The sequence below is a fragment of the Ruditapes philippinarum genome, unplaced genomic scaffold (genome assembly GCF_026571515.1).
Source record: "Ruditapes philippinarum isolate M1 unplaced genomic scaffold, ASM2657151v2 ctg3023_1_1_1_1, whole genome shotgun sequence".
Lineage (NCBI taxonomy): Eukaryota > Metazoa > Mollusca > Bivalvia > Venerida > Veneridae > Ruditapes > Ruditapes philippinarum.
The window spans coordinates 13,602-85,690 of NW_026862115.1; the positions used below are offsets into that span (position 1 = coordinate 13,602).

The following is a 72,089-nucleotide window of genomic DNA, read 5'->3' on the forward strand; positions in this document are numbered from 1 at the left end:
CAACTGATACGTAATGACAAATCATGTAAAGGAAAAATAAAGAAAATAGTTTACTCCCAATAATGTAAACTTTCAATACATAATTGTTATGTCAATAGGATGCAGAGATAAATTTAGACTAATAAAAATATGTTTTGTACATCATTCTACCTGATAATAAATATTTTAATTCATAAACAAAATACACTTTCTTGTTCAAGTACCGATCAGGGTAACACATCATAGTTAAGCTTTGTTAAGGTAAGCAACATTGTATAAAAGCACAACTAAGCTACAGTTAGCTTAGGTAAGTTTAGGAGGTTAGAAAAGGGGATGTGGAAAAAACGGTAGGTTAGCTTATAGCTTTTTATTGATTTTGCACACAATTTCGAACAAAGAAATTTATTTTAAGTAACAATGATTGTACATTGCATATATTTTTATTGTTTATTCTAAGAATTGTAATGGATATTTTTCTACTATTCTCACACATTATCACGTGTGCACGATAATGTGTAAAGTTTTTCTTGAAAAGAAAGGATATCGTGGAAGGTGAACTTGATCCGTTTGATATTATCTCAATAACAGAAAGCTTGCTTATATTTTCATAATTATTCTCCCCACTTTCGAAATGACAGAGGTACGGACAATCATGGTGTTATTTTTGTTTATGTTAAAAACACTATCCCTGCAATTCGAAAAAGAGATAAATACAGAATCCCTGAAGAACGCCCTATACGACATATTTGAAAATGTTGCAGGCTCGGTTTGATTAAGCCTGTTCATGGACGGTACTGGAAAATGCAAATTACCATCCAAGTCCCCTAGCACCGGCTTAAGCAGAATTCAACATTTAACATGAACTGGTAAAATTTAGATTTTGAAACATCCGCAGATGTGTTAATATGGCGGTTATCATGGAACCTTCAATGTGACACGTTAGTGCCATTCAATGAAAAGCGGCATATGGTCCCCAAGTAAAAAAATGCGTGTGCCCTAAACGAGAAAACAATTGGCTGAACTAAATAAAATGGAATTTTGAAAGGGGATCTGACGTAATGAAGCCTGCATATTACAGATATAACGTCAAAAGACAAACTTAAAAAGCAGACAACATATCCTAAAGGGTAGTTCGACATTATTCAAGTAGGAATATTGGAGCCACCCAACTAGAAAATGCCGAAAAGTTGAAAATTAAAATACCACAAGCACAACAATGATCTCGTGCTGAACGATCTTCAAGGATCGAAAATATATCATCATTGATTAAATGTACGGGGAGACTTTTTACAGCCGCCATACGGCACAAAAGATATGACTTATGAACCGCAGAGTTTCTGTATCTGGCGTCGCTGACCCCTTTCTTGACCAAGTCTGTAGATATCACTGCCCTATTTTCTGTATTCTTGACTCCTCCAAACCATCTTCGCAATATTTCAAAAGAAAAGTATGGCTATATTATAAAGTATTTATGTAGGTATGAGAAGGAAGATATCTTCTTTCCAATGAGATACAATTTTATAATGATGACAAATACATCTAAACACAGCAATTAACAGACATAATCAATCTCATTGCAGCTAAATAATACCTAACATAGTAGTCACAATACGCCAATCATCACCACAATGGATGAATGCATAATGAATTAAGGAAACAAATGAAAAAACGTAAACGCGCATATTACAATGCACAAAAAAAACACAAACTCCACATCACTGGCAACTTTACAGGCAGATAAGAAATAAAACATCCACGTCACTTTGACAAACAAAGCAGCAACAAAAACAGAAACTTGCAGACAGACTATAAAAATGAAAATTTACCACCTTCAGATTAAAACAACATATATCAACTTCGACAAGAAACAAGGGTTTACAAATATTAGAAGATAATTGAAACATTTCAACTTCCGAATATAATATAAAGCCAACCTTCTGAACAAATTCTTTCATTCACAGACATTACTAAATAATTCCAATAAAATAATCCTCAACATGCATTTACATTCAATTAAACCACAGTTAGAAAAAATAGTTATCACACAGCAGGAAATTATAGATACATTAAAGTCATTAATATTAAGAAAGGCAGCAGGTCCCGACATGATCAACAACAGAATACTAAAAGAACTATCTCAACAATTGGCACTTCCACTTTCTCATCTTTTTAATGAATCAATAGAATCTGGTAAGGTCCAATCTCAATTGAAACTGACAAATATCTGTGCTATTTTTAAGAAGAACGATCCCACTATTGCCTCTAATTATAGGCCGATCTCTTTACAAAGTACAATCAGCAAAGTGCTAGAACGTATAATTCACAAACACGTCTTTAATTTCTTCAAATCTAATAACATAACACCTTTACAATCTGGATTAGTAAAGAACGATTCAACAACCAATTAACTAGTTTTAATCTATCATACATGTTGTCAAGCTTTAGACGAAGGAAAAGAAGTCCGTGCTATCATTTGCGCTATTTCCATAGCATTTGACGCGTCTGACACCGTGGTCTCATTCATAAACTTAAAGGAAATGGCTTATCTGATGTTCTTTTTAGCTGGTTTCAGGATTATCTTTTTGCGTGTTGTACTTTTCGGTACGTATTTTTAAGTCCTACAAATATGTTCCGGTGTTTCACAGGGCTCTATTCTTGGTCCTCTTCTGTTTCTTGTATATATTAATTACATTGTTGAGGAAATAAATTCAACCATTCGACTCTTTGCTGATGATACTATTGTCGATGAGCCACGCGCATCTGTTAATATTTTATTTCAGACCTCTGTAAAGTTTTGAAATGGGCTAATGACTGGCTTGTAAATTTAAACCCAGCAAAAACTGAGTGTATTCTTATTTCTCGTAAGGTAAACAAACCGTTTCATCTACCACTATATATGAACAATGTCCCAATCCAAAAAGTAAATGTTATAAGCATTTGGATGTAACTTTTTCAAATGACGGATCTTGGCATGAGCATGTGGAAAATGTAAAAAAACTAAATCTTGGCATAGAATAAGTATTATGAGAGGTCTAAAATGTGTGCTTGATCGAAACATCCTTGGAGATCATTTACACTGCCTTTATAAGACCTTTACTTGATCATTCGGATGTTGCCTGGGACAATTTGTCTTATCACGACGAACAAGAACTCCAACTTGAAGCTCTTCGTATTATATCTGGTTGTACAAAACTTGTGTCTATCCAAAATATGCATGAAGAAACCTGCTTCCAATCTCTTATGGAACGACGAAAGAAGCACAGATAACTCTTTTCTATAGAATGTCAAATAACCATCTTTTCTTACAACATAAATTCCAAACCATATCGGAAGTACCACACCCTACAACCTAAGAAATGCCGACAACCTAAGAAACTTCAATGTAAAACTGCCTATTTTCGTCTTCATTTGTTCCTCGAACATTTGCTGATTGGAACCTTTTATCTCTTGAAGAGCGAAATGCACCGACTCTTAACAATTTTAAATCCAAACTTCACAAGGATAAAAGGAAGGCTCTAGTTCACTTTTACTATGTAGAAAGAAAATTTAAAATCCACCACACACGCCTTAGAAATCACTGCTGTTCATTAAACGATATTCTCAACAAACATCATAAATAGTCCCCTTTGCACATGTGGTGAAATCGAAACTACATATCACTAATTTTTTAAATGATTACTATTTGAAACACAGAGATACCAGCTCATTGACAATATCAAAAAAAAATTAGATACATACAGAATCCCTACGGCAAAATTGAAAATGTTGCAGGGTCAGTTTGATTGAGCCTGTTCATGGACGGTACTGAAAAGTGCAAGTGACCGTCCATGCCTCCTAGCACCGGCTTAAGCAGAATTTAACATTAAACATGTAATTGACAATATTAATGCACATGAAAATGCAACCCCTACACTTTCTCTTGTCTTAAATGGTGATAGTGACAACACACAAATTAACAAATTTGTCTTTGAATATGTTCATTAAGAGGCCCACACAATCAACTACCGTAAGCAACCATTTCTCTCTCTCTCTCTCTCTCTCTCTCTCTCTCTCTCTCTCTCTCTCTCTCTCTCTCTCTCTCTCTCTCTCTCTCTCTCTCTCTCTCTCCCTCTCTCTCTCTCTCTCTCTCCCCTCTCTCTCTCTCTCTCCCTCTCTCTCTCTCTCTCTCTCTCTCTCTCTCTCCCTCTTCTCTCTTCTCTCTTCTCTCTTCTCTCTCTCTCTCTCTCTCTCTCTCTCTCTCTCTCTCTCCCTCTCACTCTCTCTTTCTCTTGAGCTGAAAAATTTGTCCGACAATCGATTTCAAATGACGGTAATACTATTCATTTTATTCAAAATAATATGAATGATTGCTTGTTTAATAATAAAAACAAATAATTTTTGTAGGAGAAAAAGTCCAACCATACATCCATATTTCTGTTACTTACTGCGAATTTATATTAGACCTGGGACCGCTTCCGTGTGTGAGGGGTTAGAGTCGATGACTTCTAATCCAGTTACCTCTCTGGCGTGGGTTCGATCCCCAGAAGATGCTTTGGTGGTTTAGCGCAGAGGAAGGTAGTCTAGTACTGGTGTAACTCTCCAGGAACGAAGAAACGCCTTTATGACTGAAATACTGTTGGAAAAAGGCTTACAATGAAACAAACAAACAAATATTAGACCTGGCTTTATGTAAGCGGCAGCCATTTTTTAAAGTTATGTTTTTCACGGGAGAAGGATAATTGTGTTTGATTCAGAGGAATATCATTTGGATTTGTTAGTCATACACCTTTTTAAAAGAAAGAAAACTTATTTGAGAATTGCAGCAGACAAAAAATAAGTGTTCACAGATGTGAAAACATTAAAAAAAAACAGCTATGAAAATGGAAAATCTTGGAAGCTGGCTCAAGAACGCTGGGTTGTTTTAACTTGTTCTTCGAGTGATGGCTGTCATTGCTTTTCAAGTTTCCATAAAGCATGCGGCAGTTATTGCACGTAGGATACTTTAATATGCCCAAATGTCATCAAGAGCAGTGTTGTATGTGGAAGGAATGTAGACTGTAAAAAAAAATAGAGACGAAATTTGGTGATTGGAATTTGATTGAATAGAAGTATTTTTTTCTTTATATTACTTTTGACATTTACGTTATTTATCAATTTCAGCTTTGCTTTTTCTTTAAACAGCCTGACATTTAAAGAATTATCAGCAGAAATAAAATTGAGGTACCACATGGGGAAAATCTTAAAAAAGTAGTTTCGTCATTGAAAAGTGTGAAATTATATTTTGATAATTTTCACTATGAAATTATTAAATATAATTTTCACGGATAAATCAGTAATCCACTGAAAAGCATGAAATAAAAGCATATAATATTTTGCTTATATATATATGTTATCATTAATAAATACTGTTTCATTTCAAGGATAGAGTTTCTAAAAAAGTTTCTAGTTTTATACTCAATCCTTTGTATTTTATATCAATGTGTGTATTGTAAAGCAATTTCCTGTGGTGCTTACTGGGATGCTGAAAAACTTGCATTTCAATTTTTACCAGAAATTGTAAAGTCGTAACGGACAAAAGTTACGTCAATTTCCATCCTAGAATATGTACTTAATATAATGATATATAAATTTCAACACAACAAAAATATGTGAAGTAAAAGCATTATCTTTAGCGGCTATTGCTCATATAAAACTGGCACTAAAACATAAAAAAGAAAAAGGACCAATATTTAGTAAAAATCCATAATAGAACTATTGGCCTCAATAAGTGACGAATGCGTATATACGAAATAGGTTTAGTGGCTGTGGAAAACTTTTTATTAAAATAAAGAAAATCTAAATTCACAAAGGAGAATAAGATGGTCTTAATTCATCCATTATAGAGTTCTGATTTTTTTTCTAATAACATATTAGACATGTGCCAAAGTTAGACAGATGGATTGTTTCCTCACACATTTCAGATTAATTGATGACATTTTTTCGTTCATAATAATATCTTTTATTCAAATGGCCCTAAAGTTATAAAGCATTTAAACATTTATAGCTTGCATTTGGCTGTGAATCGAGCAAAAATTGATTTCTTTCGTTCTGAGCATACTTTTCATTATCCTTTTTAACGTAAAGTGAATCAACGTGATCACGTCAATCAAACTTTATTTGCAATGAAACACACATAAAACCGCTAAAAGTTAAAGGGTTTGGCAACATCGTTTAGTTTTGTACGTTAAATGCTAATTCACTGAATGTTTATATTTTATATCAAAGCAAAAGGACTCGCCCGCTATATCAGCTGCATTTAAGTGTATTGATTTTAAATAACAGAAACGTTTTCTTCAATTCTATTTCTCTGTGTGAGTTATTTAACGTTGAATATATTTGATGTAATGCTTTAAAAGTACTTACAAAAAACAGTATTCAGACTTATGTTTTCACCTCACTGATGTAATATTCATATGATATAATGTGTTTAAATTCATCCTTTAGTTTATGCAATTATTTGAATCTATTTTTCGCATTTACAAAATGAATGAAACTCAAAATAGCACTTTATATCAGAGTTACTTTGGTAGATTTATAAGAGCACAATAATTTGTATATTGTTTGTTATGTTTGATATCTACAAAGTCATATTACAATTATAAAACATAAAACAATGAATCAGCATATCAGATAAAACATAGACAGTTTGCTTCAAAGCATGTTGTTTATTGATTTTGAGTGTGTTCATGTAAAACAATCCATAAGAAGATAACATCGTTTTGCAATTCATTGGCTGATAAGTTGACCTTTCAAAGAGAATACGATATTAAGGTTGAAACGTCAATTTAAAAAGGATTTGTGATTTTATTCTTAATGTAGATCATAAATGCTATACATTGATTAAACAAAGTAGTGAGTATGAAAGCATAAATTAAATGTTTTCTTTTGTATTTAATTGGTTATTTGAATTTTGATATGAAGCTTATTTGTAATCAAACAATTAAAGATAATTTTATGAAATGAGAACACAACCAGTCATATAATCTTACCTATAACCAGATATGTGCCTTAATTTAAGGATTGAACTTGAATGTGTAGACCACATTTATTATGAAGTTATTTTACATCTTTAAAATGGTATTAGAATCAATTGTTGTTTTTCTAAAACTATATCAAAATATCTTTGAATTATGGCTGTGAATTATTATTACAAAACCATTTCAATCCACATGCGATTTGATAGGATGAACTGACAATAAGTTTGGATTTTATATCATTTTTCAAGATTTAAAGAACAATGTATATAACTGTTCAAACGCGAATTTGAGGAGTTTTGAAAAGTTTTTATAATAATTGTAATCATATCAATAATAACATTTTGGGAAACATTTTCATTTATTTATTTTACATCATTGACACGTTATACATGTTTTGTTTTTTCTTTGCTTAGAGAGAGATATAGCTGTTAACTGGTTAAGTATGCTATAAACATTATTAAAGAAAATTATATTACATATACCTTGATACAAACCCTAATTTCTACACGTCAAATTTGTATTATATAATCTTATTTTGTCTTACATCTTTTTCATATTTTTATTTATTTTTATTCTATTTTATATCTGGTTCTCAGGATAGGAAATTTATTAAGCACATAGGTGTATACTATATTGCTTTATATTTATTGGGTATTAATCTTTAAAATTAATAATTCGATATGTTTCAGACAATCTAACTGATGTTAAATACAATCTAGATATGCCTCACTATAAAACAAAAGAAAATTTGTATAACGCAAGGTTTAAGAAAATAATAATAATTATATCATACGGCAGATCTGGATCGACATTTCTAGGCTCATTCCAATGATCTACCTTGATGAACCTTCCCAAGCTGTTAAATACTTACATCAAAAACAGGTTGGAAAATATTCTCTTCTAAGTGACAGTCCTTGGAATGTTCTTGTTTTTAGTTTTGAACAAATCAGCATTTATTAAATTGCTTAAAATAACAAGGATCAAAGAATGGATATTTCTCTAACAAAAGAAAATCAACACGAGAAGGTAAATTTCTTGTTATGTTATTTATAATGTTTAAACAGATTTTATGGGCATTCCTCTAGATTTTTGAAATTCGTAAATGACTTTATCCTAATATTATTAAATGACTTTGAAGTCTTTGGGTAAAAAATAATTATTAGAGATATACCTAATTAAAATGCTGTTGCATGGACTTTTGAAATCTCGTGACAGTATTTAAACCAAATTTTTATCTTTTTGTTTTAGATACACACAATCAGGCCTAAGAAGATGGTAATATATGGAGAAAACATTTCCTACGTCACGAAATAGACACCGTCACACTGGTCTACGTAACATTCTGGCGATCCCATTTCTATAGAAGATTGATATATTTGAGTGCTTTTGAGTACATTGATTGAAGGACGGATATTTTGTTTTAATAATTATTATTAAAACCTCTCAAAAGATCAATTTGTGCTTATAACTCCATCATTTCCTGAATAACTATTTAAATGTTAACACGACCAATTGATTAATCTTGAAAAAATATATAAGCGTAACATTTTTAGATTTAATCAACACGGAATGCATTTATGTTAAGTCTCGAAAATATCAAAAATATACATGTAAAATTCGACCATTGAAGGAAATATTGCAAACGGGTGTTCTGTCTTAATTAAAAACATGAGTAATTGACTGTTGTAGCGTAGACATATTTTTTTTATATAGACCTTTTTACGACGCGGTGCGTTGCAATGAAACATTGACCATAAGAAGTATTTCCTCGAGCAGGCGCAATCTGCAAATAAAGCTTTGCCCTACATAGACATGTTATAGCAGTTCATAGATAATTCCGAGCTAGTTAAAGGGAAAAAATATGAAATCATATAAAAAAGCTTTTAACACAACATGATTTATACATTTATAGCTCTGTGGCGGAAACTGCCACAAAAAGGCACGAAAAAGACGATTGTTTAAGAATCCCTCTTACGATCACGTACATGACAATGAGATAATTATTGAAAAATGTCGAAATATATATAAAGGTTTGTGAAAAATATTTGCATTTACAAAATACCTTTCAAAAACACTGGAGAAGGATACAATAACGTGGAAAAAATAACAAATAAATTTGGAGTAAACAAACGTTGCCTGAGAGCATCTTTATTACTTTCACCTTATCGTAAATTTCAGCTTCATATAACATCACACTGTTTGTAACTTGCATTTTTTTTTCATCATACTTTTAGTAATAAAAACACAAAACGCCCTTATATGTGAAGTTTTATTTTTTTAATATATCTATATTTTTTAACATAGTTTTATAGATATATTTAACATAGTTTATGCCATATTGACCGCAGGCTATATTTTCATTTGTAAAGAACAACACAATGACCATTCAATAACGGTCTATTCATAAATTCGATGTAATTTTATCACCTTTCTAGCGACTGTGTTTTCAGTTCAATTTTTGATACTATACAGTACACACGTATTGAGATTTTGTGCTCTATTGTGTACCCATTATACATGTTATACACCCCTGCTGATTGCATAATACGCCGAAAGTACTTAGGCATTTTTACTTTAACACTGTATAAACGTTTATTTTCTCCAAATTTATTATAAACATAAATTACAAATCACCCATAATATGTTCACAATAGTTTTTACAAAAATTGTTTTTGATTAAGTATAATAAATGTTTTTACAGTCTGCGCGATTAGCAGTGGCCCGAGGTCCCTAAATACTTTATATTTATGAAGTTTGGGACAGGAAAGATTTCTCAAATGCCTTAGAATTTTATAATCAAGTGGCCTGAATCGGCAGTTGGTAAAAAACCTATATTCTTTGACTGGTTTATGACAACTTTTCCAAAAAACGTGCAACATATTTTATACGCTATTATTTGACATACATAGGTAGGAGATTTCAATGTTTCAAAATCGTTTTTTTTTATAAGAGATGATAAAAATAATCAGATGTAATGTTTTTCATCATAAAATACTTTTTATTTACCCAATAATTCTGTGCCACTATCACAAACATGCTGTGAACAGAATCTACTCCATACATTCCACAAGTTCGGGCTTCCAAAACTTTATAAGCTGCTTTTGTTTGCTGTGTTGTGGAAGTACCAATCCTATCACTATGTAAAAACTGGTAGACTGAAGACCTTAGTTAACATGGAACATAAGCATGGATGGTGGTAAAATTATGCAAACAGGCCCGCAAGAACAGGGGAGTCTAGGAGGGCTTAAACCCCCCTCCCCCAATAATTTTGGCAATAATACTTTATTAATAGCGATTTAAATATCGGCTCGATTTTAACGAAAATTTTGGTAGTCTATAGCAATAAAAGTAGCTAACCCACCACCCCTCAGAATCTTCCTACGGGCCTGTTGACTACTACAGTGTCTAGTCATAAAGTGCACTCTTTATTGTATTTGCCAAATATATTGTTTAGGAGATAAATAAAAAATCCCCCTTGATGGGCCAAATAAATCCCCCTTAATAGGCTGTAAAAACAACACCGTTGAACTGGGACTAAAAATCTATTTCAATTTTGTGTAAGTGCAGAATACATTAGCTTCATTTTAGTAAACTTTCTTCTATCTTTTTTCTTTTTGATGCGATTGCATTGGCAGATTGTCTCTTTTTTCTCTGGCCTTTGGTGCTCAAAAATGGTTCGTAGGGCATCTTATTTTAGTTGATGTCTGAAAACGTCGCCACATCCAACACTTCTCAATACTGAAGGACTTAACTCAAAGGCCGACTCCTCAAAGCAAAGTCTGCTGTACATATTGGTACATATACACGTCCTTTAAACATTTCATCACTTCCCCCGGGTCTTCCACGTCTTCCTCAATGTCTTATTTGTGGGAAAGGTAAAAGAAAATTACTTTATCTCTCCCAGACAGAGAATTACACCGAAAGCAGCACACACAACCATGGTGGCTGATCGTCAAAAAAATCGGAACAAATTATCAGTTCGACGAACGATTTTTCACAGAATAATGTCACAATTTTCACACACAGACACAAAATGTGTAATCCTTGAAGAAAGTGATAAAAAATAAACAAATATAAACGAAAACGAAAACTCGATTACAAAGCAAAAAAAAAGTGTATGACATATTCGCGCATTATTATTGTTTACACAGGAAGTGTTCACTAGTGTCGTCACACGGTCAAATCGACAAGGGAGGTTATCAATGTTAACTTAGCGAAAGGATCCTTTTTTCACAAAAGTGCGATTTAAGTTACCAATAAACGTTTTTCGGTGTGTATATATACAGTCGCATTCCTCCATTTACGGGGCAGCGATCTATTTCAGACCATACTTGTGGTGTTTATATTTAACTCTGGCATGTTTCAATCGATGTATGGGGGCGTAGGTTACCCTAACCCTTCTAAAATAGTGCCCCTAGGCCGGTTGAAATAGTAAATGCTATATGTCCCACATATGTATATATTTTTAATGGGGTTTTATGCTATTGGTCAATATGTTTTCTCCTATTGTAAAATTAAATATAAAGTTGATATATATAACATATACCCCTTAGTTCTGTTGTTTGGAAATGTTCATAATATGCTTACATAGTGGCATATATAAAAAACTGACTGCATGAAATATTGGTGAAGGTGTGTGTGAATATATATATATATGCTCGATATATAAAAAACTGTGTGAATATAATATATATATATATATATATATATATATATATATATATATATATATATATATATATATATATATATATATATATATATATATATGTATATTCACACATTTTTTTTATATATCGAGCACAAAATCTCAATACATGTGCACTGTATAGTATTAAAAAATGAACTGAAACACAGTCGCTAGAAAGGTGATAAAATTACATCGATTATGAATAGACCATTATTGAATGGTCATTGTGTTGTACTTTACAAAAGAGAATATAGCCTGCGGTCACCTTTCTAGCGACTGTGTTTCAGTTCAATTTTTAATACTATACAGTGCACATGCATTGAGATTTTGTGCTCGATTGTGTGCACATTATACAAGTAATACACCACTGATTAAGGCATAATACGCCGACAGTACTTGGGTATTTATACGTTAGCACTGTATGAACGTTTATTTTCTCCAAATTTATTGTCAGTAAGGTAAAGGTAACGTAAATACGATTCAGAATCATTCGAGTCAAGATATCTGCATGATGGATAGCAAACAGGAAGCTATATATTAATTCAGAGTAATATGACTAATGCTTCAAGCAAGGTTGATTATCATGGGTAAGCTTGATTGGCTTCAGTCTAAGCTCGGTACACTTCAAGTTACCCGCGTAATCTAGAGTAAGGTAAATATAATTCAGAATCACATGCTTAAACATACCAGTAAACGAGGTAGTTAAAGTAAGCTTGATGTTGTCCAGACTAATCTTGGTAAGCTTAAAGTACCTGGGTGGTTAAGATGAGGCAAAATATCCTATTTTCAGAATATCATGAATTTGCAAGGGAGTAATTGGGTAGGTAATTAAGGGTAAGTAATTGCTTTGCTTCAAGGTAAGCTGAGTCTATTATTTTTCATATTAATTCCACATGTTTCCAGACTTTCTTTGACAATTTTACTAAATGCACAGTAGGCACAGCCGGCCCGATTGACTCTGCACCATAGCAAACACCACTTAAACATTCATCTTTTTATTTATAATCTGTTGTTTTTTTCCTACGAGTTATCATTCCATGTTTTTATTTTTGATTATTTTTTCTTATTTTGGCAATATGCAAAATATTTTAAAGAAAACAATATATAAAAAGGAGAACATGCATCTTATCAATTAAGATACCAATTGTATAATATAAAATCCTTTGGCACACTCTACATCACTGAACAAAATAACGCCATAAATAGTCTACGTCAAAGAAACTTCAAAAGATCTAATCAAACTGCATAAATATCGAACCATGTGGCATTTTCCGCGGGAATGCAGAACAAAGACATATATTTTTATAATAGGGAAAGATAAACAACAAAACCGTGAACATTTTTTTAAGATTGTTAAAAACATAGAAAATAAAATTTCAACATCATTGGCCACAACAACAAATAATACAATAAATCATAAACCACAACACCATCTCTATTAACAGGAAGGAAACAACGACACGTAAACTTAAGAGAGTCAAAATCTCAATGAGAAGTAAACAAATACAAAATAAACCTGTACCGTTATCCCTTTTTCTTTTCAAAATGGAGGATTACAGTAGCGTACGATCCATAGAACAAGTAAAAAAAATAAAATTTTAAAAAAAATCCACGAGACAAAATGAACCAATCAAACAATTTGATAAATGGTCGCCATTTTGTTCAATGATCAATGTTCGTTATTGACTGCATTCCTAACCCAAACCATAACCTGACACCCTAACCAGACACCCTTACACGGTGCCCTAACCCGACACCCTAATCCGAACCCGACTCCCCAACCGTAACCCTAATCCGACATCCTTACCCGACACCCTGACCCGACACCTTAACCCGACACCATAACTCGACACCCTAGCCCGACACCCTAACCCGACATCCTAATCCTAGGCTTAAGTGACCCTAGGTTAGCTACGAGGTAACGAGTTAAGTGCGAGTAAGGGCTTAGGATTAGCTGAAATTCCATTTAAATACATAATTAATATAGACTAAATAAACATGCTATAGTGGTAACCTTCGGCGTTAGGTGGGTATGTCTCAGGGTACGCTTCCCAAAAGGGTGGGTAAGGTGGGTAAGCACCAGGCTATGAATATAAGAAACCTGTTAAAATATCATATTAAATTACAACAAAGTGGTTTCGGACTTAGCTATTCAGTCTAATACTCCAACAACTTGAGACTGCAAAACTTCTCAATTCTGAAATTCAGATTTTGGCAATATAATCACTGGTAATTTTGATATAATTGCAGACAAAAGAATTCGTAACTTATTCTTGAAAGGACAAATATACAGAATTCCTTTTGAGATTGATTTTAATGCTTGTCGTTGTCAGATTGCTGAATGCCGATTTTTCGGTCAAATGGTGACACCGTGAAAATTCGGATAGTAATGCTCTACTTACATGGAAACGTAACATCATTATAATTATTGATTCACGTATTAATTTTTATTGTGGAAATGAACGTCTTTTGCCACTTTCTGAAAAAAGACATTCTTGCTTTTCATTCAAAATTTGTTTTGGTGCCAGCGGACATGGCGGTTAATTACATTATAATTGTATGACGAATCCATTACATTCACGTTTTGCATAAGGAACTAAATAGTATTAATGCTTATTCGAAAACCTCAGCCTCCGAAAAAGACATTGTAAACAATCAAATTACTAATATTTCCAATCTCAAAGTTCAAATTAATGAAAAAGAACTCAAACTTCCTATTATGTATTGGATTCCTAAATTACATAAAAAATCTTGCCAGATTCATTGCCAATTCTACATCTTGCACTTCAAGTAAACTTTCTATTTTATTGACGTCTTATTTGACTGCCATTAAAAACATGTAATTAGATATTGTGATAAAATCTATGAAAACACAAGCAAACATCTCTTTTGGTCAATTAAAAATTCTGGTGAAATCTTGGATAAAGTCAAAATTAAGAAATTAAGCTTCAACTGTCAGTGCATACAATTTTTTACACTTTATACAACTTCGCCACATAAAATAATCAATGATAAACCAATAACCCTAATACAGAAAACTTTTGCACTGGAAAAAGTTACCTTTCCAGCATGTAATTCTAACAAAGCTTTTTTTTACTAACGGTATTGTTAAACATTATACTATGTGGACCTGTGACAAAGTTTGAAGAGCACTCTCTTTTCTTTTAAACAACATTTATGTCAGGTTTGGTAATACTCCATTTAAACAGATCATCGGAATTCCTATGGGTACTAATTGTGCACCCCTGGTCGCCGATTTGTTTTTGTACCAACATTTCTATTCACACGAAAATCTATAATAAAAGAGATGACTTTGACTTTTGTATAGTTAATTATCCACATTTAGATGGAGACGTACCCCATGCAACATCTTACAGGCTTTATTTTTCTCAGTTAATTAGATTAGGTAGATTTTGTAGCAACGTAAAGGATTTCAACGAGCGGAATATTTTTATTACCAGAAAGCTTCTAAAACAGGGTTACCGATATCTTAAATTACGAAAAAAAAATTAAATTTTACAATCGTAACATTGATTTAATTTCTAAATTCAATAGAGATTTAAAAACAAGGGATTAGCCAGCCTATGTTTTTATGGCGAGGTGATTTACTAACTTCGTAAGATTTTGGGTCATGGTATTTTTTTTGCTGTTTTTACTAAAATCATTAAACGTTTTTTTTAAAAGAGGTTATGTCCCTACTATTTTAAGACATACTCATGTTAAGTGTTCAACCCTTTTACAGTTGGCCACGACGCTTTCGTCTTTGGATTGAATCTGACGGACCAAGTGGGAGACTCTATGATGGATAGTTCGTAAAGCCCTTTGGGACTGAATTGTCTTAATGTTCGTCTTGTGCCTTGCTTCGTCGGGGCCTTAAAGGGGATTTTGTTGTTGTTCTGTCTTCCTTTAGGACATTGACTACTTTTGTTATAGTCATCGGGATTACTTTTATATGTTTCTACATGATCATTTTAGTGTTTTACTTATTTAACCTTTTGTAACCATGACAACTGTTAGAATTTGACTTTGCGGAGATTCATTTTATTTACACTGTCTCGTGTATACGAACATGGTGGGGCTAAGAGCGAGGTTTGGTGCACCATTAACCGGTTTAAACTCCCCAGCAGTCAGACTTATGCTGCTGATCGTTCCAAAGCGGCACCCCACTGTGTTCCTCAGATGTATGTCTATGTTGTTTCATACTGTTTTGGTGACACATTTGCTTGTGTCCCGTGTTGTTTTCTCGTCTACGGTAAGTATTTTGCCCATTGCCTCTAGTTTTTATTTCTTTGATTAACCCCCCCCCCTTCCCCCGGTCTTATGTCCCCTTCCCCTTTGTGGGCCTATTTTTATTTTCTTTGAATTCCTAATCAGAGTTTGTATCTATGTATGAATGTACGCGTGTGTGTGTTTGTGTGCGTGTGTTTGTGTGCCTGTGTACGATGTTTTCGTTTGGCTCGGGGTTCGCTTAAAAAAAAGGTTGTGAAGGTGGGTAGGCACCAGGGTTACCAGCTGGGTTATGTATGTTGGTAAGCTGGTTGGGGGCCACTGTACAAAAATTGTTTTATGCCGGGCAAGAGCTCTCATATTATTGCACTAAGAAAAATTATCAAGAGCCACACAATTGCAAAACGGGCCTATGTATAACAGAGCCAAAGTCAAGCTAACGTTCTGAAAGCAGGGCTTTGTCAGCTTTTCTATGAACTTCGCTAAACAGAAATCACAAGAGCCCTTATAATAGGTACTGTAAATGTCATGAAAGGGGATATAAAAGAGTTAGTTTTGAACCGCAGTAGCTCTTTGCTATCTCGGGAACCTGACCTTGACCTTCACCCTAAGAGCCACTGTTAAACAACATATCTACATTGTCAAACAGGGGCCTTTAAAGTGTTTTTGTGGCACAGTGGCTGTTTGCTATAAAGGGGCCATAACCGTAACCCTAAAGGGTAGAGGTCAGCGCGACTGCTCAGCAATTTGACCTTACCCATCTGGTTTGTCATACGCTAAGTCTAGAATAGATGTTCCCCATTTTTGTTCTTAAGTGGCCTTCTGACAATTGTTAGGGGTAGTAACACAATCTGTTTTAGCCCAAATGAAAGATGAGTGCCTGGACAGTGGCCCTGTTTTCACACTTTGCGTTAATTTTTAGCATAAGTGTGTGTGTGTGTTTGTGTGCGTGTGTGTGTGCCTCTGTACGATGTTTTAGAGCCATAGTAACTAAATTTGTTTTAGCCCAAATGAAAGATCAGTGGCTGGACAGTGGTCCTGTTTTTTCACACTTTGCATTTAATTTAGCATAAGCGTGGTGTGTCTGTGTGTGTGTGTCTCTGTGTGTGTTTTTGTATGTATGTATGTACCCCATCGGGCTGGACGATGGCCCTGGATTTTTCACAATTTGTGATCAATTTAACATAAAAGTTATGGTAGAAATGCATGTATGTATGTATGTATGTATGTATGTATGTATATATGTATGTATGTATGTATGTATGTATGTATGTATGTATGTATGTATGTATGTATGTATGTATGTATGTATGTATGTATGTATGTATGTATGTATGTATGTATGTATGTATGTATGTATGTATGTATGTATGTATGTATGTATGTATGTATGTATGTATGTATGTATGTATGTATGTATGTATGTATGTATGTATGTATGTATGTATGTATGTATGTATGTATGTATGTATGTATGTATGAATATATGTATGTATGTATGTATGTATGTATGTATGTATGTATGTATGTATGTATGTATGTATGTATGTATGTATGTATGTATGTATGTATGTATGTATGTATGTATGTATGTATGTATGTATGTATGTATGTATGTATGTATGTATGTATGTATGTATGTATGTATGTATGTATGTATGTATGTATGTATGTATGTATGTATGTATGTATGTATGTATGTATGTATGTATGTATGTATGTATGTATGTATGTATGAATGTTAGTGTGTGTTTGCGTGATTGCGTGTCTTTCTGTGCTTGTGTGTCTGTCTTTGTGTTTGTGTATGTGTGTATGTAAGTATGTATGTACCCAATCGTGCTCGACGTCAGCCATGTTTTTTCAAATTTTGTGTTCAAGTTAGCATAATAGTCGTGGGGTGGGGGCAGGGTTGCCCTACATATTGGATCTATGCTATGTAGGAGCCTTGTCAGTAACAGATTTTGGGTAGAAATGCGGTTGTTCCAGAGCAACTTTAATCAAATCTTTTTTATTCCGTATTTAAGTCATACATTATAGTTACTTATAGTTACCCTATAGTGTTGGACAGGGCCTTTGTTATATAACACTTGAACACTTTTTTGTAGGGGATTAGACTTTTTTCTGCTCGTTGGCCACATAAATTACAAGAAATAAATATTTCTGCCGTTTATGTGTTCAAACTCACGCCATGATGAGGCAAGTAGAGGGTTAGGGCTTTCCTAACACTTAGCGAGGGAAAATAAATAAATCAACATTTTACGATATTTTACAATAAAAAATAATCAAATTATTTACAAAGATTTCAACAAAAATAATTTTACTATTTCTTCTTTATTTAATAGAAGAGAAATATTAATCAAGTGTTTTTTAATAATTTAACAAATCAAGTATTTAGAAGAATTGAAACAAAATCACTCAATGTTTTTTTTACTATTTCTTAATCATTTTGATGGAAAACGAAAGGAAAATCATTATTTTACAATAATTTAACATATTATACTAATAAGTTATATACAAAAATTAAAACAACAAGAGCTGTCGGTAGGACAGCAACGCTCGAGTATTCTTAGTGCCTTTATAGTAAAAAACGCCTTGATTAAAAGGTAAACATTTCTAAGTAAAGAAAAGGGAAAAAATTTTCTTTAAATCCATATTACAGTTATGGGCCTTGGAGAGAGTCCTATTATGCTCTCAACGAAGAGTATAAAATTTCAACATGTTTCAAAGCCTTGTGTCAATGAATTTTGAAAATATTTGAGGAAGTAAAAAATCTTTAACGTAAATTCTAACTCGAAAAAAGGGGCATTATTCTGTTAAAATTCTTGATAGAGTTACCTCCTCCTGTCTACATGTAGGGGTTATAATGGTGAATAAGTGTGCAAAGTTTCAAAGCCATATGTTAATGAACTTTGAAAATATGAAAATAATTGAGGTAGTACAAAAACTTTAACGTAAATTCTAAGTCGGAAAGGGGGCATAATTCTGTCAAAATGCTTGATAGAGTTACCTCCTCCTGTCTACAGGTTGGGGTGATGATGGTTAACAAGTGTGTCAAGTTTCAAAGCCATATGTCAATGGACTTTGAAAATATTTGAGGTATTACAAAAACTTTAAAGTGAATTCTAAGCAGAAGAAGGGGCATAATTCTGTCAAAATGCTTGATAGAGTTACTTCCTCCTGTCTACAAGTTGGAGTCGTGATGGTAAACAAGTGTGCAAAGTTTCAAAGCCATATGTCAATGAACTTTGAAAATATTTGAGGTATTACAAAACTTTAACGTAAATTCTAAGTCAAAAAAAGGGGCATAATTCTGTCAAAATGCTTGAAAGAGTTACCTCCTCCTGTCTACAGATTTGGAAAATGATGGTGAACAAATGTGCAAAGTTTCAAAGCCTTATGACAATGGCAATAAGTGGTTACGCCGACGCAGACGCCGACACCGACGCCGACGCCGACGCTCGGGTGATTACAATAGCTCTACTTATTCAGCTAAAAATCCCATAATTATTTTACTATTTCTCGATTTTTTTAACTTTTTTTCTTCAAATACGATGTCCAGTTTTTTACACAATAATCAACCACATGTAACTTTTACGCATTTCTCTGAATTCCAAATTTTGTCCTTCATCACTTAAGTCATCATACTTTTGTCTCACTTCAGAATTTGAATAAAGCTTATATCTCACACTTGACAATGCTGGTTTCTTGTTTAGGGCAACGCTTAAATAAATTTCAAATTTCCATGGCTAAATTCACGCTTTGAATCTGTACTCCATACACGTCGGTTACGCCTCCCAAACTTGCCATAGTCTCTTTCAGACTCGGACGTGAACAATGACTGTGAGATAACTGTTCTATTTCAAGAGTCTGTTATGTCAATATTGGCAGGATCGATTTCCGGTTCTGGTTCATTAGGTGAACAGGAAATGTTTTCCATCCAGCTGGTAACCTTCTCTCTCGAGTCAGGGATTTCATCCAGTTAATTTCTAAGAGCAGGGGCGGAAACGGTTATTGAAGACCTGACTATTTGCGGGCGAATCGGTGTACAGGTTTCACATATGTCCATTCGCTTCCGAAGAATATCAATCGAGATGTCAGCCCCGTTGGAAAGGTCGTAAAAAGACCTCTCCTTTGCGCCGATTGCTTCATTAAATTCGAAATTTGTTCCCACATTTCTGGATAGCATATAAGCATATGGGAAATACCATGTTACCTGTTGTCTGTCGGCGTAAACCACCCGTAATGTTATTCTGCAGCATCCCTGAATCACTCCAGGCTATTGCCTATTCCCTTGAAACTGTAGAGGTGGTAAAGGGTGTCCCCTCACTCGTCACAAATGGATGCGTTGCTCCACTGTGCTCATTTATGATGATGTCACACACGTTCTTGAGTGCTTTGTATTCTCTATTTGACATTGGCATCTGCTGGCCCTTGGTAGCATGTTCTGTGACTCGTGACACTTTAGTAAGTCCATCACTTTGTTCCATCTCAAATTTTCAGCATTTTAAATTTCTTGCATAGTCATGTTCTTTATAACATCAGTTCTGGCGCCAGAATTCAACAATAACGACGCTATAAGGTATTTTCGCTGGGAAGCAAAGTTATCGTTTTCATTTGGTGTCTCCGCAAAAGAACGAATGACCTTTCGTCTCTCAAGGCATTAAATGAACTCTTCAATATCCAAGGTCATGAAGGTCTGTTTTTTCGGTCATTTTCTTGATCCGGTCTGTCTTTCGAGCATTACTTATTGTGTTGCACAAACCCTTCATTTTCGTCTTAAATTGTGTGGCGAATCCCGACCGTGCCAGCGAGCGTTCTTCCAAGTACAGTAGACATTTTGTCAAGATGGTTACGACACGAAGTTTCCACTGTGGACTCTTGTCCGACCCTTCATCTTCGAAAAAGTCTTTCAAAAGCATGAATGTTCAAAAGTTAAGCATGTCCTTGGGTCTTCTGTCGGCGCAATAGCATGATAAGTACTTCCTCACTAGTGCAGCGTACTCCTTGGCTGGACCGATGCATACCGACCAACCAAGCTCACTGGTAAGGTAACTTATCCAGTTCAGAACTATTCTAGGCCTTTCAACAGTTCGACTCAGACGTTAGTTTTGAACGTCTTCCTCCGCACCCTTTACTCTGCCCGTGTCAACTTCATACCTCTCTGGTGGTTAGTCTTGCCTTTCCTCATGGTTAACAGATATCTCTGGATCAGTGTGAGCGCTTCATCTGACGGGTCAGCAAACTCAGCAGTGAATGGGTACTTCTCTACTAGCCAAGGATGACAGAAATCGTTTTTCCGCGGCGGTCACCGCCACCTAGCGTCTACAGTCCTCAATGCATTTCTTTACTCAGGCCTTGATGCCTCACTAGTCATTGAGTGTTTGTTTCGTAAATGAAGCGGCACGTCAACGATTATGCTTTGTCAGTTCTCTTTCGGGCATATTTTGTAGTATCGACCACGGTTTTTCCTTTTCCCTCTAAGTCTCACGTGATTTGCGTAAAGAGCGCAAATTAGTCTGACATCATCTTCACTTGATGCTGACGTCTGAGGTGGGGCGTACACGCTTAAAATGTTCTTCACATACTGGACATCTATAAAATTTACGATGCTTTGTCATCTTGTAGAATTCTTAATTTTCCTCCGGTGTTGACTCTTCGGCTTCAAGGAAGGAATGACTTTTCCAGCCTCCGAGCCTCTTAATATACGCTTGGTCCACCACATTTTGCTTGACAGGGCATCAGGTTCTACAAGATTGTTACCCCAGCATGCTGGACGGTGGCCTCAGTTTCTTTGTAACTGTTTTTAATTAATTTTTAGTTTAAAGATCTTGTATGTTTTGTAATTGAGATTGCATACCACACTTCAATGAATTATATATGTATGTAATTATGCAAATTTGTCAATTTTCAAACATGGAAGAATATGTAAAATATGTTTTGCAAATATTTGTACATATTAAAGGTAATCATTAAATTATATGCATGCATTTCTTATTGGAAAAATTGACTTAGAATTTATAGAAAACTAAATTCTAATTACCCCCTTTTATTTACATGAAATATTAAATTCGTAAGTATCTTTATAAATAATGTTTTTTGAAACTTACAATATCGATAAATCTTAATTTGAGCATCATAATTTGTATATAAAACCATAAAAATAATGTGCTTCAGGATCTTTAAAGGTTTTGGGAGAAATCTGTTACACGTTAACTTTGTACTATGTTAGGTGATATTAATAATTGATTGATTTTTTCTTCACTTTCATCTATGAACTATGACATCATTTTTTATATATTTTTGTAAATAATATACCACATTGTAGGGATAGATGTGTACTTTTAAATTGAAAAATGCATTTAAACATATCTCTTTCCATGTTTCTTTGGTAGTGTGTACAAGAATAAATACATTGAACAAAAAACCGCGCGGCTAAAATATCGGCGTTTTTCATTATTTTCTTCTATGAATTATGAAATTAATAATTAATGTATTTTTATAAATAACATACCATATTGTAGAAATAGATGTGTACTTAAATATTAAAAAATGCATTTTGATATATCTTTTTCCATCTGTGTATAAGAGTATATAATTTGAATAAAATACCGCGCTGCTAAACAAATCGTGGCTGTCATTAATTTTATCTATGAATTACGCTATCAATGATTATTATATGTTTTGAATAATATACCATATTGTAGGGATAGATGTGTACTTAACAATTAAAAATGCATTTTAATATATCCCTTTCAATCTTTCATTGGTAGTGTGTACAAGAGTATATACTTTCGAGAAAAAAAGCGCAGCTAAGAATATCGGCGTTTTTCATAATTTCCACCTATGAATGATGAAATAAATAATAAATGTTTGTTTGTTTGTTTGTTTCATTTTACGCCTTTTCCAACAGTATTTCAGTCATATAGGCGGGTAATTTCCTAACAATTGTTCCTGGAGAGTTAAACCAATACAAGACTACCTTCCTCTGCGCTAAACTACCAAAGCATCTCTCGAACCCACGCCAGAGAGGTGACTGGATTAGAAGTCATCGACTCTAACCCCTAATATAATTAATGTTATTCATATAAATAACATACCGTATTGTAGGGATAGATGTGTACTTGAAAGTTAAAAGAAGCTTTTTTTTATATATCTCTTTCAATCTTTCCTTGGTAGTGTGTACAACTGTACATGCTTTGAATAAAATACCGCGCGAGTACGATCGGCGTTTTTCATTCATTTCATCTATGAATAATGACATTAATAATAAATATACATATTTTGAATAATATACTATATTGTAGTATTAGATGTGTCCTTTAGGATTAAAAATATGCAGTCAAATATATCTCTTCATATGTTACCTAAGTAGTGTACAGGAGTATATACTTTGGGGGAAAAAAACGCGCTACTAAGAAAATCGGCGTTTTTCATAATTTTCATCTATGAATAATGAAATAAATAATTGATAAATACTTATAAATAATATACCATATTGTAGGGATAGATATGTACTTTAAAATTGAAGAAGGCATTTTAATATAGTTTCCTTGTTAGTGTGTACAAGAGTATATACTTTGAATTAAATACCGCGTGGCTGATACTATACCATATTGTAATGTTCGATATGTTCTTTAGGATAGAAAATGCATTTAAATATATCTCGTTCAATCTTTCTTTGGTAGTGTGTACAAGTGTTTATACTTCGGAAAAAAACGCGCGGCATAAAAAGTCGGTGATTTTTATTATTTTCATCTATCAATTACGACATTGTTTAAAAGTAAGTTTTTTAAGTTTATTTCAAAGTACATTTGGACAATATGTCCATGCATAATATGTCCATGCATACACAGTACATATAACAAACATTCAATTCAATCAAATGGTCAATGTCACACTTTATAAAACATATATCATTAAGTTACACAGTATTTTTAGCAATCAGAAAACGTAAACTACAGATAGAATATACTATCAACATGTCTCAATTCATATACTGGTAAATAAATACTAAGGAAAGATACCATCCTATTAATAAGGAAGTAAATCACAAAACAAAACGAAAATAAGTGTATGTAAGATACAGTTATACAGCGTTTGGGACAAACTTTTGATTAACTATAAAGAATAGTGTTTCGAACATCGAAAGCTTTAAATATATACATTGATAAGTTTCTTATTTCTATTTCATTTTCTGAATTCATCAATGTAACAAATTTAGGTATATTTGGTCTTTTCCAAAAGTGTTTTTTTATATATTTTTTTCGTAAATCATTATATAGAGAACATTCTAAAATAAAGTGAAATTCATCTTCCAAAATAAAAGAATTTTTACATTTCCTATCATCAAAAGGTATAGCACTAGGTTTATTCCACCTGCCGGTTTCAATCTCGAGTCTATGTGAAGAAACTCTTAGCCGGGACAGAGCAATTCTAATTTTTTAATATTAATACAGTTTAAATACTTTTGAAATTTAAAATCTGCAAATATTACATATGTACGAGCTCTAGTTGAGTTATTTATTTCTGAAAACCAATTTTGGATAAAAACATCATTTACTCTTTGTTTTACTAAACTTATAAATACATCTACATTGCCTACACCTTGAGATAACCATACATCATTAAAACCAAGCGACTGTAATAAATCTTTAACACTTCTGACTTATGTTTTTTTTTTAGGTCTTACCTGTAACTCTCTCTCTGTACAATAAATCATAAACTATTTTAACATATTTTATATCTTCAAGCTGTATAATTTTAAGCCAATATTTTATTACACTTACAATTCTTCTGCATTTCAAATTTGTTCTACCTAGTAATATACCATATTGTAGCATTGTATATGTGTTTAGGATAAGAATAATGTTTTAAATATATCTCAATCCGTCCGTACCTGGTATGGTGTACAAAATATATAGTTTTGACTTAAATGTGTGCGACTGAATTTGTGCTCATTTTTACATATATATGTCTTTAAATTATGACATTCTTTATCAATGTACATTTATTATTATATTGTACAATATGATTTAGTACTAAGAATGTTTTATTCTTTATTTACAGAGATTATAATTTCTTTGCTATAACGGGGCCCTGACTCTAACCCTAAGGGGTAGGTAAGAGCCATTGTAAACCTTTATCTACCCCAGATCACTTGCAACACAGTGGCTCTAGTAAAGCTACCCTGATGTGCTATACAATGGCCTTAACCACATAGGGGTAGAAATCAGCTCCACTATACAGCAATTTGACCTACCCCATACTGCTGGACGGTGGCCCTGGATTGTTCACATTTTTGCGTTCAATTTAAAATAGGAGTCATAGGGTAGGAGTAGAAATGCGCGATATATTGGCACTGTGCTATGTAGGGGCCTTAACAGGATCCGTTTTTGTATTGATCTTTGCAATTTTAATGCAGGTTGATCAAAAATAACTGCGACTGATGTCTTCCTTTACGAATGTCCCTAGCTGCTTAGTGTTGAATAAAGAAAATGGACTGGTTCACGATTCTTTACTGGAATTAAACATGTTTTTTTTTAAACATTCTTTATTTAATGATTTTTATGATTGAACCTTACAATGCTGATGCAGATTTATCAAAACTAATTGCAACTGGCGTCTAGAATTATGCATTTCCCTTTATTCCTTATTCGGAGACGAATAGACTTGATCATTTTTTTTTTCAAAATATTTTTATACGGATGCTTTATGCAATGACTAAATGTCTGATCTTTGCAATCCTAATACAGGTCTATAATAAAAACTGCAACTGATGTCTTTACTTACGAATTTTCTTTGTTCCTTATTTGGAGTTGAGAAAGGAATAAGGAACTAGTTCTCTATTCCTTATTTAACTTTAACATTTTTTTTTCAAACTATTTTATGCAGATCATTTAATTAATGACTTTAATGATTCAATTTTTACGCAGATATATGCCGTCTGTATTTGCGTATCTTCTCCTGTTCCTTATTTGGAGTTTAATAAGGAATTGGTTCCTCATTACTTTCTCGACTTTGAAATTTCTGTCAAAATTTTTTGATGCAGATGCTTTATGCAAGATTTTTTTATCATTTAATTCTACAATTATATTGCAGATTTATCATAAATAACTGCAACTGACGTTTTTTTGCGAGTCTTTTCCGGTTTCTTATGCATGGTCGGATAAGAAATACTGAACTTGTTCCTTATTCCGTTATCGACTTTGACATTTCTTTCAAAATATGTTTATGAAGATGCATTATGCAATGATTTTAAGAAAATAGATAAATACAGAATCCCTGAAGAAAGCCCAACACGACAAAATTGAAAATGTTTCAGGCTCGGTTTGATTGAGCTTGTTCATGGACGGTACTGGAAAGTGCAAGTTACCGTCCACGCCCCCAAGCACCGGCTTCAGCAGAATTCAACATTTAAACATAATATAGTATTTTTTTGAACTTTAAAACATCCGCAGATGTGTTCATACGGCGGTTATCATAGAACCTTCAATGTGACACAGTAGGGCCATTCCATGGAAAGCGGCGTATGGTCCCCAAATAATAAAAAGCGTGTGACCTAAACGAGAAAACAATGGGCGGAACTACATTAAATGGAATTTTGAATGGGGATCAGAGGTTATGAAGCCTGTGAATCACAGATAACACGTCAAAAGACAAATTTAAAAAGCAGGCAACAAATCCTAAGGGTGAGTATACATTATTCAAGTAGGAATATTGGAACCACCCAACTAGAAAATGCCGAAAAAAGGAAACTAAAAATACCACAAGCACAACAATAATGTCGTGCTGAACAATCTTCAAGGATCGAAAATATAACATCATTGATTAAATGTACGGGGAGGGAGACTTTTTTACGGTACAAATAACACGGATGATTACTGCAACTCTTGTGCAGATTTATAAGAAGTAATTGCAACTGGTGTTGTTGTTTTTTTTTTTTTTTTTTTTTTCATTAATTCACTTGAACAGTTTTTTTCAAATAGCTGCATGCATATGCTATATGCTATATGTGTATCCAAATGTTTCGTCCTTGCATTTTTTATGAAGACTTATAAGAAATAATTGCTATTGCGTTTTATCTTTGCGTATCATTTTCGGTTTCTTATTCACAGTTGAATAAGGCATAAGGAACTAGTTCTTAATTCCTTTTTTGTATTTGGACATTTTTTGAAAATTTATTATCATGCAGATTCTTTATGCAATTATTTTAATGATTGACACTTGATTTTCTTATGCAGTTATATCAGAAATCGCAAATGGTGTTATTCTTTGCGTATCTTCTGCTGTTCGTGATTCAGTGTTACATTAGGAATAAAGAAATGGTTTCTTATTCCTTATTTGACTTGAACATTTTGTTTCAAAATATTGCTATGCGGATCCTTTATGTAATGATTTTAATGATTGACCCTTGCAATGGTAATGCAGGTTAATCATAAATAACTGTAACTGCTATCTTTCTTTACGTATTTACTTTTGTTCCTTATTCGAAGTTGAAACAAAGGGATAATAATATGGCTTTCTTTACCTTATTCGACTTTGGCTTTTGCACATGGCGCTATGCATAATAGATTTGAAATGTTAACATATATTTTCTCAACACATCGTGTTTTTTTTCCATGTTGTATAGTTTAGAATCAGAATTGTCAGACTAACTTGTAGGTCAATGATGACAGAACTTGAAATTTAGTGTGGAGCGCTGAGTAAATGTTTCAAATAAGAACAAATAGACGATTTAAGTATGCAACAAAGGATTATTCATGGAATTCAACCATGAAACATAACAGGTGCGGTCGACAGATGTAGGATAGTATCATGATGCACAATTTCAAAACCAATGTGAAGAATATTTTGGAAAGGATCATATTTCACAGATCAGAACTGTATAATTGGATATTTTTTGTTTTTAATTTCTTTATGAAACAAATATTATTGCATGTTTATGACCGGCAGAAAAGTTCTCTTACTTAAACAATAACAGAAAAGTAACTTTTCATGTACAGTTACATTATGCATGGTAAGGACAGTTGAATTACGCTTTGTTCAGTTCATGCAGTTAAATTAAGTTGAAATGTTCAGGTCATTTCATTATTTGTTCGGGGTAATAAATAACACAAAGGTAAAAAGTAAAAATATCATCTCTCGTTAAACGTTCTGTCTCTTCAGCTAATGCTCGGAAAACAGTATTTGCCTCGGGATAATAGTTTACTGTAACATAAATATCTTTGTATTTTATATAACAACAAGTAAACAATTAATTCAAGAGATCATTAATAACAGTACATCTTGTGCCTCCAATTTGAAACGGGTTATAATGGTCCGCGAAATTTAACCTTGAAATTCACCATACGATGTTATCATGACTTGGCCTAAATTGAAAATATTAGGCACTGTTTATTAAGAGAAAGTAATGATATTATTACAACCTATTGAATGATACCATATTAAAATGGATTTGAAAACATTATATAACTTCGCTTCAATTTTTTTCAAGTCTTAAAATGATGCTTAAAATTTTGAAACATTAAAAAGTACATTGCTTCAATTTTAAAATCAATACCTTAATTAAATTTGAATGACAGTGTTCACTTACCATAATTTCTTTATACTTAATTTTAAGGTTTGGTTCGTTAATACAACTTATTTGATTTCTTTTACAATTTGGATAGAAATTTGCTTTAAATAAAACAACCAGTCTCTTTTCAACTTACTTCCTAATTTAAGTTATTTATGCGATAATTTCATTAATAAAACAAGCTTTTTAAAATGTATTTGGTTATATACGGTATTTTGCAAAATGTATTTTTCCTTACTACTATCCTATTTTCTATAGCAGTTTACTACTTCTTAACAGCTTTCTTGTTTTCTTTATGCATTTTATTGTTCATTCGTATATGATTTTATTGTCTTTAGCTTTCAGGATTAAGGATTGACTTTGTTTCTCTATTTGACAAAAAAACAACAACAAGGAATATTAAAACAAAAAAAATAGGTGTTATTAACAATTTTTCTGACGTCAATTGAAATTCAAAGAATAGAATTGTCAAATAATCGATGACAAATTGATTGTTTTATCTAATAAGAATCATATTTTAACTATATATATATAGTTTAATTATGACACTATTTTATTGTAAATAATATAGTTTTGGCACCACTTGGCGTGTGTGCTAAACTATTTCATCATAGAAAATATTTGGTACGAAAGATATTAAATTTGAATTGACATAACAATTTGAACCTCGAACCTTGTGTCAGTAAATACTTTATTCTTACACCCAAATCCAAATAAGGTCAAGATAATTACAATATATCATAATTCAGCGATGAAATAATATAACTTTTTACTGTGAAGTTCATAATCAAATTGTCTGTGAAATTGTACATTTAACATGTAACTTGTATGTATCTTACCGTAAACCACAATTTAAGCGTCAAACCTCTTTAAGTAGAGACACTGTATTATTTTGTACGTATGCATACTAAAATATATAATCATTTAATATAGTTTGATTTCATATATCGGACAAACAAAAAATTAATTAAACTTATGAATGAATTGCATAAACATGATTACAATGATAATTTCAGAGACGAAAATAAATTCTTTTATAATTTATTTTTATTTAATGAACAGTTCTTCTTCTGATCAAAATCTTCTGTTCCAGTAAGTTTTCCCTAAAAACTTCTACAAATATAGCTCGAGTTATTCAAACGTTTATTTTTTTCTGTAATAAGTCACAATCTTAAATGTCTTCTATCATTTATTTGCCGTTAAGTACCTTTATTGTTTTATTTGTGCGTTTAGGGGTTGCGTTCATTGAACGTCGACTTTCCTTGTTGATTTTATCATATTTTATGATTATAGAAATATGCGTTACTGTCTGAACATATGTGCTACAAGATTTAAATCTTTAATAGAAATAAATGTAAGAAAAAGTAAACGTTATTTGTATTCTGCATTTTCAAGAAACCTATTTTGACTTTCACAGTAAAGGCAATTGTTGCATACTTTGGCATATTATTTTGGTTATTTGCTTGGATTGAATGTGTCATTTTTGAAATGTGTAAATCACTTTCTTTGTTCACTTGTAACATTAGTAAAGAATACGTTTGTACTGCTGCAAATTAATCGTTTGAAGTCTGCTTTCACGACCGATTTCAATAAGATCCATTATATTTCTATAAATATTAAAGTAGCACACCTCTAGATATATTTTCATTTTCAAGCAGAGTATACATATATGAAAAAAAAAAGACAAAAGTTTTATGTTTTCATAAAAGTTTGAATTTTGACCAAGAAAAAAATTAAGATATGCATTGAAACGAAAAATGAACAATTTCTTAACTAATATATATTCTTGAATGACCTTTACATGAAAACAGAAATATCCAAATATCATAACCAAAGGCTGATTACTCAAGAAAGTATCGGCGATTGCTCCTTTGTTTCGTGTTTAATCATTCATCATAATTTCGCATTGGCGAAAAAATTCCAAATTAAGTGTACATATCTGAATGAAAACAGCAGCAAACGTCCTTAAAACAATTGTTTTAACACTTTCATAAAAAAATTTATTAGTTAATGTCAAAGTCTGTGAAACGTCCCCTTTTAAGGTTACCAACATCTTTTTTAAATATAGTAGAGCACTCAGATTTAGACAGTGTAAACATGTTGTCCCATTTTGAAGACTGAAAAGTATGAAAGCGCAAATTGTTTTTACTTTTGTTGCTGCAAAATTCTTTTGTCTGTATAAGGATATGCTTGAAATGTTCAACTTCCTGCACGAAATCTTCCCCTGCGTTTTCAATCATGCTTTCCAGTTTAACGTAGAAAAAATCATAGATAGCATATTCAATGGTGTTTGTCAATTTCAAACGTCTTATTTGACTTGAATCAAGATGGATGTGTTCGTGAAAATTTGTCTTTTTAGCTGCATAAATTATATCGAAAAACGACCACCGAAAGAGTCGTTTAAGAATAACTAATGACTCATCGAGTCTCTCCAAAATGAGAACAAATGTAAATTCAGAGTTGAGTTTGATTAACGTCTCTTGCAGAGTTTGTTCTGATATACTTTTATTTTTGAAACCAAAATAGGAACCCATAATATTATCGACATTATACCGTTGTGCATTCTCCGCCACTTTATTCACAAATTGTTGGTCACTTAGTCCACTTAAACTTGTATGTTTAAGAAACAGATTACAAAAGAAAGCATGGCTGATTAGTCTCGTTTCTGGTTTCCGAATTACTCCAATTATTGCTGGGTTTTGAACAATTTGAGAAAAGAACTCGTAATTGTACTTAGAATGAATTAAAAAAATATCATACCTTCTTTTATCTTTCAAAAGCAGTTTTTTATATCTTTCGGATATAAAACTTGTTCTTGGCAAAAACATGGATAGATTATTGTTAATTCCAAATCGGATCAAAATACAGGCAACTGTGCTTGATCCAGTTTTCGGAATTTTTAAGAATGAAATTTTCTCACACTTTCGTCTTTGATATGTATGATTGATGCCGGAAAATATACGTTGTTGTCCTTCATTAGAGAATACTCCGTCAATTAATCTTGTGTGGGTTTGTTTTTTATATCTTGTGTCATTGCCAAAAACTGATGACAGATTTGATGTGAAGTTAATGTATGGCTCATAACATATGTACAAGATCAACAACTGTACTGTAATCAGTAAAAGTATTTCTTTACACCTTAAGCTGAATGAAAATATATGCATTTTTAACTGACTAAACTATAATTATAGTTATTTAAAGTTTACAAAACAAATACAGAATCCTGCACAATTGCCTTTTGAAAATCCTTTTTTTTTTCTAAAAAGGTAAGGTTCACGCTTACTTTATATTTAATATGCGGCCGGAATGATCATATCGACTTGAAGTTCTGTAATTTACTTATGCTTTCGAGTTTAAATGATGTAAAAATGACATTCTTCTGTCAGAATATTATCTGGATTCCGTGAAATAAACGTATATCCGGGGTTGGACGCTTCAATAGGTTAGAAAAATATAACTGTAACAGGGACTCTGGGTTAATTGTTTGGTTTGGCTTGAAGGTTAATTGAAGAAGAGAAAAATTAAAACCTTTTACTGAAGAGAACTCTTAATCTTTTAAGATAAATACGACAGCTTTCTGCAAACAGAAATAATAATAATATATACTCTGTCTCAAAAATAAATAATTGAAATGTTAAAATTGTTTAAACTTATAAATTTATGAATCAACAAAGAAATCATAAGTTTGTATTTCATATTTATTTTCTTGCCTGTAAATCATTTGTAAATATTTCAGTTTTACTTGTTAATAATTGTGCATAATCAGAAGTAAAATTGTTAATTTGTGTTCACCCTGTTTTATATTTGGAATGTCGTCATTGGCTTAAAATAGATAAATACAGAATCCCTAAAGAAAGCCCAACACGACAAAATTGAAAATGTTGCAGGCTCGGTTTGATTGAGCCTGGTCATGGACGGTACTGGAAAGTGCAAACTACCATTCACGCCCCCTAGCACCGGCTTAAGCAGAATTCAACATTAAAACAAGAAATAGCAAAAATTTGAATTTAGAAACATCTGCTGATGTGTTCATACGGCGGTTATCATGGAACCATCAATGTGACACTTCCGTGCCATTCCATGAAAAGCGGCGTATGGTCCCCAAGTAATAAAAGGCGTGTGCCCTAAAAGAGAAAACAATGGGCGGAACTAAATAAAATGGAATTTTGAAAGGGGATCAGAGGTTATGAAGCCTGCGTAATACAGATAAGACGTCAAAAGACAAATTTAAAAAGCAGGCAACACGATTCAACATTAATACAGACAGATAAACAATGTACATGACATGCTTAATCATTTAAAATACTTTTAAATGAAATCGGAAATTTACATATTTTAACTTCATAACGTAATGCCTTAATTATAAGGAAAACTAGCCTGAACACTCATTGTTTCGCATCTGACAGATAATTAACAATCTAAAATCACATTGCCATGCTCAATTGTCCACACAACAATAATTAATCATTTATATCAACCAAACTCAAGTTCGTTTGCAGATCATCTGAAGTGTGTCACGCTAATTTATTACTTTACTCACTTCCTCGATTGTTGGTGTTTATATGATATAACAGAAGCACATTAACATTTAAGGCAATATAGTTATAAAATTAGTTTTTCGTAACGCGCGAGATAATGAATAAAATCAGAAATATGCATTATTTATGTTGCAAATGTAGTAAATGTCACGTACACTAATGAAATGCTATTCTTGATTATGATCAGAAGTATATAAGAGTCACAAACCCACTACATATGTTTTTCATTACGGTCGAAAGTGAAAAGAGATAAAAAAAAAACTAAGCAAAAACCAGCAACGTTCAGAAAAATGCAGCCCCTAATAAAACCAAACAAGGCAGCACTATCGGAAAGACGCATGAAGGGAGGGAAAAAAAGAAATAACAGTAGCAAGGCAAGGGCGAGGCGATTTAGGGACTAGAAGGCTTGGTTGAGGTTAGTCACGCTTAATAGCGAGACAGGACACAAGGTCATAAAAAATGTTTCTGCAACATATAACCATTAAAGACATGAATCTTAAGAAACAAATAGGGACAACGGTCAGCAGATAAAACTATTCGGTTGTTTTAATCAGTAAGTGTTGAACTAAACCTAAATCTTTACCCAAATATGTTCCCGCGATACCTGATATTGTGAAAGAATGAATTCCCTGCAAGTGAAATTCTAATAATTGTTATAGTTACAAACGAAACAAAATCAAACACACACACATTATCACATAATGCATATAAAAATGACCATTAAACATACTATATGGCTTCATGGAAGAAAATCACCTACAAAGGACAGAAGACGACAAATATGACAGTTTTGTCTGAATGGGTCTTAAATCCCGTAGAGTGGTTGAATAATGAGAATGTGCATGCTTTAAGCAATAAGTTCATAACCTCTTTAATTAATTGTAAGATGAACAGGATGTAATCGATAACAAAATATTTGTATACAAAAAGCATGAGCGGTTTGAATGATATCACGTCTGTGTTTGAAGTTAATAGTTCAGATCTGGCGTCCGCGCAAGTCACTGTTGAAAACACAGCGTTTAGAAACTTTTAAATTATAACAGACGGTGTTCGATCATAGGTATTGCAAAACAACTCATTCTCTCGTATTATTTAGTGCAGCATATTTTTTATGGACGACCCAAATATTGGTACCAATATCGGATATGTTTGCAGTCACATATAGTGTAGCGTGTACCGAGCGGTTGATTACTTACTAATTTGCTACAACAAATCTTTATAATCTTGTTACTCTTAAATACAAATACATGTTATTTTTCTCTAGATACTTATCCTTTTCATTAAAAAAAATTAGTAAACAAAATAAAACAATGCAGTACAGAAATCATGATATACTTCTAAAATCATTCAATAATATAAATTCCAAGAAACAATTCATTTTCTCAAAATTATTTTCAACGTTATATCATATTCTTATTTCCTTACTATTGTATTTCAACAATCTCTTTCACACACACAAAAAAAAACATTTTTAAAACATACAAAACAACAGTTTCTCAATAATTATTTTCCCTATAAATAAAGCATCCTCAATTTCTGATATACTTTTTTTTGAAACCAAAATAGGATTTCTGTGTACTAGTATTTATAAGCTTTGATTTCAACAAAAAATATGTCTAATCAACTGTTGGTCCGAGAAGACTAACTGAAACAGTAGAACATTTTAGAACCAGATATCTAAGATTTTTTGTAAATGAAAATGCTACTATCATTACGATCAAACTCTTAAAAGGTCATAACCAAATATATTTAAAATAATTATCTCCCAATGTATTTCAACTAAAACAATTATCAAAAGGTTTGCCAGAAATGGTTTAACGTCCTTAGTGCCAGATACCTGAGATTTTTGTGCACTAATATGTATTTACTACATCGATCCCTTCGATACACAGACATAATCAGACTTACTTTAAACGCTCTTAAAACCTTCTTCTTTTCAAACGTTTGTCTATGAGGTATCAAAAAAAACCATTACGATACTTTTAGCAACATATCTGGGATTTCTGTCTACCAGTAAATGTAATGCTGCTCTGATCTGCCTCAAAGACGAAAACAAAATGAATATTTCGCGGTGCGCTCGCTCTATTTATATTAGTGATTGCCCCAACTTTTGAAAAAGAAAACAATGATTTTGTAAAGCTAATAAGAACCAAACATTTCTTGATACTGATTTTAACTTAATATTATAAGCGTTTGTTACTTGAAATTATTTCGCTTATAAACTCTGACGAGTATTAAGAGTATAAAGCCGGTGCTAGAGGGCGTGGACGGTAGTTTGCACTTGACAGTACCGTCCATGAACAGGCTTAATCAAACCGAGCCTGCAACATTTTCAATTTTGCCGTGTTGGACTTTCTCTGGGATTCTTATTTCTTTCTATCTTAAGTAAACAATTCAAAACGTAAAAAGATGATATTTCTTACTTATATCTATTTGACGATAGAAAGAACTAAAATGCCTACTCCTTCTTTCAAATTACATGTTCGAATCAATTGGATTATTTTTTTCCAATGAAAATGGCCAACTTACAAATATGGGAGGCAATCAAGTTAAGTAAAATGTGTAACGTCATGTAAGTAAACAAGATATTTTGATTTTACGTTATGGAAACGTAAGTTTAACCGCATTGACGTCGGAATTTTTTTAGGTCCACACATCATTGTTGTTCAACATTAAATAAAATGTAAATGTACTAAAGATAGCGATGTCGGAAAATCTTCTCTCACATGGGCGTATCTCACACTCAACGTGCAGCACTTTTAAAAACGTATTCCTACACATATTCTCTTCTATTTCAACAAAAATGAAACGTCAAAAGGTCAAAATGTATTTAAAATATGTGAGCTTATCTATTAAATTTCCACGTAATCAAGATAGATTGATATTAGTTTTCACAGTACAATGAGTCCTACTCTACCAAGGTCCGCCCTTTTCAATATCGATCTGTTACTAGAAAAAGCACACTTTAAAATATCGAAAAAAAATCTAATATCTGATATAATTACATTTTGCCTGAAAAACATTCATGTTTTCTTTTACGATAACGATGCTTCCAGATGACAAATCTCATTTTGATATATTTTAATTGATTATTCGGCCAAAATAACCGAATGAGAACAAAAATATTTGCAAAACCGTAAACCCTTTCTGTCAACCATTGAAGTATGGACTGAATTCCTTATAATCACTATATTATGACACTTTCCGACTTTAACATTGATGTGTTTTATCATTATAACCTTGCTTTTTGATGAGGGATCTCCTATTAATTTAATCATTGAATTTTCACATATGAACTTGGTCATTAGAATTTTTTGCGGACTTTTATTCATAGAAAGTCAGGCGCCTAGACCCGCCCCGCTTTTCATAAAGTAGGTACGTTGTAATACGCGTAGCATGTAGTTTAACTGATTCCGTGTGTGTACTGGTGAGTGAGAAAAATAATCAATCATTGGTTAGATAGAATTCAATCGATCACCCTCGGGTAGGGGTCTCCTTATTCTCTATCTTACCCAATGATAGATTCTATTAATCTTTAGGCTATTTTCACATAATGTTAATCTTTTAGTGTTTTCTTTTCCAAATTTTAGTTGTCGCAAACTTATCAATCACTTCTCGTCGTATAAATACATCGAATAAGTGTTAAAGCTTTTGTTTTTGAAATAACGCATTCAACATTGACCTAATTGTGTGAACAGATAATTGTTTTCCAGCAAAAATAAAATAGCTTCATCAAGATTATTTGTTCCTCACCCGAGGAAAAGTCATACCTGTTGTTTTGGCGACATATGACCTAAATTGTGTTTGTGTGCCTTAAAACGAAACAAAACAAAACAAATATTATAATTATCATTATCGTTATTAAAATCAATGTCACCAAAAACACCAAAGAATAACATTTTTCTCAACCTGATTCTGGTCATCATCGTATTCATCATCACTGTTATTATCATTACTATCATGAATCACTCAACGCATTTAGAACTCTAATTTTGCCAATAACGCAATGAGTCACTCAGTCAATCATTAAATACAATTATATACTGCACCTTCGACAATATTAACAGAAATATTTATCTTTACTATAGCAAACTTAGTGCTATGATGCGGATGAGGAATACATCAATATCAGGGGTGATCAGAAAATCGACACGCTATTTTTACAAAAAAAAAATTCTTTTGACGTTAGAGGTGTTTATAAATATAGATATAGGTAATCCCTTAGAAGCATTAATTACAACGAAACTACGTGAAAAGGATATTTTAACTTGAGATTTTAATACCTTCAAAGTGTCAGTATCATGCAATAGCAGTAACCATTTATTGAATAACAACATGTTATTTATCACATCGTCGGTGTTTTCTATTCAGGTGCCCGTTTGTTCAGGAAATTATGCACAAAGGACACCTGATGTCTTTCTTCACCATCAAAGCTGGAAAGTTGCCATGTTACATATACTGTGTGGGTGTGACGTTAAACTCAAACAAACATGTCAAACACACGATTAAAATGTGAACATTACAAAACAGACAATATGAGATAAAAAACAAAGATACATGTTAATACCTAGTACTAAATGGAAACTAAAGGATGAATTGTAAAAATAAACATTATGCTATTATATCACCATATTCAGTTAAAGGTGATAATGAAATTTTAAAAAGTTATAGACTTAATATATAAATCAATGAAAAGTCCTTAAGGAAATTTATTTTTAAGAATTTAATCAACTTTTTTTCATCATGTCTTACTTTAACAAATAATGCTTTATGTTTCTACTTGTTTAGGTAGTTCTGAACTTTTTGGCAAGTCCTACATGTCTTCGGTTTTCAGAAGTAATACTGTATTAGAAAAATAGTCCGAGAAAAATAGAACCACTTCTTTGACCCTCACACAAGTAAGTATTGAACGGTACAATTGGGGATAGTAAGCAGAACTAGATTTAGTATTGATCTTCTTATAAAAACTGGATGAAATAACACTAGTTCAATGGGGTAGTTCAGACATCTTTTATATCTGAAACAAACGGGCCGTCATGACCCTGTAGTCACTCACCAGAAACAACTGTTTTATCGTGTTAGAAATTATTTTTAAAATGAACTTGCCCTTTTGTTATATACTTTCACAACACTGAATGTTGCCTTTTCTCCATAAAAAAGACAAAAGGCCAAGATGGCCCTAGATAACTCATCTGACCCATCATTTTATTATTCACAATATAAAAAGAAACATTTTGTCCAAATGTTTTGAACAGTTTTGTTAAAATTTTCTATGTTTCAAGTGTGTACCTATGAGACTTTGTAGAATAAACGCAGAATAAATTACCACTAGATCAAGGTTAATTTTGATGGGACATTTTGTTCAATAACTTTTGAATGAATACACAAAATGTCACATTTATACAGTCATTCTTTATGTTTACATAACTGCACCTAAAATGACAATAAGTAGAACAATGAAAAATATATCAAAAGATGGCCAGCTGATATCAATTTAACATCGAAAAACACATGCCTAGTCAGGCAATCATATCTGTTTGTAAAAAACAAGAAATCATGAAAGAAATATCACAAATATGTCAAACAATATCAAATTTTATTTTGAAATTATACCCATGGTTCATATTTTAAATCTGTATGTCAAAGAAAAAAACAAGAGGTCCATGGCCGCCCTGAGTCGCTGAACAGAAATAACTGCTTTTCAGTTTTGGAGATCATCCATTGTCAAAATTTTCTGATATTAAATTTGTGCATAGAATATGTATAAACTATAATTTGAAGAAATGCCATGACCTGGTGCATTTAAGCTTTAATATTAGCAATATTTATAAGATATTACTGAATAATGCTACAGACAAAATTTGTGATCATCCATCAATTAGTTCTGTAAAAAGATTTCAAATGTATTTCTATTTTTAGCTCAAGCAGCCCCTAAAAGCAGCCACTCAAATTTATATGAGTACAATTGATAAAAGATTACCAAAGAATGCTACAAACAAAGTTTGGTAATCATCCATCAATTAGTTCAGAAAAAGAAGATGTCAAAGTTTTTTTGATTAAGCTCTAGAGACCAATTAAAGGGGCAAATATAGTATATAATATTTACATAAATATAAGCAAACTTAATAAAAGGATACTTAAGAATACTACAAACAAAGTTTTAATGATTATCCATCATTTTTTTCTGTTGAAGCAGACGTATAAGGGGTATTTTTTAGCTTTAGCGGTTCCATAAAGGAACCAGTCATTTGAATAAAAGCAAACTAGATAAAATATTACCTAAGAATGCTATTGACAATGTTTGGTGACCATCCATCAATTGATTCTGTAGTAGCAGACTTTTAAAGTTTTTTTTTTGTTTTTGTTTTTTAGCTTCAGCGGTCCCATAAAGGGACCAATCAAATTCATATGAGAAAACTTGATAAAATATAACCTTAGAATGCTACAGTCAAAGATTGGTGATCATCCATCAATTAGTTCTGAATAAGAAGATGTGAAAGGAATTTTTTAGCTCTTGAGACCCATAAAAGGGGTCAATATAATATATAATATATATTGATATAAGTAAACTCAAAAAATGATACTTAAGAATACTTCAGACAAAGTTTTAATGATCATCAATATATTGTTTCCTTAGAAACAGACATTTTTAAGGTATTTCTATTTTAGATTTAGCGGCCCCTACAAGGGGCCAATCAAATTATTATTAGCAAATTTCATTAAATACTTTTTGTCATCATCCATCAATTACTACAGTGGGAGATGATGTCCAAAGGTTTTACATTTTTAGCCTAGGTGGAGCCTTAAACGAATATATAGAAAGGAAACAGAAACATGAGAAAGTTGATTAATAAGGGATTAAACCAACGCCCCTAAGTTTCAATACTAACCTACCAAAACACTCTTCACAGCAGAGATAGAAGGACCATACCGTAAATGAAGACTCAGTAATTTTGTTTGAAATATAAAAAAGTGAAAAAAAAGTATAAAGTTGATGCAACATATCATTATTTAGCAGATTTGGAATCAATAATCAGACAAATTTCAACTGCCTTAACGGAAAAGAAACTCAATCGTTTACCGAACCATAAAAGAAACATATCTACAGTGTGTGAAGTGTTATGTTACTATGGCGACAAATTAAAACAATCCTATAAAGTTTTATAGATTTCTTTCAATGTGCATCTCAATCGTTAGATTCTCAAGTTAAAATTGTACCTAAATTTATATATACTTCTGAAGAAGACGAACATACCCATGTTGAGTCATAACAATCGGTGTTTACCCGTATGATTACATTGACTTGTTATATAATGTCCGATTTCAGATTCATCTACAATAAATGATTAGCGAATATGAACTTAAACGGATTGGGATAAAATAACACTTATTTTAACATCACAGATAAGACGTCAACAGACAAATTTTAAAAACAGGCAACATATCCTAAATTATTGAAGTAGGAATATTTGAACCAGCCAATTAGACAAATGCAGAAAAGTAAAAATTAAAAGTACTACAAACACAACAATAATGTCGTGCTGAGCGATCTTCAAGGATCGGAAATATAAAACCTCTGATAAGTATAATGCAATCGATGTGTGTTAATAAATTGAAATGTGATGTACATAATGACCCTGGCAAAATGGATTAAGATTTGAATCAAATTGTTTTAAGTGTTAAGAAGTGCCTACGGATGCTTTTATGGAGGTATTTTGTTTCACTCTTCTATGGTTGCATGAGTTATGCGGGAAAATGTTGAAGTGAGGCCTTTCATTTAAGAATCAAAGGGCTGCGAGCTCTGTAGTATTTTCTGATCTTTTCAACCAAAATCGTACTGAATATCAGTATATATTTCGTAAATAAGTTTATTTTGAAATACTATAATTTATCTTGCAGGGCACCGAATTGAAACGACTGCATTTAGATATTTTGCTATAACAGTTTGAATTTTATACATACGGATTGTGTGCATGACCAGAGTTTCCACTTGCATCATGAAATCATTTATGTTTATTTTGTTATGACGGCCACACTATATCCATGAATAAATCTGGGTTATTCCTATCAAATAGCTAAAGATAAAAAAATAGCTGCCACAATTGAGATTTGAACTCACGACATCTCACACTGTAAACGAGCGTGCAACCCCTCGGCCAAGGTGATGTTATATATGATATGACTAAATAAAACCATATTATTCTACATTTAAAATTTTAATTTATGGTTTCTTATTAATTTCTATATAAACCTTTTGTTTATCACTAAAGTTAATGTTTTGGCGAAAAACTCCTCGCCCAAACAGTCCGACATGTATTTATTTCACTACTCGACCGTCAGATTGTTTTGTGTAATACGCGCAGAAGTGGTTGGTAATCGACAGCGCTAAAATAGCATCTTGGTTACGTGGATTTAATTATCGGGTGCTTCACTTATGGTTGAAATTGATTATCGATCGTCGACTGTCCTAAATTCGTCCCTGTCCTAGAGTCAACAACTTCACTTTATTTTTTTTCAGAAAGTCTAAACAACAAATGTTCATTTAGGGGCGTTTAATTCAGATCACAATAATCCAAAGCTTTACGGAAATAGCCGTGCTATTGTCATTGGTTAATGAGATATTCATCGGCGTAATTTTAAGTTGTGCATTTATTGACAGTTTTATAAGACAAAGCTATTTTTAAACTTTTAATGCATGGGTATTTGATGGATATTTGTAACAAAATAAAATATTTTTTTCTTTACGTCGCTAGTTTTCAGCTGTTTTGAGAACTGTGTTATAAGGGTTGTCGGGGAAAAGATTACGGCTTAGGTTGAATGCCATCATTGTATTTCCCGATCTGCGATCAGAAAATGCAAACAAAGTCGATTTGAATATGTTGTTTAAAATATGATATTTACATTATGTACCATAAAAATGATTTAATATAGATCTAATACGAAAGAAAAATTAATTACATATGATTTACGTGCAATTATATTTGTTTTATAGGCATTCTTATTTTTATTACATCAAAAACTTAAAAATGTACGTGTTATTGCAATGTGTTAGATAGTATTAATTCACACAGTAAATTATGTAAGTCACAATGGTATATATATTGCTTTTATTTATTTATCTATTTATTTTTGCAAGGGCATAAATAGTTTTATTTGTGATAAATAGCCTTCTGTGGCTTTTAAAATTCAAGGTTATTTTATTGCTAGATTGTCATCTAAGAAAAATCCGCTTTAGCATAAGTATCTGTTTGACTATTGAAAGCACGGAGCAATGATAGCTTCATGGACAGGTTTCAGATTTATTGGCAATTTAATTTACAATTATAGTGTAATTTCGGCGAATTATTTATTGTATGATTCAAATCTTAAAAACCTAAACAAACTAAAATAACTTGCATCATAGTCATATGTAAAGCAAATACTTGTAAGATCTAAATAAGAAAAATTGTGTTTTATGAACATGTCATCAAGAAGCTGTGTATTTGTGAAAATTGGTATTAACGATAAAGATAACGTCAGCTAAAAAAATGTTGCGATATGTATAACAGTTACAATCATTGAGTTAGATTGAACATGATAATTTTTCGATCATGTGTGTGAATTTGTAAGTTTTTATATACTTTATGAAAAACAATCAACATTATTGTTCTTCATTAAAATAAACCTTCATATACAAATGGAATTCTACAAAATATGTTAGCAAGGACTACTAAAAGTTTTGTGCTTGTTTTTGTGTTTATTGGAGCATTTATAGCAAATTTTGGTAAGTAAATTTCCTAAGCACATTTTTTTATAAGAATTTATCAAAAACGTTTTTTTTTGTATTAACACTGAAATTAAAAACAACAAAGAAATGCAAAAATATGTCCAACATTTATAACTCTCATACATCACTATTAGTTTAAGTTTTAAAGATATAAGTCTTACTTTAACAATAACAAGCGAAATTTGTTGTTTATATAAAATGAAATAAATTTAAAGGGGCTTTCTCAAGCGTGTTGTAATTGAATAATGTAGGTTACGTTTATATAACTTATTTCGTTTGCATTTTAAGGGCCATTTCCTCAACACTTTTAAGTATTCTCTTTCTTGTTTACCTTGTTTTGCGATATTCTGCATTTTACTTGACTATTTCCCTAGTATTTATTTTTTTATGTCTTGTTTTGTATGCAACATATTTCAATTTATATCTGACCAGTTGGTATTTACAATATTATCATTGTTCTATTTTTAGAACATTAACTACATGCAAGTCAACAAGAAGTTTCTTACCTGTTGTAGAAAATACTAGATTGTGATTCATGCATTATTTATATATAGAAACTTTCGGACATGTTCTTTCTTGTTGAAGTTGCTAGATTATAATTACTGTAGCAGATTTTAGACTTTTCTAGAAACTTCTTAGTTAAAATATATAAAGGGACATTTTCATTCCCTTACTTTTAAGTCATCAGTGATCTTTTAAGTCATCAGTTACCTTATAAGTCATCGATATATTTGGAGTATTATTCAACTTGGATATTAAGTGATTTGCTGGAGCTTGGATTATTTTAAAATAGTTTAATTATTCTTGTGGATTTTATTGTGGGAATTTATTCTACAGTGTTTCTTGGATTACCTTGGATTTAACTGTGCTATTCAAAAGGGATCATTCCAGGATCAGATAAGACATTTGATATTTATGTTTTTATTTGGACTTCAGGTATTTGTAAACATAAATTGTTCTTTAATTTTTTCTTAAAATATTTTTTCTGTAATAAATTTGTTATTGTTACAAGTTTGTTACTAGCTTTTCTTTCTCGTTACGCTTCGCTCGTAACAGAAATTGGGGGCTCGTCCGGGATTGAATATTTCTTTTTGGCTATATTATTGGAAATTATTACTGTTCATTTTACATTTAATTGTTACCGTATTTACTCATCTGAGTTGATATCATAGTTGTTTTATTAAGAGTGGCTTTCAATTTTGAAATTTTTGAAACACACCACTTTTAAGTTTAAAACCAGCAGCAAGCAGTCTTTTGATTTAGAAAAGTTTGTAGCTGAACCTTCCCAGGAGGTATTAGATTTGGCTAATATAACTGATTTGCTTGATCTTGCAAAAAAGTATAATTTATCAGAAATTAAATCTTCAATGCGTAAACAAGAAATTAAAAACCTTTTGATTCATTATTTTGTGGATGAATATATTTTTGGAGATGATGCACTTTCTCACATTGTTAAAAACACTCTGAAATTTCTGAATGAATGATAAGAGAGCTTGAACTTCAATTTAAATTTGAACTAGAGAACGTGCAGTTAGAAAAAGAAAAAGAAGAAAGGCAGTTTCTGTTAGCAAAAGAAAGGGAAGAAAACGAAAGGGAAAGACAGTTTGAAAAAGAAAGGGGCGAGAGAAAATTTGAAAAAGAAAGAGAAGAGAGAAAATTAGAAAAAGAAAGAGAAGAGAGAGAATTTCAGTTTAGAATGAGAGAATTAGAAAGCAAAGAGAGAGTAAATCAGTTTGAACATAGAATAAATTCAAAATTTGATGTCACTAAAAAATTAGGCTTGTTCCACCTTTCCAAGAAAAAGAAGTTGATAAATATTTTCTTCATTTTGCAAAGGTTGCTGAAAATTTAAATTGGCCAAGAGAGCACTGGACATTACTTTTACATAGCGTCTTAATTGGTAAAGACTGTGAGATCTATACACAACTTACTGTTGAACAAAGTTCTAATTATGATAATGTAAAGAATTAATTGTGAAAGGTTATGAGTAAGTACCAGATGCCTACAGGCAAAAATTCAGAAATTCTAAGAAAGAAACTGGACAAACCCATGTCGAATTTGCAAGAGCAAAAGAACAACTTTTTGATCGGTGGTGTATATCTAAGAAAATTAATAACGATCATGAAAAGCTCAGACAGCTCATGTTAGTTGAAGAGTTAAAGCGTTGTATTCACTCTGATGTTAAATCTTTCTTAGATGAAAAACAGGTAAAAACTTTAGAAGAAGCTGCCCGTCTAGCTGATGATTATTCTTTAACCCACAAAGTCTCAATTATAAATAAAGGGAAGTCCTCACTCTCACATTTTTAATTCCAAGTTCAGTTCTGGTAATTTATTTGGCTCATCTAGTCAGTCAAATACTCCCAAACCAAAGTTATCTGATGAATATAAAGGTCATAGTCCCTTATCTCGTCCTATATGCAATTATTGCAAGAAACTGGACATCTTATTATCTTATTTCTGATTGCTTTACCTTGAAAAGGAGGCACAGCAACGCAATGAGGCCAAACCCACAGGTCTTGATACTTCAAGGTCTGAACCTCAGTCTTGTCTTGATAACAATGCATAAAACCCAAGTCTAATGCTATAATGGAGATTTATGAGCCATTCCTTTAGGAAGGTTCCTTGTCACTTATCGGTGATACTTGCCAACCTACTCCTTTTAGAATTTTAAGAGACACAGGAGCTTCTCAATCTCTTATTTTAGCAGATACACTGCCTTTTTCTGAGAAGACTTCTTCTGGATCTAGTGTCCTTATTTAGGGTGTAGAGTGTGTTTTTTTTAATGTCCCTCTCCATAATATTTAATTGTCCTCAGATTTGGTAACTGGGCCGGTGGCTTTAGGTATAAGATCTTTCTTATCCTTTAAAGGTGTTCATTTATTGCTAGGTAATGACCTAGCTGGAGACAAGGTAGAGGTTAATCCACTTGTAACTGACACTCCTTGTGTGGATCAGATACCTGAGCAGGAAATTCCTGACCTTTACCCTTCATGTGCAGTTACTCGAGCTATGGCTAAGAAGGCCACTCAAGAACACAATTTTTTTCAGATATTGACTTAGCTGATACTTTTGTAGGTCAGTCTTTTGATAATGAAATAAATTTTTCACCCACCTTTACTCTGCCTGAAACTCAGACAGATTTTTCAATATCTGATTTTTCTACACAAAGATCTAAAGATCAAGGTCATGATACGCTGTCAAGGTCACAGCTTATCCAGGAACAACAAAATGATCCTGAGATTTCAATCCTTTATATCAAAAGGCTTTTAGTGAAGATGAAGCTTTACAAGTCTCTGTTTGTTATTATGAAAAGAATGGGATTTAAATGAGAAAATGGCGACCCCCAATGTCCCAGCTGAAGTGGAGGGGACTGTTAATCACCAATCGCCAGACAATACCTAAAGCTCATTTACAGCCTTTTCCTGCATTTGATGAACCTTTTAGTAGAGTTATTATTGACTGTGTAGGTCCATTACCAAAAACTAAATCAGGTTCTCAGTACTTATTTACTATTATTTGTGCTTCTACGCGCTTCCCTGAAGCTATTCCTTTAAGGAATATTAAAGCCAAAACTATTGTCAAGGTTCTTGTGAAGTTTTTCACATTTGTTGGTAAACCTAAGTCAGTACAGTCTGATCAAGGGTCAAACTTTATGTCTGGTGTATTTGTTAGACTAACCCTAACCATTTATTGTTATTTGCTGTAAGAGAATCTGTTCAGGAATCTCTTTGCTTCAGCCCTTTTGAATTAGTATTTGGTCACACTGTCCGAGGACCCTTAAAACTTCTGAAAGGGAAATTCCTGTTTGAAGATAACATATCTTTAAATTTGTTTCAGTATGTATCAGAATTTCGAAATAGGTTGACTAATGCATGTGAGTTAGCTAGGCTTAATTTAAAATCAACACAGAGTAAAATGAAATCAAGGTATTGTTACGAGCCAGGTGTAACGAGAAAGAAAAGCCAGCAACAAACTTGTAACAATAACAATTTTATTACAGAAAAATTATTAAAGAAAATTAAAACGACAAATTATGTGTACAAATACCTGAAGTCCAAATATAAATGCCAAATTCATATGCTAGTCTGAATGATCCTGGAATGATCCCTTTTTAAATAGTACAGTTAAATCCAAGTTAAATCCAAGAACACTTTAGAATAATTTCCCACAATAAAATCAACAAGAATAATTTTAACTATTTTAAAATAATCCAAGCTCCAATAAATCACTTAATATCCAAGTTGAATAATACTCCAAATATATTGATGACTTAAAAAGGTAACTGATGACTTAAAAGATCACTGATGACTTAAAAGGTAATACGAAAGAAAAATGTCTCCTATATATAAATATTAAGCTAAGAAGTTTCTAGAATAGTCTTTCATGTTCTACAATAATCATAATCTAGCAACTTCAACAATTAAGATCATTCCGGTAATTTCTATATAATTATAATGCATGAGTTTCCTACAACAGTTAAGAAAGTTCTAGTACATACATGTAGTTTATGTTCTAAAAATAGAACAATGATAATATTGGAAATACCAACTGGTCAGATATAAATTATATACATGTAATATTTGCATACATAACAGTATGATGAGAATGCTCTGGAAAGAAGTTTTAACCCTGGTGATAGAGTACTTGCTCTTTTACCTATACCTGGAAAACCATTACAGGCAAGATACTTTGGTTCTTATACTATTGAAAAGAAAGTCAGCGACCTTAATTATATTATTAATACTCCTGGGAACAAAAGTGTCACCAAATATGTTAAAAGAATGATTTGACAGAGATAGCAAAATTAGTAAACTTATATTTTTTGTAAACTCTGTTCTACAAAATCAATGTTCAGTTAAATCAAATAGTTATGAAAATTTTGAAAAGTCTGATCCTGGTTCAGCAAAGCTTGAAAACTCTGATACTCTGAAAAATCTGGATGAAAAACTTGCTCACTTAGAACCGTCGAAACGAGATGAACTGAAACATCTTATTTATGAATATGAACACTTATTTCCTGATATTCCCTAACGGACTGATAAAATACATCATGACGCCATTTTTGAAAACTCTGAACCAATAAAACAACATCCATATAGAACAAATCCTGTAAAACAAAAATACCTAAGACAAGAAGTTCAGTATTTATTTGATAATGACTTTATTGAACCAAGTCAAAGCAGTTACAGCTCTCCATGTATTTTTGTACCAAAATCAAATGGAACATATAAAATGAGTACAGATTATCGTAAAGTGAACTCGGTAACAAAAACTTACATATTTGCTATATCAAGAATTGATGACTGTATTGACAAAATTGGAAAAGCAAAGTATGTAACAAAGTTTGATCTTCTAAAAGGATTCTGGCAATTTCCACTTACTGATAGAGCTAAAGAAATATCAGCCTTTGTAACATCAGACGGCTTGTATCAATATAAAGTCATGCCATTTGGTATGAAAAACTCACCAAGCTTATAAACATGATAATATCTGGTCTACACGGATGTGACGCATACATTGATGACGCAATCATCTACTCTGATGAATTGGAGGAGCATCTCAAAACTATAAGAGCATTCTTCGACCGACTTAGTGGTGTTAAATTGACAGTTAATCTTGTTAAAAATGAATTTTAGTCATGCAGTTTTAACATTTTTAGGACATGTAGTTGGACAGGGTAAAGTTAAACCAATAGAAGATTAGGTCAAAGCTATCTCTGAATTTCCTGTGCCTATTTGTAAAAGACAACTGATGCGATTTCTTCGTATGGCAGGGTATTATCGTAAGTTTTATAATATTTTTTCGATTATTGCAGAACCATTGACAAATTTACTGAAGAAAAGAAACAAAATTCATTTGGAATGACAATTGTCAAACGGCATTTGACATATTTATGAGTGCACCAGTTCTCTTGGCACCAGACTTTAATAAAAAAAACTTTAAGTTAGATGTAGATGCTAGTGACATAGGTGTTGGAAGTGTATTGATCCAAGAAGAAAACAATGGTGTTGACCATCCTGTTTGTTACTTTTCTAAAAATTTAATGAACATCAGAAAAATTACTCTACTATAGAGAAAGAGTGCCTTGCCCTTATTCTTGCTATTCAGCATTCTGAAGTTTATCTCACTTCTTCAAAGTTGCCTGTTGTTGTCTTTAGTAATCACAATCCCCCAACTTTCTTGCATAAACTTAAAACCAAAAATCAAAGGTTGTTGAGGTTGAGCTTGTTTTTGCAAGAATATAGTCTTGACATTAGACACATTAAAGGGAAGATAATTTGATCCCTGATGCATTTTCACGTGTCTAAAACTGTTATTTTCAGCATTTTAAATTAAACATCTATTGATTAGTTTTACTTCGTTGATTGCTATTGTTTATAATACACATATATAAGATTTTATGTATAAAATTGTTTAACATTTCTCCTACGTTATTCGTAAGTTATATTGTTTGGATTTATGTAAAAGAAATATTCATTTCATTCATATTTCTTTTTCTTGAAGAGAGGAAGTGTTATGTATGCAACATATTACATGTACATAATTTATATCTGACCAGTTGGTATTTCCAATATTATCATTGTTCTATTTTTAGAACATTAACTACATGCATGTCAACAAGAAGTAGTTTCTTACCTGTTGTAGAAAATACTAGAATTATGATTCATGCATTATATTTAGATAGAAACTTCCGGATTGTTCTTTACTGTTGAAGTTGTTAGATTATGATAACTGTAGAAGATAAAAGACTTTTCTGAAATTTTCTTAGTTAATATATATAAAAGGACAATTTTCATTACCTTTACCTTTTAAGTCATCAGTGATCTTTTAAGTCATCAGTTACCTTTAAAGTCATCAATTTATTTGGAGTATTATTCAACTTTGATATTAAGTGATTTATTGGAGCTTGGATTATTTTAAAATAGTTAAAATTATTCTTGTGGATTTTATTGTGGGAATTTATTCTAAAGTGTTCTTGGATTTAACTTGGATTTAACTGTGCTATTCAAAAAGGGACCATTCCAGGATCAGATAAGACATTTGATATTTATATTTTATTTGGACTTCAGGTATTTGTAAACATAAATTGTTCTTTAATTTTTCTCAAATAATTTTTCTGTAATAAATTTGTTATTGTAACAAGTTTGTTGCTGGCTTTTCTTTCTCGTTACGTTTGGCTCGTAACAGTGTTAATAAATGTCTTACCTACTACTGTCTTACGATTCGGTTTTCATTTCGCAACTTCTGCTCCTTCATGCTAGGTTGTATGGACAAGTCTCGTAGTATGAAACGTTTAACAATAAATACAAAATAATTAATTGAAAATTTATGTTACAGATAAAATAAGTTTGTTCATTTGAGATAAATAATGATATGATAATAAACATGTAACCCAATATCCTCGAGGTCTGCTTTCACTTAATTATTTTTAATTGTTTGAACTGTCTCATATTTCCGTAAAATATAAAATCTAATATCTGTCTGTAAAAGTGTTTTTGTTTTCGAGTTGTTCTTTTTTCTTTTTTCTTTTTTTTTGTATGTTTGCAAGAGTTATATAATTGTCATGCACATTACACAGGTTATGTGACATGTGACCATATAACGATTTTACGTTGAAAAGACATGATACTGTCTGCTTTGTCGATTTTTCTTATTTTTGTTTTTGTTTGAAGGTTCAAACAATAAACAAAATTATATTTGCAATATAATAAACATAGAAACCTAAAATGAGACTGAATGCATCTTTGAAAATTTTTGATTTTTTTTTTAAATTTAAAGTTTTGTTTTGTTTAATAAGCATGTTAACATGTATTTGAGCTGGAAAAATCAAGACTGAAGCTATAAGATTAATACTTGAGAAAAAACAACGGGACTTCTTACTAACTCATAGCACGATTCTATCACCCAATCTTTATTACACGTTTCTTTATATTAAAGGTGTTTATTTGAAGAATTTCCAAATAAATGTTTCGGACAAAAAGTCGAGAAGACACCGGGATTCAATGCTAGAAGGCTTGTTTCAGCAAATAGACAAAACACCACAAGAAATGGTATGTTGCAGACCGTATAAAACTATATATATACTGAACTTAATTATGTCAAAGACATTCTCACTGTCTTTTTCATATATAAAGGGATGAAAATATTTGCGACACATCAAAGGAAGTAACTTAATTGCTACGTTAAGGGAGATAACTTATGATATACTGCCAATAGTGTTAATGTTTGTTTAAGTTATTTTATTATATAAACATCTTTAGCTAGCCTCGATTATAAACGGTCTTTTTTAAACAAAACTGAATCGTGTAATCAATTTTTTAACATTCGTCAATGTGTTTTTATTAATTAAATTGCCGTTTTGCAGCAACTCTATTGGCTGTGCATGTATTGTTCTCTATATTTATTTTGTATCTAGCTTGACTAATATTTTACTCTTTTTCTTATCGTTAAAAAGATAAAAAAAATTAAAGGATTTTTTTAAAAATTTCGATTTTTTTGTCATTTTAAACTTAATAATTCAATTCCAACAAAGGTTTTTCTAAACGCTAGAAGAGTGTTAATAGAAAGACTGAATTTCTTTACAGAAACTTCCTCCATTTCTCAAGAATTTCAAAAACCCTTGCTGGATTGAGAGAAATATCAATGACACAAATACACGTATTAGATGTTTGCCATACTTTTATCTCGTAGGAATGCCAAAGTGCGGTACATCGGACTTTTACAAAAGAATAACACAACACCCGTCAATTTCAAATAAATCTCGTAAAGAGACACACTGGTTTTCTAGGAGAGGATTTAGTAGAAATGGTATTCACGTTTATCATACAAGCATTTCTCTTAGATACATTCTGATATGTCATATTTTGTATACAATGTACAATATGATGTAAATCAATTATCTGTCTGTACTTTCTAAAGTGAACCTCCCTTAAATGAAACCAAAATCCTAAATTAAAAGAGTCGTTTTTGTCTTGTAAATATTAGATATATATTATCGATATCACCACCAAATATATAAATAATGCTTGAGTGTACAGTTATAATTGAATAATAGCATACATAATAAAACACATTGGATGGGAACGCTTGTTTGTAAAACAATATCCTCTAAACAACACCAACAATAAAGTTAACCCGATCCTTTAATATTTTTAGTTCTTAAGATATTCGAGTCTTGATGGGTTTGATAATCATTTGTTTCAAAGAGTCTGTTCAGCGTCATATATTTTCGTTAAAAAAACACAACAAGTTATTTTGTACTTCATAATATTGTGCAATGGTTATACATGAATAAAGAAAGAGAAAGAAGTTTTCTTCATAAAATCATTCAAAATTATTGTGTTTCAATTTCAGCTTGTTGACATTTAAGAAAACAGAAGACAGAAATGGTTTGATATCAGCTTTTCTAACTCGATGTCTAAATGTTCAAGACTAGAAGTAAATGAACATAAAGGTCAAATATGCTGAAAGAAAATAAACTGCTTTTTGTCTCTCGTTTTATAACCATTGAACGGTATTCATATCATTTTACTCTTTTACAGGAAAGTATAAATCATTAACAAATTATCTTCAACTTTACGACCACATAGTAACAGAAGACGTTTTAAAATCAAAACAGACGAATGGGCGCCACAGTGGAATTTTTGGTACGCTCTTTAAATATGTCACAATAATTATCTCTTCGAAACGTTAGGTCTAACATGTGAAATCAGTATTATTCGTCGGACACGAATTTTCCTTGTTTTCGTGGATAGGTCAATCCACGAATTTAAGACCCGACCAAATTTTATCTCAACGAATACTTCGATCTTACAATGTTTCGGTTCCATACATTACAACATGCGTTGGCGCTTTTCCGGCCGATTTTTGTGGTACAATTGTATACTGATAATCAGATCAGTGACAAATTAAATCCATAACAAAGTAAGTTTTGCAATATTTAAGAAACTTGAAAAAAAATGATTGTATGTCTTCAGTGTGCTGTCACAAATGTTCGTCGCATATAAACATCCGGGGGACTACTTGTTCGTTGTAGGCTATTCGATTGTGTTAGCCAGAATTCGCGACATAAGTAAAGATGGGGACCTTGTGCATTAATAAGCGCTGATAAAACTTTACACGACTAGTGTTTATATTATCCATATAAAAAAATCAATATGTGTTTGTGTGTCTGTTATTCCGAAAATATCAAAGAAGGAGATGTCTTTTTACTAGATACACACATATATATCTAACTGTATTGAGCCACTTACTCGTTTATATGCATATAAATTTACACAGTCGATGTGGCATTATGTGTAGTTTTGGGTAAACTTTTATACTCGCTAGTTAAAAGTGGAAGATATCGTATAATTTATGCGATGTTTATATTGACGAATTTAAGGGGCAGCGTTACACATAGAGCTGCATATATCATGTCACACAATCTTACTAATTGCTGTCAATTATCGTCAGTAACTGTGTTACTCCAAGAGACAGGGATTAAATTTATTGACAAGAGCTATGTTATATACACGCGTAAGTAAAGCAGCAAAAGATTACTTTTCATTGTTTTTTCAAGGAAATGAAAGTCCACGAATTTAAGAACCCACGAAAATGCCAGTTTTGATAAAACCACGAAATTTCATGCCCACGAATACAAATGATTTCACAGAAGTATTTCTTTAAAAAGTATCGGATACGCTTAAATAAATGAGTAAAATTAAAATTCAGTTATATGAAATCATCACTTGTTTGACAGGTTTTGATAAAATTATGTCTAAATGTCTCGAGGAATAGCACAATTATTTTATTGCTTAGTTATTAACGGTTATCTGATTTAATTGTACGTAATGAAAAAGCATTAATTCATTTTAAACCAAAGCAAAGTATACTGAATAGTATTATTTTAATAATGAAACAATTCTGTCTAATTGTTTGCTTTGAAAACATTACATCGGAAGCTTTCAAAAGCCAATTACGCCACCATTGAAAAAGTTGCAGTCAGTTTCGTCTAGCATATTATTTGACGGAAGTAGTGAATGAAGTTTGCCTTTCATCTCCAATGATTGAAGCCGATTACTCATTTCTATATGAAAATAGTGAAATTTTGAATTTAAATGCATTCGAAGATGTCTTTATGAGGCGATTATAACCTAAAAATAAGATATTTTGCATGAAATATTTCCTTAAAGGCCTCAACAAATTGAGATTATGGTTAATCACACACCTTGTGTTAATATTTGGTACCTCCCTGGAGTCACTTAATTAATAAAGATGTCATTTAGAAAACAAAATATAAGTTTCATAATGTTAAACAACAATATCATGAGCTGAAATGCTTAGTATGTAGCATTATCTGTCAGTTTGACATTAACCTTGGGTTAATATTTGCGACTAGGGGTCACTGAAATTATATACACTTATAATGGAAATGTATTTATTTCTGTCTTTTTGTGTGAAACCTTAGATATTGTGCATATAACATCACTTAGTAGATTTCTACAAAAGTTATACAAATCATTACCCTCAGATCATAATTGGTCCTGGCCCGTGAGGTCACTTGTTTTATATTGACTGGGGTAATGGAAAGCACCTTTTAACCTTTTGGAGATAACTTCTATATATAGCATATAGAATTGCCTCGTAGACCAAAGTATGTAAATTTATATAAAGCTGACTAAGTTTAATGATCAAATCATTTATACAAATGGAAAAAAAGAATAATTACAGCATTAATATTTTAAAGAGGTTTATCGATTTCATGAAGATCATGGAATAATAAAAGACTATTAACTCACCATAGGAATATACTATACTTGGAATGACCCTCAAAATGGCAGACAGTGGAGGTAATAACTACTATATATATGTGAAAAGTATCTTTTACAACAAAAGTATTCTAAACTATTTTTTCTAACATTTACAAGTAATGGCAGTTACAGTAGACATGTTTATTTTAGTTTAAACATGTAAACATATTCATGATATGTCCATGAATTAATAAAAGTCTGTTTCGTTTAATTAGACGATTTGGTGTTTAGCATTATCATTTCAAATACTCTTATAACGAAGATAAGGACCTTCTGCATACAAATATACTGTTCCTATTCACAATTACATAATGAGGAATATTGTCTGTATTTTAGTCATAAACGTGTCAGTTATTTGCTTTAGGTATTGTGATACTATCCGTACCATTGTTTTCTATGCAAAATTAAGTTGCGCGTACCATTTGATATTTTGAAAATACGATTCTACATATCTGTGTTTCTTTAAAATACAATTTCGTAACGTCCCCTATGTATTTTTTTAAATACAAATCCGTATATACCCTTTGTATATAGAAATTGTAATTCCGTTTATCCTCTGTATAGCTCGAAAATACGATTCTGTATATTCCCTTCATATTTAAAAAGTACCCTCTCGTATAAATATATTTTATATATTAAAAAACGATACATATGTAAACTGTATATATGTAGTATACTATCGAAAATAACTTTGATAAATGCCTTACACGGAATTTTGTTATCCTTATATTGCAAAATACGAACAATAATGCATAAATGTACAGAACAAGCTAGTATATATTGAATATACTGGACCATTTATTTTGCTGAAATGATATGTAATTAACTTATACCATATTTGGCATTTAACCCTAACCCTAACCCTATTCACTCTGGTTTGACTTTGGGCGTTTGGTAGGTTAATATCATATGCCAGAAACAAACAACACCAAATAAATTAACCCATGAACATCGGATAACACTATCAACTCGTCTAAAATTTGACATTCAATTGTAACCATATTGCTGCGGTTGCTCAGATATGATCTGAACCAGATGTAAAGTTGCTTGTTAGCAACCATTATCTTAAGTTTATAGACAAGTTTTTATGATGTTAATCTTTGCATTGTGAGCAAGCTTAAGTACGTCATCAAGTTTCAAACTACAATGATACAAATTATGATTTGAAGTCTCACTGATTTTTTTACTCGGAATTTATTATCCAAGGGGTGTTCGAAAGTACACAAATAAATCGACCTCGGACCATGAGCTACATGAATTTTTTCTTTAAATGTTGTAAGCCATATTCCTAGGTTGAATGAATTAAAGTCCACAGCGATAAGGGACAAGTGAATCAAAGACCGAACTATTGAATTTAGAGTTAACAAATATACTGAATCCATTTAGTGTAAAATGTAGATATTTATGCCTTTAGGAATTTCTCATCAAATTTTAAAAATACCATGAATATAAAATTGAGTTTGAACCATTTATTTCTACGGAAGTCTTTAAAAAACATGCTTGTCTTTTAACATTATTTTTGCAAGTTGCACATAATATCCAAATGTAAAACAAATGTTTCATAAAACTTCTGTCAGATAAGAATTTTGTAATAACATTGCTAAATTTTCTTTCCAGTATTTATGTTTTTATTAACACATCTGCGAATGCTTTTAAATTCAAAAATCCTCTATTACCATGATAAAATGTTGAATTCTGCTTAAGCCTGTCCCAGGGGAAGTGGACGGTAAATTAAACTTTCAATTACCGTCCATGAACAGGCTCAATCAAATGAGCTTTTAACAATTTAAAATTTGTCTTTTGGTGCGTTTTTATTGATTCTTTATTTCTCACTATTTAAGCATTGAACGTAAAATGAGTCTCTTCGGAAAGTTCGATATAATATTTAATTATAACAATATGCTCTTCAAATATGTCATTGTTTACTTATCTCAAGGTGATTTTAGTGGTACGTATTGGGACAGCAACAAATTGTTAATGAACTGGAATGATAAAAATGGGAAAGAAGCAATTCCTCCGTTTACTATTTCTGATGTCATACACAAATTGAATCCTGCCACAAAGATATTATTCTTGTTAAGGAATCCAGTTAAAAGGTAAAGTATCATTTTCATTAAGTGTTGTTATATTTCTAACAGTAAATAAAGTATGTCTTTATATCACGATTCAATACGAAAGAATATAAACGAAACAACATAATTATTTTTACAACAAAACCATTTGTGTTTAAGATAACAAGTATTGTATGTTTCAGAATTTATTCTGACTACTTATATTTTGGAAAAGGGAAAAAAGATGCTAACGATTTCCATGCAAAAATAAAAGCCGCTATACAGAGACATTGGTATTGTTTAAAGAAACACTGTTTACGCTATTGTACATATTTTTATGTATACGAGGTACGTAAAATGTTAAAATGTTAATTGTGATGTTGATATAATTGTATTATTCAGATATATGTGTTTTAGTAATATGTTTTTGATTGATTTGTTAATAGCAATATATCAGTCACTTGCTTTGATTGATCTGTTAGTATGTTTATATCTTCTTATTTTAGTTTCTTTTCTTCAAATAATGATTTATATATATATATGATTAGTACTGCTTAATATGTGAAGAATTTTTTCAAGGGTGTAAGACTCGAAGTTTCAATTTATCGTGTGTATGTAGAAGATTATTTTCGTTCCTTTCCTCGAGGTCAAGTGAAAATAGTCAAAACAGAAAACTTTTCTGCCAATATGGAAGCTGTTATTACAGATGTCTTTAGGTTTTTAGATATTGGTATGTACAAGCTATTGTTTGACACGTTATACTGATTTACTATTTATCCAAATCAGTGTGCATGCAGATATAAAAAACTTTAGTGTAGTTTATCAGTCTTTTATTGGAAAATGCAAATTCATAAAAAATGACACACAAGATAGATTTGCACTATAAGGGATAATGTATTTGAGTAATAAATCATAAATATGCCCTCTCTGATCATACCCGCTAAGCATAAGCGTTCAAATTACGCTCATTCTCTGTCAGAAATTCGGTATTTATTAAAAAAATTATATCAAAATTGAAATTAACCGTCACATATTTTGTAAAAATAAATCTTTTTTAGTTGCATGAATAACAACTTGAAAACTAATTTAGCGCTCACACAAATTTTAACTTTTAATGGTATTTCACTATGGAACGGCCTTCCTCAAAATCTTAGAGATATTCAATCTTCCCACACCTTCAAGCATGCCATCAAAGCCCATTTAATGGCCAGTTAATTTTAGTTTATTTTTCAAAAGTATTTGAATCTTTTAATAGTCTTAATAGAGTCCCAGATTTTACTTATTCTTAAGTTTAAGCACAACACACATATGTTGTGTCCTTTAGTAATTTACCCATTTTTAGCTTGCACATTTAACGTTTTATAATATTTTTATTAAATTTTTACAGTTTGACTGACAATTTCTGTGATGCACTATTTCATGATTTATTGATGTGATACAAACTTGAACTGTGATTTTAATGTGATACAAACTTGGACTGTGATATATTGTGATCTCAACTAAATTATTGCAATTTATGTCTTATTAGTAAAAGAATTAATTTCAATTTCATACAAATTAACATGACTTTCTGTGTCATGCCTCCAATATCAGGGACCACAATGGAAATAAGAGGAATCCTTTCCTCTTTTTTGTGTTATCCCTGGTATTGGTGGGCACTACATGGCTCATATATTTATATTTTGTCGTATACTTATGTCATGTGATATTTCTAGTCTCTTTAATATTTTGATTATTGTTATATGTATTGTATCATTATGCATCATTATGTCATTGCCATGTCATGTACACTTTTACCGAATAAAATTATTATTATTATTATTATAACCATAAGAAATAAAGTGAACATACTGAAAACAGCTGACTTTTTAACAATTTCCTGTAGGGTGGCTGCTATAGTTTGACTTTTAATTTTTTTTTATTTTTTTTTTTTATTTAAAAAAAGCAGAATAAGACGATATTTTTTTGTTTGAGTGCAATATGAAATATATTTTCACGAAACATGGTAAAATACCACAAATTTTCACGAGCCGGGACGGATGTTGAAGATTGATGGAAGTTTGAATATATCCGAATTTATTGACAAATATCTAGTGTATTTACTCTCCTTCAGGTAGGGAAAGGGGTCACATTATAATTATTTATGTCTTTGCATGCAAGCCAGAAATTCTTTTCATAGTAACTTTATAGGCATAGTATTGATTGTTTATTTTAAAACATATTGCTTAGCATATTAACACTAAATCCGTATGTCTTGTATGGCAAATGCATGAAAGAATAACAAACAATTAGTTAAAATCTTAAAATACTTAGTGTAGCCCACTTTCTAAATATCGTTTTGTTTTCAGTAAATCACCAAATGAGACCAGTAGTACTTTATTAAAACATGTTAATCTTCTTTAAAAAAAGAATTCTTATAGCTAAACTTATTACAGAAATTCCGAAAAAAAATATCATGACAGCCATCTTGTCTCTTCGAAGGGGAAACATCAACACAAAAATGTATGCACTAGTTGGTCAGATGTTACCTGAGACAAAAACGCTTCTATCAGATTTTTACAGGAAACATAATGAGAATCTAAGTAAGCTGCTTGGTGAAAATATGACATACGATTAACATTTTGAGAGGATGAGTATTATAATGATAATTGCATTGGAATATTCGAAGAAAAATAATATATGCTTTGAAGTACGGATTTTGTTATTTTACTGTAGAAGGCTTACAGCTCTGATTGTTGAAAGACTATATTTCTTCACTTACTTTTCATCATCTTCATCATTCAAAATAGAAATTTTGAATAAAATAATGTCAAATAAACTATTAACTATCGAAATATCTACTTTATATTAAATTTTATTTAGGGTTAGGGTTAGGGTATAGGCAAAAGAACGAAATGCTGTCTGAAAAATTCGGTCGTTACTAAAAATAGAAGTCATATGATATATATCCTATTAATACGTAGAGGCCTGTGACTTTTAAAATTGTCACATGAATAGAATCACGTGTTTTTAAATGCGCGCACATTCTTACTTTTAAAGTATAGGCATAGACACGACTCATAAAATAGAGAGAAATAAGAATCCCTAAAGATAGCCCTACACGGCAAAATTGAAAATGATGCCAGCTCGGTTTGATTGAGCCTGTTCATGGACGGTACTGTACCGTCCACGCCCCCTGGCACCGGCTTAAGCAGAATTCAACAATCAACATGAACTTGTAAAATTTAGAATTTGAAACATCCGCAGATGTTTTCATATGGCGGTTATCATGGAGCCTAGGGGCATATGGTCCCCAAGTAAAAAAATGCATCTGCCCTAAACGAAAAAAACAATGGGCGGAACTAAATAAAATTGATTTAGAAAGGGGATCTGAGGTTATGAAGTCTGCATATCACAGATATGACGTCAAAAGACATAAACCATATCTATTTTTGGATTATTTTATACAAGGTAAGTGTTTTCAAATATTTATTTTAGCCATTTTTTGACGCATTTAGTTGATGAGAGAATAAATATCAAGACAGGAGCTAGGACTCTGGCATTCTTCATGTTGTTAACAACGACGACGATGATGATGATGATGATAGTGATGATGATAGTGATGATGATAATGATGATGATAATGATGATGATGATGTTATTCATTGTCTAATTGATGATTATATGACCATCGAAAACTTTTAGAGTTAAATGAAGGAGCCATGAAATATTACATTGCTGTACCGTCATTTAAATCTATATAATTAAGGGAAAACAAGAGGGCCATGATGGCTCTGACGTCGCTCACCTGTTTTTAGGCCCCCGGAGCGGGGACAGTTTAAAGCCCAGGACTTTTATTTGAACAAACTAGGAAGACACCCATAAAAAGATGTTTCATGATGTTAAGTTTTACTACACACATATAATGAAAAACAATGATCTGCAACTCCCAGCCACCCCCGGCAGGACCAATTTCAACCCAAGGGCTTTTATTTGAACAAAGATGGTAGGCACCAATAAGAAAATGTTTTATGCTTAACATTTAAGCTGCAGCCCATTAGGTTTTAAAAAAAATCTTATTGGGTTTTTTAAAAGAAGATTTTTAAAGTTTTTACTATACATATATAATTACAAACAATGCCACTCCTGGGGCGGGGCCAGTTTTGACCCCAGAGCTTTTACTTAACCAAATTTTGTAAACACTTTCTAGAATAAGTTTCATGCTTAATATCTTTACTCTAGCTATTTGGCTTTTTTCAAAGAAGACTTTTAAGTTTTGCTAACACATATAAGAAAAATCAATGATACCCGAGGCAGCGCCAATTTTGACCTAAAAGCTTTTATCTGAACAAACTTCGTAGACACTCACAAGAAGATGTTTCATGCTTAATATCTCAACTCTAGCTATTAAGGTTTTTTCAAAGAAGACTTTTTAAGTGTTTGCTATACAGATATAAGGAAAATCAATGATCCCCGGGGCGTGGCCATTTTTGACCCCGGGGCTTTTATTTGAACTAACTTGGTAGACACCCATTAGAACTCGTTTCATGCTAAATATCTTAGCTCTAGCTCTTTGCGTTCTTTAAAGAAGATTTTTTAAGTTTTTACTATATGTATATAGGGAAAATCAATGACCCCCTGGGGTGGAGCCAATTTTGACCCCAGGGTTTTTATTTGAACAAACTTGGTAGACACTCATTGGAAGATGTTCAATGCTAAATATCTTAGCTCTAGCTCTATTGGTTCTTTAAAAGGAGATATTTAAAGTTTTTTCTGTGTGCATATAGGATAAATCAATTACCCCTGGGCAGGGCCAATTTTGACCCCAGGGCTTTTAATTTAAGAAGCTTTGTAGACAATCAATAGAAGATATTTTATACCAAATATCTAAGCTCTAGCTCTTTGGATTTTAAAAAAGAAGATATTTTAAGTTTTTTCTTTCCGTTGCCATGGCAACCAGAGTTCTGCATGGAATTAAATTCTTTGAAAAATTTTAAAAGGTGACCACCAAAGAATCATTTCTGTAAAGTTAGGATGCAACTGGCCATGTTGTGTAGGAGGAGATGTTGTTTAAAAAGTTAAATGCCATTTTTTGTAGGACGCACGACGCACGACAGACGCACAGTGATGACAAAAGCTCACCCTTGAACACTTTGTGTTCAGGTGAGCTAATAAAAAGAAGGCATAAATCTAAAAAGCAACTTTGTTTTATCATTCTGTTTACAACATCTGTTTATGACAACATAGCACTTATGAGGCACACATTTAGATAATATTATTTAAAATTGTCATATTTGGTGAAAACATACTGCATAGCATTAAACACATCATGTGCAGATATATTTACAATGAAAAGCTTTCATTTAAACATTAAGCTTGACTTTTGTTATTTGACCTTGACTCATAAATGACCTTGACAGTCAAATTTTTAGTTTTGCTTCAGTTTTGCTATAACTTGCTATAACTCTGTAATTAATGAATGAATTGTTTTCATACTTGGAAACCTAAACTATTTGGACAAGATCTTCAAGAAGAACAAACTGAATTGACTTTGACTTCTAAATGACTTTGATTTTGAAAGTTTTGCCAAAATAGATTGTTACTTTGTTATACATGGAAAAATTGGATTCCTTCTTATAGAAAAAAACATTTATGACAAATATTGATTTATTAATTTTAGCCTTAACCTTATCATAACATTGGCAAATGATTGTCATTGTTAAACCGTTGAATTTTGCTTAGATTGAAATTGAAATAACTGTTTTCTATCATATCTTGTATATTACAGATATGTACAAGCAAAAGGTATGGCATAAGTTAATCTAAATGTTACAGAGATTTATGGTAAAGGAAATGGTGTAAAGTAAACCTAAACATCTTTATTGTTAGATGTATTTATAGAGGTATAGCACAAGACATTATATTAACCTAAATGTATGAGCTTTGTACAAGAACATGAAATGGCATGAATTCAACCTAAATGATGCACAATATGGCATGAAGTCAATCTTAATGTTAGCCAAATGTGCAGGCACAGGAAATGGCATAAAGTCAACCCAAATGATAGAGATGTGTATTGTACAAAAACTTGTATAGTAAGCCACGAAATTGGGAGATGTGTTCAGGTACTGGAAATTGCAGCAAAGACAACTAAAATTTTTGAAAAATATATACAGGTACAGGGAGAGGCATGAAGTCAAACTTAAGAAATGTGTACAGGCACTGGAAACAGCATTATATTTACCAAAATGTAGGATTTGTGTACAGAAACAGGAAATGCCATTAAATCAACCTAAATGTTAAGAATGCTAACAGTAAAGAAAAATGCATGAAGTTAATCTTAATGTAAGCCTAAAGTTCAGGTACAGGAAATGGTTTAAAGTCAATTGAAATGTTAGAGATACGTGCATATATAGCAAATAGCATGAAGTTAACCTTAATGTTAAGCGGGTAAATGGTATGATGTCAATTTTATGAGGGTCAACCTAATTCCTAGAGATATGTACATGTACAGAAGTGGCAGGTCAACCAAAATGTTGGGAGATGTTTACTTGGACAGGTACAGGAAATGGCATGATGGTGATTTAAAGACATTTTCAATAGTTTTTTTTTTGTTCGCATGGAAATGAGTTTCCAAGAAAGTTGATCATGGATAATTACCCTTCAAAAAGGACAGTAGTGGAATAGTACTCTGATAACTGTTTTAAGATCCTGTATGTTGTAATTGAGGTTTTAAACCACACATAAGTGAAAATATATATATGTATAAAACAATTTTCAAACATCAAAGAATATGTAAAATATGTACTGCAAATATTTGTACATATGATATAAATTATAGAATTATTGGGTGAGGTTATCTTTGCATAAAATTAGCTTGTTGTTGGTATTTAGCTATCATATACATTTTTCATTTTTTATAACAAAAGTTGGTTATTTTGACAGTTTTGAGAGAAATGGTTACCATGGAAACAAACATTTGACAAGAAATTCTTCTCATTTTTGAATTGTCATTAAATTTTACTTTTCATACAAAAATTCTACAAATTCTATGAAATTAATAAATTTTATAAAACTGTACAAAATATCTTTGAATGTAACAGATATGTACTTGAATAGGAAATGGCATTTAAAGTCGACCTTCATGAAACAGATATGAACAGGAAAATCATTTTGTAAACCTGAATGTAAAGAGGGATACAATAGCAGGCAAAGAAATTAGCATAAAACTAACATAAAAGTAAAAAATGTGTACAGTTCAAGAAATGACATGAAGTGAACCTAAATTTAATGGCTGTGTATAGGTACAGAAAAAAAGGTAAAACGTTACACTAAAGGTTAAAAACGTGTGCAGGAAAAGGGGTATGAAGCAAATGTTAATGTTAAAAGAAATGAACGGAAACAAGTCAATTACCTAAATGTTTGAAATATGAACATGTGTAGGAAATGACATGAAGACAACCTTAAAGTTAAAACATTGCTTTTGCAGAATATGGCATAAAGTCAAGCTAAATATTAGGTCTGTATAGGTCATGTCATAAAGTCAACCTAAATGTTAGAGATACAGACACAGACAGGAAATGATACATGTGTATATTGCCAACCTTATTGTTAAAGACATGTACAGGTACACAATATGGTTTTAAGTTTATCTAAACACTGGAGTTCCAGTTTTCAAAAATTTATAGTGGAACCCAACAATCATTTGAAGCTAGGGATGATAAACCATATAAACTTCATCCAAATTTATAGAAAAAGTTATAAAAAATAAAATGATTAAAACAAAGAATGTAAAAAAAATCAATCTTAATGTTAGGGATGTGAACTAAAAGAAAAAAAGGCATAATTTTAACTGAATATTGGTGATGTGTAAAATCAAAAGGGAAGGCACATTGAGTCAGAGATCAGAACTGATGTATAGTCATCAAAACATTGGATATATGTACAAATAAAACAGATAACAACCGTGTAAATGAGAGTTAAAATGTGTTGAAAAAAAATATATGGCATACAGTTATCCTAAATATTAAAGATATTTTCAAGTAAAACAAGCGACATTAAGCCAGTTTACCTTAACATAAGAGATGTTTATAAGTAGATGGGGAAACATGAAGTTAACATAAATGCTGGGTTTTTTGGTTGCGTTAAACATTACACTAGGCAAAAAACATTTTTTAAAAGACGAAGAATATTTGCTACTTCACCAACCAATCGAGCCTTTTTTTCTCCAAATTGCGTCCTTAACATTCCCCAATAACTTGAAAATTCCCAGCAGAATTTACAATTAAATTAACAGAAAAACAAGAGGGCCATGATGGCCCTAAAGTCACTCATGTATATAGGCCCCGGAGCGGGGCCAGTTTAAACCCCAGGACTTTTATTTGAACAAACTTGGTAGACAACCTTTAGAAGATGTTTCATGGTAAACATCTAAGGTCTAGCTTGTTGGGTTTTTCAAAAGAAGATTTTTTAAAGATATTTTTTCGTTACACATATTGTTAAAAAAATAAAACCTGGGGCAGGACCAATTTTGACCCCAGGGCTATTATTTGAACAATATTTGTAGACACTAACGAAACAATGTTTCAAGCTTTATATCTGAACTCTAGCTATTCACTTTTTTTTTTCAAAGAAGTTTTTTTAAGTTTTTGCTATACACAAATAAGGAAAATCAATGTCCCCTTGGACGGAGCCAATTTTGACCCCAGGGCTTTAATTTAAACAAACAGTGTAGACACTCACTTGAAGATGCTTCGTACTTAATATCAAAAGTAGCTATTTTAGTTTTTTCAAAGAAGATTTTGTAAGTTTGTGTCATACACATATAAAGAAAATGAATGACCCTCGGGGTGGGGATAATTTTGACCCCAGGGCTTTTATTTGAACAACTTGGTAGACACTCACAACTCACAAGAAGATGTTTCATGCTTAGTATCTAAACTCTAGCTATTGGTTTTTTGTTTTTTTTTTCAAAAAAGATCTTTTAAGTTATTTTTATAAACATATAAGGAAAATCAATGACCCCCGGGGCGGGGCCAATTTTTACCCAAGGGCTTTTATTTGAACAAACTTGGTAGACACCTATTAGAAGATGCTTGATGCTAAATATCTTAGCTCTAACTCTTTGAGTCCTTTAAAAGAAGATTTTCAAATGGACGGGTGGGGGCTGTGTTAACGTGGATTTAATTTAAATGTTTTGTTGAGAAAGATGTTTTGGTTGTTTATTGATTGTAGTAATTTTTGTTGTGACCAATGATGTTGACCAATGATTATTTTGCATGTTTCAAAAAATTTAAAAGAAACGGTTCAAGGTTTTTTTGTTTATTTTTCCTTGTAACTAAAAATAGTTCTGAATTCCCACGGAAAATGTCACGTGGTAAGATATATATTCAATTTGATAAGATCATGTTAAATTTCCAAGATGGAGACTATTTGTGGCGTTATTTTGTTCAGTGTTGTTGAGCGTGGCATATGAAATGGGATTTTTATATTATTATTATAATTGGATTGATAACTTATGAGAAGAATGTTATTTTGCTTATATACTATTTTGTTTAAAATATTTTACAGATTGCCAAATTAAAATAGAAAACATGGATTGAGAACTCGGAGAAAAAAATACAGGTTATCGTTTGGAAAGAAGAATGTTTCAGTGATGTTTGTTATAGTGCAGAGTCGGCTGTGCCTACTATGCATTTTGTAAAATTTGCAAAGAAAGTCTTGACTCATGTGGAATAAATATAAAAAGTATTGGGAAGTGAAACATAAACTCCATTTATGAAGCATATACATAACGAAATTATAGGTCGGTGTCATTGACCCGGTTCGAAACTTAGGATTCACCTCCAAAACAAAACCTTACTCATATGCAAACCCTTACTTTTAATTCGTAAGCTTACTTTTGTTAACCAATCTTACTTTTATGATTATTAACGTCACTCTGATAAATATTTATGTTGATCATGTTTACTCAGGTAGGATATTTGCCTCATCTTCACCAACAGGTACCTTTAAGCTTACCAAGATTTGTCTGAAACAGATCAAGCTTACTTTGAATACCCCGTATACTTGGGTGTTTGCACAAGTGATTCTGAATCATATTAACCTTACCCTAGATTACTCAGGGAACTTTAAGATTATTGCGCTTACTATGAAGCAGATCAAGCTTACCCATGATTACCAACCTTACTTCAAGCAGTAGTCACATTGCTCTTAAATAGTATATAGCTTACTGTTGATTACCCTACATACAGCTGTCTTTAATCAACTGATTCTGAATGTTACTCTTAACTGCCCAGGTAGCTCCAAACTTACCTAGGTGACTCTGGACCGTATGGAGCTTACTTTTGATTACCCACCGTACACGGGGTTAGGGATAGGATAAAGGTTAGGGTATAGTGTAAAACCGACAGATGTAACCCCCAAGATGTCACCCCTTGTGATGGAAAATGAATTTGAAATTGAAATTGTACAGCTTGAAATATTGCTTTTTAATTCCTATGTGATATTTCAAAAAGGTGTGGCATGCATGGTGATAAAGATGTCAATGTACTTGTTGAAAAGAATAAGTTAACTATAATGTTTAATATACTTTCTTTTATTAAATGAGTTTTTTTTTGTGGGAGTGAATGCTCATTATCTCCGAGAATAAATGTCGGTTAGTAAAAAGTTAAGTCTTGGTTTAAATGATCATTTTCTCATGTAGTAACTTCTCCATTATTGTTATAGTTAACTGTGGGAGTAAATGATCATTATCTCCGTAAGTAAATATCGGTAAGTGTAAATGTTTACACTTGAGTAATGACCATTTTCTCATATAGTAAACTCTGTATTATTAGTAACGTTTACTCTGGGAGCAAAATGATCATTAACCCAGGGAGTAAAACTGGCGAGTTATCTCATTTAATAAAGAGATGTTCATTTAAAAAATGTTTTTTTTTCATATTAGAATTTATTTTGTTATATTGTTTATAGTATTGTTTGAAATTAAAAAGATAAATAAAGAAAAGGATTGCTTTTGAAACCTAAGTTATATTTTATTTAATACTGTGAGTATGTCTTGAATGACAGAACTTGTAATATTTTAGGGAGGGTTTACTCTTTTTTTTTCTAGTAACCCCAAACTTACTCATTTTTTAGGGTTATTTTTTTAGTAACCCCCAACTTACTCCTTTGTGAGAGTTTTCTCCTTTTTCCTATTACCCTTACTTACTCCTTTTTGAAGGTTTACCCTTTTTTCACTTACCCCCAACTTACTCCTTTTTGAGGGTTTACTCCTTTTTTCTATTACCCTTACTTACCCCTTTCTGATGGTTTACTTTTTTTCATTTTCCCCCAACTTACTCTTTTTTGAGAGTTTCTCCTTTTTTCTATTACCCTTACTAGCCCCTTTCTGAGGGTTTACTATTTTCTAGTTACCCCAAACTTTCTCCTTTCTGAGGGTTTACCTACGTTACTTACCCCCAACTAACTCCTTTTTGAGAGTTTTTCCTTTTTTCTATTACCCTTACTCACCCCTTTCTGAGGGTTACTCTTTTCTAGTTACCCAGGGTTAAGGTAAGGGTTAGGGTTTAGGGAAAAAGCGTCAGATATCACCCCCAAGATGTCACCCCTTGTGATGTGTTATGGTACAGGGTAAAACTGACAGATGTCACTCCCAACATGTCACCCCTAATGATGGACAATGAATATGAAATTGTTTAGCTTGAAATATTGTTTTTTAATTCCTATGTGATATTTCAAAAAGTTGTGGCAAGTATGGTATGGGGTAAAACCGACAGATGTCACCCCCAAGATGTCACCCCTTATGATGGAAAATGAATTTGAAATTCAAATTGTTAAGCTTGAAATATTGTTTTCTATTTCCTATGTGATATTTCAAAACGTTGTGGCAAGTATGGTGATAAAGATGTCAATGTATTTGTTGAAAAGAATAAGTTGACTATATGGTTAGGGTAGGGTTTGGATTAGGGTTAGGGTTAGGGTTAGGAATGCAGTCAAATACGAAGATTGATCATTGAACAAAATGGCGGCCATTGATCAAACGTTTTGATTGGTTCATTTTGTCACTCGGATTTTTTTAAATGTATTTGTTGATAAAGATGTTGTGGTTGTTGATTGATTGTATTAATTTTCATTGTGACCAATGATGTTGAAATAATACTGGTATGTTTTAAAAAATCTCAAAAGAAATGGTTTAAGGTTTTGATGTTTATCTTTTCTTGTAACTTAAGATAGATTCCTTTTTTCTGAATTCCCACGGAAAATGCCACGTGGTTAGATATATATTCAGTTTGATAAGATCATTTGAAGTTTCCAAGATGGAGACTATTTGTGGCGTTATTTTGTTCAGTGTTGTTGAGCGTGGCATATGAAATGGGATTTTTATATTATAATTATAATTTGATCGTTAATTAATGAGAAGAATGCACTTTAACTTATATGCTGTTTTGTTTGAAATATTTTACATATTGCCAAAATAAGAAAAAAATAATTAAAAATAGAACTCTGAGAACAATAATGCAAATTATCATTTAGAAAGAGGAATGTTTTATTGATGCTTGTTATGGTGCAGAGTCAATCGGGTCGGCTGTGCCTACTATGCATTTTGTAAAATTTGCAAGGAAAATCTGGACTCATGTGGAATAAATATAAAAAGTAGTGGGAAGTGAAACATAAACTCCATTTATGGAGCATATACATAAAGAAATAAGAGGTCGGAGTCATTGACCTGGTTCGAGCCCTAGGATTGACCTCCCAAAAAACCTTACTCCTATGCAAACTTGTACTCCTTACTCGTATGCTTACTTTTTGTTAACCAACCTTACTTTTATGATTATTAACGTCACTCTGATAGATGTTTTATGTTATTCATGTTCACCCAGGTAGGATATTTTGCCTCATCTTTACCACAAGGTACCTCTTAGCTTACCCAGATTAGTCTGAAACAAATCAAGCATTTTTACTACCCCGTTTACACGTGTGAATACGCAAGTGATTCTGAATCATATTTACCTTACCCTAGATAACTCACGGAAATTTAAGATTACTGAGCTTACTCTGAAGCAGATCAAGCTTATCCATGATTACCAACCTTACTTCAAGCATTAGTCATATTGCTTTGTAATAATATATAGGTTGCTGTTGATTACCCACCATACAGCTGTCTTAACTTGACTGATTCTGAATCATATTTACCTTACTCTTAATTGCCCAGATAGCTCTCAGCTTACCTAGGTGACTTTGAACCGTATGGAGCTTACTTTTGATTACCCACCTTACACTGATTACTAAGGTTGCATAGAATGGAATGATATATGGCTTACCCATGCCTTTACTAAACTGATTCTGAATCATATTTACCTTATTCTAGATTGCTCAGGTAGCTTTAACCTTACACAGCTTACTCTGAAGCAGATGAAAAATACTCTTGATTACACACCTAACTACAACTATTACTAAGATTACTCTCCATCATATAAAGCTTACTCTGGTTACCCTGAATGATATTTAGCTAACTGTTGATTACCAAGCTTACTCATGTCTTAACTAAACTGATTCTAAACAATATTTACCTTACTCTAGATTATCTAGATAAATTTAAGTTTACCCAGCCTAACCTGAAGCATATCATGCTTACCCTGGACTACCCATCTTAATCCTATGGTTACTCATTTTACTCTGAAGGATATTTCACCCAAGTACCTCTAAGCTTACTCACCTTTCTATAAAGAAGATCCAACTTACTGTTGATTACCTTTCAATCCAGCAATTACTCGGATTACTCTGAATGATATTTAGCTTACTCTTGATTATCAACCTTATTCCTAGGGTTAGGGTTAGGGTATAGGCAAAAGTACGAAATGCGGTCTGAGAAGTGCGGTCGTTATTAAAAATAGAAGTCATATAATACATTTTCTATTAATACGTAGATGCAGGTGACTTTAAAAATTGTCACATGAATAGAACCACATGTTTTTTAAATGCGTGCGCATACTGATTTTTAAAGTATGGGCATAAACTCGGCTCAGAAGCCATGTCTCTTGCCCCGCCCACTTTTCAATTTATTGGTTGCGTAAGTCACGTGTTAATGAAAATATGTGCGAGCTCATTGTTAAAGACTTTGGTCGATACAGCCACATTATTTTATACATAGATATGCGCCTTATTCCCTGTTGTCGCCATCTTGTTGTACTTTTTTTTAACTTGATCAACATTTTGTGTTATTTTTTTGGATTATTTTATACAAGGTTAGTGTTTTCAAATATGTATTTTAGCTATTTTTTGTCGACGTATTTATTTGATGAGAGAATAAATATCAAGACACAAGACAACAGCAGGGACTCTTGCACTCTTCATGTTGATAACTACGATGATGATGATGATGATGATGATGATGATGATGATGATGATGATGATGATGATGATAATGATGATGATGATGATGATGATGATGATGATGATGATGATGATGATGATGATGATGAAAGTGATGATGATGATTATGATTTTGATGATGATGATGATGATGGTAGTGATGATGATGATGATGATGAAAGTGATGATGATGATGATGATGATGTTGATGATAATGATGATGATGATAATGATATTGATGATGATGATGATTATGATGATGATGATGATGATGATGATATTCATTTTTTGATTGATGATTATATGAGCATGAAAAACTGTACCCCTACTCCTAACGCCTTGACCACACCCTTACCCTAACCCTTACCTACCCTTTTGCCTAACCCTTTTTCTTACCCTAACCCTAACCTTACTTTGAAGGTGAGCCTTACTGTTTACCCCTTACTTAGGCTACCCAGAAGCTTACCGACCTTCGCTTGAACATATCCTTAATCTTAACCCCTTACCCAAGCTACCCAGAAGCTAACCAACATGAACCACTACCTTACCCACCTTACCTACCTAACTCAGTACCCTACCAACCTTACCCACTGCCTTACCTACCTTCCGTACCCAGTACCATACCTACCTTACACACTACCTTACCTACCTTACCCAGTACCCACCTTACTGTTTACCCCTCACTTAGGCTACCCAGAAGATTACCGACCTAAACTTGAAGCATATCCTTACTCTTAACCCCTGACCGAAGCTACCCAGAAGCTAACCAACATTAACCACAACCTTACCCACCTAACCTACCACCTTACCTACCTTACTTAGTACCCTACCCACCTTACCCACTGTCTTACCTACCTTCCGTTCGTTACCCAGTACCATACCCACCTTACACACTACCTTACCTACCTTACCCAGTTCCCACCTTACTGTTTACCCCTCACTTATGCTACCCAGAAGCTTACCGACCTTAACTTGAAGCATATCTTTACTCTTAACCCCTTATCCAAGCTACCAAGAAGCTGACCAACATTAACCACTACCTAACCCACCTTACCTTATACCTTACCTACCTTACTAAGTACCCTACCAACCTTACCCGCTACCTTACCTAACCTTACCC

General features: G+C 32.1%; 1 protein-coding gene across 1 annotated transcript; it reads left to right on the forward strand.

The window, feature by feature from the left end:
• Positions 1-50,774: 50,774 nt before the first annotated feature.
• On the forward strand, positions 50,775-59,231 carry LOC132717997 (carbohydrate sulfotransferase 15-like). The gene is made up of 6 exons (XM_060701608.1): positions 50,775-50,822; positions 51,357-51,579; positions 52,314-52,418; positions 56,500-56,659; positions 56,818-56,907; positions 59,096-59,231. The coding sequence occupies exons 1-6, from the start codon at positions 50,775-50,777 to the stop codon at positions 59,229-59,231; spliced, it is 762 nt and encodes a 253-aa protein (XP_060557591.1).
• The last annotated feature ends 12,858 nt before the right edge of the window (positions 59,232-72,089 follow it).

Excerpts from the sequence above, each read along its gene's own strand:
- LOC132717997 (XM_060701608.1), top strand. The coding sequence starts at position 50,775 with ATGCTAGAAGGCTTGTTTCAGCAAATAGACAAAACACCACAAGAAATG. Across the intron at positions 56,660-56,817 it reads TTAAGGAATCCAGTTAAAAG|AATTTATTCTGACTACTTAT; the intron begins GTAAAGTATCAT and ends TGTATGTTTCAG. Across the intron at positions 56,908-59,095 it reads GCCGCTATACAGAGACATTG|GGGAAACATCAACACAAAAA; the intron begins GTATTGTTTAAA and ends GTCTCTTCGAAG.